We start from the raw sequence: 72,089 nt of genomic DNA, 5'->3' as shown, positions 1-72,089 counted from the left end.
TCCTACCATTTTTTCAAAACCATGAAAAAATTAGATAAATTCACCTGGACAGAAGAATGCGAAAAAGCATTTGCAGAATTCAAACAAATCCTAGGATCACCACCTATACTCAAGAGGCCAGAACAAGGTAAACCACTATTTTTATTTCTTTCAATTTCTACTAATACTGTTAGTTCTATTCTTGTAACAGAAGTAGGGAAAGAGCAACATCCAGTGCATTTAGTAAGCAAAGCCTTACAGGATGCTGAGCTGAGGTACCCAATAATAGAAAAGCTGGCATTCGGCTTAGTAATCACTGCTTGGCGCCTGAGGTATTATTTTCAGACACATCCAATCATAGTTTGGACAGGTTATCCCCTGCGAGAAATATTATCAAAACCAGACTTAAAAGGGCGAATGACAAAATGGGCAATCAAGCTCTCTGAGTTTGACATATCGTATCAGTCACGAGGATCACCCAAAGCTCAGGCATTTGCCAACTTCATAATAGAATTCACAGACAAAGAAGAACATCTCAAAACATGGGAATTATATGTCGACGGAGCATCAAATGAAAATGGGTGCAGGACAGGAATCCTCCTAAAGGACAACGAAGGAGTCCAAGCCGAACAGTCAATCAAATTCCTGTTTCAAGCAACAAACAACCAGTCCAAATACGAGGCCTTACTAGCAAGCTTGAGATTGGCCAAGGAAGTAGGGATCTCCAGCCTAACGGTACACTGCGACTCACTACTCATAATACAACAGGTAAACGGCCAATTTCAGGTACGAGATACACTTTTAGAAAAATATTTAAACTCGGTCAAATCCCTAATGAAATCTTTTTAAAATTTTGAAATACTACATATACCAAGAGATCAAAACTATAGAGCTGACATTTTATCAAAATTAGCCACACATAGGATAACTGATCAAACAGATAATCTCCACCTTGTTACACTAACAGAACCAAGTTTAGATACAAAATCTGTTTTTAGCATCTCACAGGAAGAGGAAGATTGGCGAAAAACATTCATTACCTACTTGAAAAGCGGAGAGATACCAGAAGACGAAAACCCAAGGATGTTCAGGTACAAGGCAATCCAATACACTTTATTGGGAGCCGACCTATGCAAACGAGGTATCTCCCGACCTCTTCTGAAATGTCTTGGACTAGCAGAAGCAGAAACCACCATGAACGTGCTACATGATGGAATCTGCAAAAATCACACTGGAAGTAGGAGCCTAGCTACAAGAATACTCCGAGCAGGCTACTTTTAGCCTACACTGAGAAAAGATTGCAGAAACACGGTACAACGTTGCGACGTGTGTCACAGATGTGCACCGCTTATCCACAACCCGGCCGAACTCTTACATACATCAAACGTCAGCTGGCCATTTCACAAATGGGGGATGGATATACTTGGACCATTCCAATTTCAACAGGACAGGTAAAATTCCTATTAGTAACTATTGATTATTTCACAAAATGGGTAGAAGCGCAGCCTCTCGCAAAAATCACAGCCGAAAAGATACAAAATTTCATTTGGAAGTCAATCATATGCAGATTTGGTTTACCTAGAGAAATTTTATCTGATAATGGTAGACAATTTGTAACACCCTACCATACAGAGTCTTATGCTTAAGTCATAATTCAGAGATGGCAAGGTATTACGACCTCTAAAATAAAAATTTAGTACGTATAGTAGTATGAATGATTGATTATAACTAGGAGCCTTTGTAGAAAAAGGGGTAAACAAAAAAATCGCAACTCAAAAGCGCAACACTCCGATCGATAACGTAACGAACAAGGATAACCAACGCGAGATTATATATATACAAAGGAGTGTCAAAAACAGGAATATCAAGACTCAAAATCCGGCTGCGAAGATAACCGGTCCGAGCATAGTAATATATACATATGATAAAAATAAGGAAAACCCCAAAGGAAACCCAAAGGGACACCAATACATAAAACCTATTCTCCAAAATCTCCCATAAGAGGAGTCATCACAGTTTGTATTATTTAATGGAGATAAAAGTATCTAAGCAAAACATATAAACCAAAACATAGTCCCGAGAACAAAGGATCTTCGCAAAACTAGAAGTCTCCAACATGCCTCAGCGGGAAACCTCACGTCCTGCATTTGAAAACCACAAAATCTGCATGGGTGAGTGGTGGACGAAATTATGATCCATGTTCTTTTGTACTTATATGAAATCATTATTATGGCATCGGTTGTTTTCACAACTCCGTTCAACTAACCAGCAAGTGTACTGGGTCGTCCAAGTAATAAACCTTACGTGAGTAAGGGTCGATCCCACAGAGATTGTTGGTATGAAGCAAGCTATGGTCACCTTGTAAATCTCAGTTAGGCTGATTAAAATTGTTTATGGTTTCGAAAATTAATAATAAAATAGAAATAATAAAAGGGATAGAATACTTATGCAGATTCATTGGTGGGAATTTCAGATAAGCGAATGGAGAGACTGTATGGCTCAAGGACGCCTACTTTCCTACAGCTTCAACTCAATCCTTCTTACTCCTTTCCATGGCAAGCTGTGTATAGGGGTTCACCGTTCGACGATGGCTACTTTCAATCCTCTCGGGAAAATGGTCCTCTGTGGCTGTCACTCGCATGGCTAATCGTCTGGAGGCATCACCTGGCCGAAGGCTACATCCCATCCTCGCAGTGAAAACTACGCTCACGCGCTCTGTCACAACACGGCTAATCACTGGTTGGTTCCCGCGCCTACTGGAATAGAATCCCTTGATTCTTTTGCGTCTGTCACTAACGCCCAGCACTTGCGAGTCTGAAGCACGTCACAGTCATTCATTACCGGAATCCTACTCGGAATACCACAGACAAGGTTAGACTTTCTGGATTCCCAGGATCCTACTCGGAATACCACAGACAAGGTGAGACTTTCCGGATCCTCATAAATGCCGCCATCTATCTAGCTTATACCACGAAGATTCTGTTGGGGAATCTAAGAGATACACATTCAAGCTCTGTTGCATGTAGAACGGAAGTGGTTGTCAATCACGTGCGTTCATAGGTGAGAATGATGATGAGCGTCACATAATCATCACATTCATCATGTTCTTGGGTACGAATGAATATCTTGGAATAAGAATAAGATAGAATTGAATGGAATAAAATAGAATTGCATTAATACTTGAGGTACAGCAGAGCTCCACACCCTTAATCTATGGTGTGCAGAAACTCCACCGTTGAAAATACATAAGTAAAAGGTTCAGGCATGGCCGAATGGCCAGCCCCCATGATCTGAGAACTAATCGTCCCAAGATGCTCTTTAGATCTAAAGTGATCAAAAGATGTCTAACACAATAGTTAAATGTTCTATTTATAATAAACTAGCTCCTAGGGTTTACATGAGTAAGTAATTGATGCATAAATCCACTTCCTGGGCCCACTTGGTGTATGCTTGGGCTGAGCTTGATCAATCCACGAGCTGAGGCTTCTCTTGGAGTTGAACTCCGAGTTATGACGTGTTTTGGGCGTTCAACTCCGGATCATGACGTTTTTCTGGCGTTTAACTCCAGACAGCAGCATGTACTTGGCGTTCAACACCAAGTTACGTCGTCAATTTCCGAATAAAGTGTGGACTATTATATATTGCTGGAAAGACCTGGATGTCTACTTTCCAACTCCGTTAAGAGCGCGCCAATTGAAGTTCTGTAGCTCCAGAAAATCCATTTTGAGTGCAGGGAGGTCAGATTCCAACAGCATCAGCAGTCCTTTTGTCAGCCTCTTTCAGAGTTTTGCTCAAATCCCTCAATTTCAGCCAGAAATTACCTGAAATCACAGAAAAATACACAAACTCATAGTAAAGTCTAGAAATGTGAATTTAACATAAAAACTAATGAAAACATCCCTAAAAGTAGCTTGAACTTACTAAAAACTACCTAAAAACAATGCCAAAAAGCGTATAAATTATCCGCTCATCAGTGAGAACCAGAGGTCCCCATCATGGTAACAGCTTCCACATATATAATACATAATAATAGAGGAAAGTATCTTCTAAGGAAGTGTTGAGTTGCTCCCAATAGTTGTTGGGAGGAAAGTGCATCCCTTGAGGCATCTCAGGGATTTCTTGATGATGAGCTTCCTCATGCATCTCTTGAGAACCGTGATGGGCTTCTCTTGCTTGCTCCAGCCTCTTCTTGGTGATGGGCTTATCCTCTTCAATGAGGATGTCTCCTTCTATGATGACTCCAGCTGAGTAACATAGATGGCAAATAAGGTGAGGAAAAGCTAGCCGTGCCATAGGTGAGGGCTTGTCGGCTATTTTGTAGATTTCATTGGAGATGACCTCATGAACTTCTACTTCCTCTCCAATCATGATGCCATGAATCATGATGGCCCGATCCACAGTAACTTCAGATCGGTTGCTAGTAGGAATGATGGAGCGTTGAATGAACTCCAACCATCCTCTAGCTATAGGCTTGAGGTCCAGTCTTCTTAGTTGGACTGGCTTGCCTTTGGAGTCTCTCTTCCATTGAGCTCCTTCCACACAAATGTCCATAAGGACTTGGTCCAACCTTTTATCAAAGTTGACCCTTCTAGTGTAGGGGCGTTCATCTCCTTGCATCATGGGCAAGTGAAACGCCAACCTCACATTTTCCGGACTAAAATCCAAGTATTTCCCCCGAACCATTGTGAGATAGTTCTTTGGACTCGGGTTCATACCTTGATCATGGTTTCTAGTGATCCATGCATTGGCATAGAACTCTTGAACCATTAAGATTCTGACTTGTTGCATGGGGTTGGTTAGGACTTCCCAACCTCTTCTTCGGACTTCATGTCGGATCTCCGGATACTCATTTTTCTTGAGCTTGAAAGGGACCTCAGGGATCACTTTCTTCTTTGCCACAACATCATAGAAGTGGTCTTGATGGCTCTTGGAGATGAATCTTTCCATCTCCCATGACTAGGAGGTGGAAGCTTTTGTCTTCCCTTTTCCTTTTCTAGAGGATACTCCGGTCTTAGGTGCCATTGATGGTAATGGAAAAACAAAAAGCTTGTGCTTTTACCACACCTAACTTAAAATATTGCTCGCCCTCGAGCAAGAGAAGAAAGAAGAGAAGAAGAAGAAGAAGAAAATATGGTAGAGGGAGAGAGGTATGTTCGGCTTAGGTGAAGAAGGAGGGGTTGTGTTGTGTGAAAATGAAGTAGAATGGAAGGGTATTTATAGGGAAAGGGGGGAGGTATGTTCGGCCATTTGGGTGGGAATGGGAGGGAAATTGGTTTGAATTTTTGAAGGTAGGTGGGGTTAATGGGGAAGAGTGTATGGATGTGAGTGGTGAATGGGGTAATTGGGAAGGTGGGAATATGTTAGGTGGGAATCCTGTGGGGTCCACAGATCCTAAGGTGTCAAGGAATTCCATCCCTGCACCAAATAGGCATGTAAAATGCCTTCGTGCATCATTCTGGCGTTTAAACGCCCATTGGTGCACATTCTGGGCGTTCAACGCCCATGTAAAGCATGTTTCTGGCGTTGAACGCCAGTTTCATGCTTGTTACTGGCGTTCAGCGCCAGTTTTTCCTCTCTGGGCACATTCCTGGCGTTCAGCGCCAGAATGTTGCTTGTTTCTGGCGTTCAGCGCCAGAATGGTGCTCTGTTCTGGCGTTGAACGCCAGCCAGATGCATCTTACTGGCGTTGAACGCCAGCTTGTGCGTCCTCCAGGGTGAAATTTTTTTCTTCTGCTGTTTTTTATTCTGTTTTTAATTTTTATGATTTTTTCGTGACTCCTCATGATCATGTACCTAATAAAACACAAAATAACAATAAAATAGAATAACATAAAATTAGATAAATAAAATTGGGTTGCCTCCCAATAAGCGCTTCTTTAATGTCAATAGCTTGACAGTGGCTCTCATGGAGCCACAAGGTGATCAGGTCAATGTTGTATAGTTGTCCACACCAAACTTAGAGTTTGGATATGGGATCTTAACACCAAACTTAGAGTTTGGTTGTGGCCTCACAACACCAAACTTAGAGTTTGACTGTGGGGGCTCTTCTTGACTCTAAACTGAGAGAAGCTCTTCATGCTTACTCTCTTCTGTCACAGAGGAATGGCCATGTGCCTTAAACACAAGGTAGTCCCCATTCAATTGAAGGACTAACTCACCTCTGTTGACATCTATCACAGCTCCTGCTGTGGCTAGGAAAGGTCTTCCAAGGATGATGCAATCATCCTCTTCCTTCCTAGTGTCTAAGATTATGAAATCAGCAGGGATGTAAAGGCCTTCAACCTTTACTAGCACGTCCTCTACTATTCCATAGGCTTGTCTCAATGACTTGTCTGCCAGTTGTAATGAGAACAAGGCAGGTTGTACCTCAATGATCCCCAGCTTTTCCATTACAGAGAGTGGCATTAGATTTATCCCTGACCCCAGATCACACAGAGCTTTTTCAAAGATCATGGTGCCTATGGTACAAGGTATTAAGAATTTGCCAGGATCTTGTTTCTTTTGAGGTAGAATTTTCTGAATCCAAGTATCCAGTTCATTAATGAGCAAGGGAGGTTCACTTTCCCAGGTCTCATTACCAAATAACTTGGCATTCAGCTTCATGATAGCTCCTAAATATTGAGCAACTTGCTCTCCAGTTACATCTTCATCCTCTTCAGAGGAAGAATAGTCTTCAGAGCTCATGAATGGCAGAAGGAGATTTAATAAAATCTCTATGGTCTCTATATGAGCCTCAGATTCCTTTGGATCCTTAATAGGAAACTCCTTCTTGCTTGAGGGGCGTCCCAGGAGGTCTTCCTCACTAGGATTTTCGTCCTCCTCCTCCCTTGTGCATTCGGTCACTTTGACTATGTCAATGGCTTTGCACTCTCCTTTTGGATTCTCTTCTGTATTGCTTGGGAGAGTACTGAGAGGAGTTTCAATGACTTTCTTACTCAGCTGGCCCACTTGTGCCTCCAGATTTCTAATGGAGGATCTTGTTTCACTCATGAAACTGAAGGTGGCCTTTGACAGATCAGAGACTACATTTGCTAAATTAGAAGTGTTTTGTTCAGAATTCTCTGTCTGTTGCTGAGAAGATGATGGATATGGCTTGTTATTGCTCAGCCTATTGCGTCCACCATTGTTAAAACCTTGTTGAGGTTTTTGTTGATCCTTCCATGAGAAATTTGGATGATTTCTCCATGATGAGTTATAGGTGTTTCCATAAGGTTCACCCATGTAATTAACCTCTGCCATGGCAGGGTTCTCAGGATCATAAGCTTCTTCAGAAGCTGCCTCTCTAGTACTGTTGGATGCATGTTGCCATCCATTCAGATTTTGAGAGATCATGTTGTCCTGTTGAGTCAACACTTTGTTCTGAGCCAATATGGCATTCAGAGTATCAATTTCAAGAACTCCTTTCTTCTGAGGTATCCCATTGTTCACGGAATTCCTCTCAGAAGTGTACATGAACTGGTTATTTGCAACCATGTCAATGAGTTCTTGAGCCTCTTCAGGCGTTTTCTTCAGGTGAATAGATCCACCTGCAGAATGGTCTAATGACATTTTCGAAAATTCAGAGAGACCATAATAGAATATATCTAAAATGGTCCATTCTGAAAACATGTCAGATGGACATCTTTTGGTCAGCTGCTTGTATCTTTCCCAAGCTTCATAGAGGGATTCACCATCTTTTTGTTTGAAGGTTTGAACATCCACTCTCAGCTTGCTCAGCTTTTGAGGAGGAAAGAATTTATCCAAGAAGGCAGTGACCAGCTTATCCCATGAGTCCAGGCTATCCTTAGGTTGTGAATCCAACCATACTCTAGCTCTGTCTCTTACAGCAAAAGGGAAAAGCATGAGTCTGTAGACTTCAGGATCAACCCCATTCGTCTTTACAGTCTCACAGATCTGCAAGAACTCAGTTAAAAACTGATAAGGATCTTCAGATGGAAGTCCATAAAACTTGTAGTTTTATTGCATTAAAGCAACTAGCTGAGGTTTCAGCTCAAAGTTGTTGGCTCCAATGGCAGGAATGGAGATGCTTCTTCCATCAAACTTGGACGTTGGCTTTGTGAAGTCACCAAGCATTCTCCTTGCATTGTTATTATTTTCGGCTGCCATCTCCTTCTCTTGTTCGAAAATTTCTGAAAGGTTGTTTCTGGATTGTTGTAATTTAGCTTCTCTTAATTTTCTCTTCAGAGTCCTTTCAGGTTCTGGATCAATTTCAACAAGAGTGCCTTTATCCTTGTTCCTGCTCATATGAAAGAGAAGAAAACAAGAAAAGAAGGAGGAATCCTCTATGTCACAGTATAGAGATTCCTTTATGTTAGTAGAAGAAGAAAGGGGTAGAAGAATGAAGAAGGAGATTCGGATAAATAGATGGAGAGAGGTGAAGAGAAGTGTTAGTAATTAAATAATTAAATAGAAGAAGAAAAGAGAGAGAGAAAATTCGAAAATAATTTTGAAAAAGAGGTTAGTAATTTTCGAAAATTAGAAATAAAATGTAATTGAAATTAAAACATGAAACAATTAGTTAATTAAAAAGAATTTTTGAAAAAGGGATGAGATATTTTCGAAAATTAGAGAGGGAAAAGTAGTTAGGTGGTTTTGAAAAAGATAAGAAACAAACAAAAAGTTAGTTAGTTGATTGAAAAAGATTTGAAATCAAATTTTAAAAAGAAAAGAAGATAAGAAGTTAGATAAGATATTTTGAAATCAAATTTTGAAAAAGATAAAATTTTTGAAAAAGATCAAGTAAAAGATAAAAAGATTTAATTCAAAAATTTTGAAACTATTTACTTCACTAACAAGAAACTACAAGATAAGATTCTAGAACTTAAAGATTAAACCTTTCTTAACAAGAAAGTAACAAACTTCAAATTTTTGAACCAATCACATTAATTGCTAGCTAATTTTCGAAAATTTTATATAAAGATAAGAAAAAGATTTTGAAAATAATTTGAAAAATATTTTTTGAAATTTTCGAAAATAATAAAAAAATTGAAAAAGATATGATTTTGAAAAAGATTTTGAAAAGATAAGATTTTTAAAATTGAAATTTTGACTTGACTTGTAAGAAACAACTAATTTGAAATTTTTTGACCAAGTCAACCCAAAATTTCGAAAATTTGGAGGGAAATAAGGAAAGGATATTTTTTTTATTTTTGAATTTTTAATTATGAGAGAGAAAAACAACAAAAATACTCAATGCATGAAATTTTTAGATCAAAACAATGAATGCATGCAAGAATGCTATGAATGTCAAGATGAACACCAAGAACACTTTGAAGATCATGATGAACATCAAGAACATAATTTTGAAAAATTTTTGATGCAAAGAAAACATGCAAGACACCAAACTTAGAAATCTTTAATGCATGGACTCTAACAAACGAAAAATGCATATGAAAAACAACCAACAACACAAAACAAGAAAACATCAAGATCAAACAAGAGGACTTATCAAGAACAACTTGAAGATCATGAAGAACACTATGAATGCATGGATTTTTCGAAAAATACAAAAAAAAAATTTTAAAGCATGCAATTGACACCAAACTTAAAAATTGACTCAAGACTCAAACAAGAAACACAAAATACTTTTGATTTTTATGATTTTCTAATTTTTTTTTTTTGTATTTTTATTATTTTTTCGAAAAAAATTATTAGAAAAACGAAAAATAAAAAGAAAAATTTTGAAAAAGATTTTTGAAAAGAAAATTACCTAATCTGAGCAATAAGATGAACCGTCAGTTGTCCATACTCGAACAATCCCCGGCAACGGCGCCAAAAACTTGGTGGACGAAATTGTGATCCATGTTCTTTTGTACTTGTATGAAATCATTATTATGGCATCGGTTGTTTTCACAACTCCGTTCAACTAACCAGCAAGTGTACTGGGTCGTCCAAGTAATAAACCTTACGTGAGTAAGGGTCGATCCCACAGAGATTGTTGGTATGAAGCAAGCTATGGTCACCTTGTAAATCTCAGTTAGGCTGATTAAAATTGTTTATGGTTTCAAAAATTAATAATAAAATAGAAATAATAAAAGGGATAGAATACTTATGCAGATTCATTGGTGGGAATTTCAGATAAGCGAATGGAGAGACTGTATGGCTCAAGGACGCCTACTTTCCTACTGCTTCAACTCAATCCTTCTTACTCTTTTCCATGGCAAGCTGTGTATAGGGGTTCACCGTTCGACGATGGCTACTTTCAATCCTCTCGGGAAAATGGTCCTCTGCGGCTGTCACTCGCATGGCTAATCGTCTGGAGGCATCACCTGGCCGAAGGCTACATCCCATCCTCGCAGTGAAAACTACGCTCACGCGCTCTGTCACAACACGGCTAATCACTGGTTGGTTCCCGTGCCTACTGGAATAGAATCCCTTGATTCTTTTGCGTCTGTCACTAACGCCCAGCACTTGCGAGTCTGAAGCACGTCACAGTCATTCATTACCGGAATCCTACTCGGAATACCACAGACAAGGTTAGACTTTCCGGATTCCCAGGATCCTACTCGGAATACCACAGACAAGGTGAGACTTTCCGGATCCTCATAAATGCCGCCATCTATCTAGCTTATACCACGAAGATTCTGTTGGGGAATCTAAGAGATACACATTCAAGCTCTGTTGCATGTAGAACGGAAGTGGTTGTCAATCACGTGCGTTCATAGGTGAGAATGATGATGAGCGTCACATAATCATCACATTCATCATGTTCTTGGGTACGAATGAATATCTTGGAATAAGAATAAGATAGAATTGAATGGAATAAAATAGAATTGCATTAATACTTGAGGTACAGCAGAGCTCCACACCCTTAATCTATGGTGTGCAGAAACTCCACCGTTGAAAATACATAAGTAAAAGGTTCAGGCATGGCCGAATGGCCAGCCCCCATGATCTGAGAACTAATCGTCCCAAGATGCTCTTTAGATCTAAAGTGATCAAAAGATGTCTAACACAATAGTTAAATGTTCTATTTATAATAAACTAGCTCCTAGGGTTTACATGAGTAAGTAATTGATGCATAAATCCACTTCCTGGGCCCACTTGGTGTATGCTTGGGCTGAGCTTGATCAATCCACGAGCTGAGGCTTCTCTTGGAGTTGAACTCCGAGTTATGACGTATTTTGGGCGTTCAACTCCGGATCATGACGTTTTTCTGGCGTTTAACTCCAGACAGCAGCATGTACTTGGCGTTCAACGCCAAGTTACGTCATCAATTTCCGAATAAGGTGTGGACTATTATATATTGATGGAAAGCCCTGGATGTCTACTTTCCAACGCCGTTGAGAGCGCGCCAATTGGAGTTCTGTAGCTCCAGAAAATCCATTTTGAGTGCAGGGAGGTCAGATTCCAACAGCATCAGCAGTCCTTTTGTCAGCCTCTTTCAGAGTTTTGCTCAAATCCCTCAATTTCAGCCAGAAATTACCTGAAATCACAGAAAAACACACAAACTCATAGTAAAGTCTAGAAATGTGAATTTAACATAAAAACTAATGAAAACATCCCTAAAAGTAGCTTGAACTTACTAAAAACTACCTAAAAACAATGCCAAAAAGCGTATAAATTATCCGCTCATCAGTGAGAACCAGAGGTCCCCATCATGGTAACAGCTTCCACATATATAATACATAATAATAGAGAAAAGCCAAAGGCAATCATAGTACTTCCTTCAGATAATATCAAAGCTTATAAACAAGCTAAACCATATAAGGACATCTGACTAAAGATTCTTCAGTCTAACTAATACTTCCCTTTCCAATTCCTTCAAACCTCCCAACCACCAGCAGGATATAATGTAGCAAACACAGTTATATCAAACAAGAAATATACAAATAGGAACAATTAAGGCAGTTAGACAATTAGCAAATAGTATGCAGTCAAGTAGGCAATCTCAAACAATTCACATAGTATGCATATGATGAATGCCTGTCCCTAGTGGCTGATGATATCATCTTGTCGGTTATAGAGCCAACCCGACAAGTCCTGGTCGCTAACCATTGGACTGTCCCTCTGTCACGCATCCCCAACTCGAGTTATACTCGTTATAAACTTGATCATAATCATGATCTATATCCATCACCCTCACTGGTGAATATTTACGGGGGCGAGCTCATCCGGGTCTTTCACAGTGCCCGGCCACACTTACGACATAGGGTCAATAGAGTATCAAGTCTCAACCTGGAGCACGTGGTGGCTAGCCACTGCTACTACCCAGGGAAACTCGTATCTCAGATAGTGGAAGTGCAAATCACAATTATCAATAATTCAGCATAAACATGCATGAATTCTCACCCATGGATCAACATCCATATCAGCCATCCGGCTCACGGTTCAGTCCAGAACCAGCCAATATTCATATCATACACAGCCATTCCGGCTCACGGTTAAATTCATAACCAGCCACCCGGCTCACGGTTAAATCCATAACCAGCCGCTTCATTAACAATTACAGCCTTTCGGCCCATGGCATAACAAGCACTTCCACCACCATCCTCCACATCTCACATAATCATCTTTGATCCTCATTGATCATTCATATTTCCCTTGCCTCACTCGCAAGTTACCTCATTCACTAGCCCTTTTTTAATAGCTAGGCATGTCATAATGATTTAAGACATAAATGGTGAGATCGGAGGCTTAGAAGTATGAGATTTGGCTTTTAAAACTCAAAAATCAACTTTGGGATGAATATAGGGCCACGCGTACGCGCACTCCACGCGCACGCGTGGATGGCCTCAAAAACTCATCGACGCGTAAGCGTCATGCACGCTAACGCGTGGATTGAAAACTAGCAAATCGACGCGCACGCGTCAACCACGCGTACACGTGGGTGCCCTCGTGCCCTAGGCACAACACTGGCACAGTTCTGGCATAACTCTCTGGAAAATGGCTGGGCATTGGGTGCAGCACGATCGGCGCGCCCGCGCACATCACGCGCACGCGTGGATGGCACTTTCTGGAAGATCGGCGCGTACGCGCCAGGTGCGCCCACGCGCAAGGGGTCATTCTGCTAAAAATTTTTCAAAGTTAAAAGCCGCAGAATTCACAGATTCAACCCCCAATCTTCCGACGGACATAACTTCCTCATTTTAAATCGTTTTTCACCCATTCTTCGAACGGCATGGACATCCCGGATCCAATTTCATTTCTAAACAGATTTGGCACAAAACAGAGATCCGTAGTCCAAGTTATGTCCCGTCAAAGTATGCCCAAAAACCATATTTTTTTTATACAAAACCACAAAGTGCAATTTTCAAAACAAGCAATTTCCAACTCTTTTCAAAATCTATCAAAACATGCCAATTTCATCCCTTTTCTTTGAAATCAATCAAAATATATCAAATTCAACATCAAGCCTCCTCAACTCACACATTGACACTTTACCACAATTTACAAAATCACTATCTCATCATTTTAACCCACTTCACCCAAGTGGCTCAAACTCAAACATATTGACATATCATATACTATTCCTCATGCCAATTCTCAACAACACCAATTCCAATAAATCATTATTGTACTCAATCAACATCATACTCACCATCAACATGGTTCAACCCACAATTCAACCATAACCATTCATCAAGCATATATCACAACATGCATATTTCTCATACATCACACCACCAAGGCATCAATAATCATCATCACATATATGACCACATCATATATCTCAATCATTCAACAACATCAACAATTTAATGCATATCTTAGGGCCTCTAGCCTAAGTATTTCCTACCACATTACATATTAGATACGGGAAACCGAAACCATACCTTAGCCGACTTCCCAAGCTCAACCGGAGCACTTCCAAACCACTTATCCACAAGCTCTAAAGGCCTCAAAACCTCCAAGAACAGATTTTTCACCACCAAACCCTTTTCAAGCTTTTCAAAGTCACCAATCAAGCTCCAATATTCACATATACACAACCTAAGCCACAATCATCACACCCATACATAATATCTCAAAACCCAAACATCATAAAACCACAATTTACACTAGGGTTGAGAATCTTACCACACCCAAGGTCCAAGGAGACAAGATTAACCTTCTCCTTCAAGAGAGTTGGGTCCTATAACATCAAAGAGTCCAAAATCTCAACATTTTTGCTCATAAAACTCGAAAACAAGGCTGGAATTTCGAAGAGCAAAACGTGACTTACCTCAAGATTAATTGTATGGGTTTTGTAGAGCTCTCCGCGGTGAACGCGTGGCCGCAAACGGAGCGGCAATCGGAGCTCTAGATCAAAAGTTATGGTGGTTTGAAGATCAACCAAGGGAGAGAACTTGAGAGAGTGTTCTTCCCTCCATGGCCTCTCTTTTTCAGCGTGAATTGAGTGTTGTGAGAAGAGAGAATGCTGAAAACTAGGGTTTTGGGTTAGTTATGTTGGGCCAAGGGCCCACTTTGGGTCCGGTTGGCTCGGTTTGGCCCGTTCGGTCCAATCTTGGTCCGAATTCCATAAAATTGGTACCGAAATTCTCGTCTCAATCTCCTCTATCACATTTAGCCATAAAAATCACATTTTAGGCTTTCTAGAATAAATTCTCATTTATGGGTTAATTAGCCGTTAATTAACCGGGTTTTACACAATTCACAAATAAAAAATTGCATTATATCTCACAGACCTACATATTAAACACCTTTTTTCCTCTGTCGAACACCCACAAACCAATGGGCTCGCAGAGGTAGCTAACAATGTCATCTTGCAGGCATTGAAAAAGAAGTTAACAGATGCTAAAAGACAATGGGCCGAGCTCATACCAGAGGTATTGTGGAGCTATAATACAACACCTCACACAACAACAAATGAAAGCCCATTCCGACTGGTATATGGTGCAGACTGCATGATACCAATCGAAATTAGCCAAGGATCGAGTCGAACCGAGTACTTCAATGAACAAGACAACTCAGACAATAGATCGACCGAGCTCAACCTAATACATGAGGAACGAAGCCTGGCCGAACTAAGACAGCAAGCAACGCAAGCAACAATAAGGAGACAGTATAATAAACGAGTAAGACCGAGAACACTCCGAGAAGGAGACTTGGTCCTGCGACAAATAGAGAAAGTTCAAAAACCACCAGGACATGGGAAGCTGGCCGCCAATTGGAAAAGCCCTTTCCGAATCTCTAAAGTCATCGGAAAAGGAGCATACTGCCTAGAGACATTAGAAGGAACGCCCATCCCCAACACTTGGAACATTTCATCCCTAAAAAATTACTATAGTTGATTTTTCGATGTAAGTATGAGCTGGCCAGGTACTCTTTTTCCTGATCACGAGGTTTTTTCCTAAGGAGGGTTTTACTCGGACAGTTTTTAACGAGGCTGACCACCTCATATGTCAAGAAGTTCAAAATTGCATCAATCAATATCGCTTTCATCCTAGCTATACATATTTCTAAACAACGTTGAAAGCATATTAGTTAAACCAGCTAATCGGAATTGCAAATTAAAACTAACATAACAAACCGACCCCACAAGGTCGGAAACGTCAATTAAACTAGCACGCAAAGGCTATAACTAATATCTACAAACAAAAGTCAAACACCGACACCAACAACGTCGGAAACAGAATTCAAAATACTTCGATTAAATCGGAAATTTACAAAACAACATAAATATTTTTTTCAATGAGGAGGAACACTCTTAGCTTGATCTTCGACACCTTCATCGTCAGCAAGCTGGCCGTTAACAAACAATCTTCGCCATATTGAGCTTCCCAATGTCAAAATTTGGGGAAAACAATGAAACTTGGCTGACAGCACGGTCAAACCCAGCTACAAACATATCCACCTTTTCCTCCACAAGCTCAGTTAGACGAGCAGTCATTTCACCTTTAGTCTTGTCATTTTCCTTAGATTCAACTTGTAGCAGTCTAATATGCTCCTGAAGACGCCCCACTTTGTCTTCTTTTTCTTTCCTCAGCAGCCTAACATGTTCCTGTAGTTCCTCCAACTCACCTTCTTACTCTTTCATCTTAGCAGTAACGTCAACAACGACCCCTTCCTTTTCTTTCAGTAAACGCTCAAGAGATGCAGCCTTCTCAATCACCACCTGCTGCTCCGAACTTAACAACTCGGTAGTACGCCCAACACATAATAACCGAGAAGCGACAACCTACAAAGATGACAAACTTACCAATAGAAACAAACTAGAAAATATGAAAGAAAACACAAGTAAATCGGCAAAAATCTACTTGAATAAACTTGCCCATTCCTTCAAGCCCTGTACGACGAGTAAGAGCCATATCCGCATGATACTGAGAAACATGATCTGCAAGCTCGGCAAACGGAAACTGATCGCTCCATAATGAATGCGAGTTGGCACCAGGTAGAAAACCATGCAAGCGACACTGCCGTTCAAAAACAGACCTCACAGTAGCACTCTGATCACCCTCAAAAATCACTTCTAAAGACTTTTTTGACTCAGTCCTAGTCCTTTTTGGAGAAGGAGGAACCTGAGCAGCAGAAAAGGCAGCATCCCCATCCGTATCTTTCACAGCACCAGAAACACTGACACCTTTCTCACCCTTCTTCTTCTAATACGCTTGGAACTTGGCGGCATTCAGATTCGGCAACCTCCTACCTACAATATCAAAAAAAAAATAAACAATACAAGGTCAACAACCACGAAGCTAAAGAAAATAAAAGCACAAAAAAATAGAGTTACCTATGTACAATTCCAGCCCTTTAACGTCATTTTCGGCTTCAAATTTCAATAAATTGGGAATACACAAGCATTCCCCGCAGCAAAATTTTCGATAAGAAACTCTAACAAACAGTCATCTTCCTCACTTCTCTCATTTTCTTCAAGAATTTGTAAAGGTTCTGAGCACCAGATCAAAGGAAATTTTTCTATCATCTCGCCATCTAAATAAAAAGGATATACAGACTCCAAAGACCAAACCTTGACGAACATTGACTTGAAATTCTTAAAAGAGGATTTATATAACAAGAAGAGGGAACAACCAGGAAAATTACTTAAACAAACTCATAACCCCTTACGAACCCCTTTAGACTGAAACAAAGTAAAGAAAACATTCAGTGAAAGGAAAAAATCCAGAAAACCCATCAAGACCTCGAAAGCGCGCAGAAAAGCCCATGAATTCGGATGTAACTGTGATGGGGCACAGTTCAACTGAGTTAAAACCCTACACTCAAAATCTGAAAATGGAAACCTCACATGCAGCTCAGTCAAACAGGGGATATACCATATAGAAGTAACTCTAGTCCCCCCGCCTCTCACAAACCATCTCCTCGCTAGAACAAGGGATCAGCTCAAAACAGATATTAGACCCACTCCTAACAAACCTTGGAACATTTAAAAAACGAAGCGACTCCGGATCACAAAACGACAAAGCACGAGTCTTCACGTCATCGTGAACCCAATGATAAGGATTTTTCTTTTTTACTTCAACAGCCTTCACATTTTCATTCTCCTTCTCTTTGACCATTCTTTCGGAGATTAACAAGAAGGAAGAAATAAAACAAAGCAGGAGAGACCAAAAGACAGAAAATTAACCTCCGTAGGACATGTCTCTTGAGAACTTATCGAAACCTTTTTGCAAACTGAAGTTTGTGTTCCGAAAACGACGCAGGTTTAATTGCAACCCACTATTTTAGTGGGAAGTTGAAACAGCAACAATTATGCACCCAAATTCAAAACGGTCTGGTTCCATTATAGCTAAGCGTGTAAATTTATTGCAGCCCAGTTTACAAGGCAAAAACCTTTTTAAATTTAAATCTACTTTTATTTTTCTTAAACCCATTTCTTTTACAGCCCAAAACACACGTTGAGCTTGGGGGCTCCAGTATCTCACCTTAAAATGCCGAGGTATAAATCCAACAAAAAGTTTAACTTGCTGCAACCACACCAAGTCAAGCTTGGGGCTGTGTACCGTACTTCCATAATCTCGGACGAAACCGAGCAATACCTCGGCATAACGATTCTATTCCAACACATCACTCTCCGTAGATCTCAGACTCAGAACGTCCCACTCAATCTCGGACTCAAATCACCACGATCTCGGACCTTATCAACCAAAAATCTCAGAAGTTAACCAACCACAAAGCAAACAGACTAGGTTATAAAGCCAGGCCTAGGATTTAAATGAAAAACACACAACATACTTCGAACTACACCTACTATCACTTATATCCTTTATTTAGTTTATTCTTCCACTGACTTGGGCGTTGGAGTCCTTTTTGCAGGTATTACGCTCGGGTCCGAGTTCACGAGAATACAACCTACCCAACCAAGATCACCGAACTCACCTCGATCAACAAGGAACCGACATATAGCTCGGCAATAATATCCTTGCAAGAACAGTCTTTAAATTTAATAATTTTATTATATTATTTTTTAATTTTTTTAATTATATTTCTTAAATTTTAACAATTATTAATATTTTTATTTAATTTAAATTTAAAAAATACAAATATTTAACATCGGTAAGTAACTATTTTTTATATTTTACATTTTTTAGAAAATTAGTCATTCAAGTTGCTCTATTCACGTTATTTTACTTTTATGTGTAACTACTAATATTCGTTATTGTATTTTAGTGCTCTTTATTATTATGTGGTTTATAATTGCGATTCTTTATTCTTTTGACAAAGTAAATAATCATTCATTTATAGTTTTAGTTTTTTATTTAAGTTTTTTAGTTTTACTTTTTACTATTTACAAAAATTTAAGATTTTTTTTTCACAAAATCTGCACCTTCAATTATTTTATTCGTTAGTTTCACAAAGAACATGTACTATCATAGGCATTAATAAAAATTGATATTTAACATTATATTAACATTTCAAATCATTAATGGTATTTCTCGTATGATTAATTTGTTTGTATTTTTTATTATTATTATTATTTTTATTTTTATTATATATATATATATATATATATATATATATATATATATATATATAATTAGGGGTGGCAAATAGGGCAAAATTTATCGGACTGGCCTGCGTAACTCACTGGACCGGTTCGCTTAACTTGTCAAAAAAGGTAGGTTGGATTGAAAATTTGAGACAACTAAACTTAAAAAGCCCGTCTAATCCGTATTGCCTAATCCATGGGCTTTGGCGGGTTTCGACAGGACGGAGTGGGCGTTCCCTCCGGGTTAGGCGTTTTTTATTTTTGCCAGGATCTTTTTTTTATAAATTTTTATGATGTTATTAATCTACAAGAGGATAAAAATGATAATTGAAGATGTTCTAAGTTATATTTTGAATTATGCTTTATGTTTGATTGATTATAAACTTGAAGATGTTTAATTATATATTTTGGACAATATTTATTTTGCTTTGGACAATATTGATTTTATTATTTTGTTTCAAACAATTTGGTTTATAATTATGTTTATTACATATTTATGATTATAAAGACTTTAATGTTTGTGAATTTAAAAATTATAATTTTTTTATCTCTTTAGAAATTATAAATTTATTGAAATGGTTGTGAAATTATATATATTGTTTAATATTTAATGGTTGATAAAAAAAAATTTGACGGACTTAGCCCGCCAGTTCGCCGCTAGACGAGGCAGAAAAGGAATTCAGGACCGCCTCACTAAGCGAGACAGAACGGAATAGGTCAGATTTCTCCATTTACCACCCCTATTCATAACACATATAAAATAATAAGACATATAAAACACAAAATACTTTTGGTACACATCTAAAATTCATTCAAATTTGTGTTTATATCTTTTTTACATAAATAATTTTTTAAGATATCCAAAATATTAAGATAACTTATAAAATACTTTTAGTACACATCTAAAATTCATCAAATTTGTGCTTATATTTTTTTAACATAAATATTTTTTTAACACAAATAATAAGAAAAAATTTATTTTCTTTTTTGTTGTATTGGTTTGGGAACAGCTCAATATAATATATAGCATTTCTTCTACAGTAAAGTCCAGAAACAAGGTTGTTAAACAAATTTTTTGAACTACACATACAAAACAAATAAAATAAAAGAACAATGCTAGGAAACTAAAATAGTATTAGCAAAAAATCAGCCAAATATCTTTGGGTGAATCCGAAATCTCTACGAGTTAATATATATGGATGTTTCTTCTGCTAAATATCAGAATGTTTCTTTTTCATACTAAATGGACTTTTTTATATATTTTTCGAATTTTTTTATATTCCAAATGTGAATGTCTCTATTTCTTTAAGAATTTCATATTTTTTTTTTAAATTTTATAGATATTTAATTATTTTTGCTAAAATATAACTGGATATTTCTTTTGTTAAGTATTAGGATGTTTTTTTTCATACTAAATGAATGTTTTTTTTATATTTCTATAATTGTGTAATTTGCGGTCTCTTTAATCATCAAAACGACACCTAATATCTCAAAACACAGAGAGCAACATCGTGATGATGATGTGGCTAATCTTCTGTTCCTCCTTCAATGCCTTCTTAAGAATCTTCAGCTGTTTCTTGCTCGAGAAGCTTCCCAAATCCGAAAGCAACTCATCATCCTTGTCCCAACCAAGAACACTCCAATCAACCTCCTTGCTCTTCTTCTTCGAATCCTTCTTCGGAGAGCACCAGAAACACCCCGCTCTTCGAGGTGGCGAAGGAGAAGGTGAAGACGCCGAACCAGAATTCTTCACTTTCACTTTGTTCTTGTTATTATTATTGTTACCCTTTTTCGCTGGTTTGAACATTGAAGACAATGAACTCTCTTCAGACCCATTGGAAGAACCAGAACTAGATGAAACAGAGTCAAATTTAGATTTTGACTTTAACCCATTTCTCCTATACGAAGAATCGGAAGGTGAAGAGACACACCCCTGTTGATTTTCTGACAGCAGCGCGGTGGGTGGTGGCCGGAAAAGACTTGAGCTTGCGGAAGCGAAATTCGAGGTGGGAGGGGAGAATGGAAGAAGTCTGTATGTGTGATTGTTAGAGGTGGGTAGGTTAATGTGAGAGAAAAGATGAAGATTTTTATAGGTTTCAATTAGGTTTACTTAATCAATTTTAAATTTTTTAAATTTTAAATTTAAAAAATTTAAAATTAATTATTAATATAAATTAATGTGGTTTTGTTTAATTTTTTGCTAGTAACCTTTTGTTCCATATACTTTTCCAAAATAAAAATCTCCTTATACTCAAAGAAAAAGAAAACATTGTTTGTCATAAAGCAAACGTGACTGTTAGGCTAATGTTCAACAGTGTTATTGTATACATTAATTAACATATCTAAAATTATAAAATTGTATATTAAATAATTTTTTAACACATTCTAAACTCAACCAAAAATAATTATGTTTATTATTATAAAAAAATCATATATATCCGTCTTAAAATCGAAAAAATTAATTTTAATAGTATTATTTTAATTTTAATTTAGTTAGAGTTTAATTTTAGTTTGTTATTTTTATTTTGTTTGGTTTAAATTTAAATTTAAATATTCTAATTTTAAGGAGACAAAATTTAAAATTTTAAATATATAAGAAAAAATTTGAGACATAATATTTAAAAATAATTATTATAATAAATAATTACAGATTAAATGATGAATTATGATGGATACTACTTACACCAAAAAGTTATTTACTATGGACAAAGTATAGGAATGTTGTTAGTGCCATGTGAGATCGACAACAAATCTAACCGCACAAGTTCTTCAGTTACTACTTACTCAGATCCAAAACTTCAGTTTAAAGTCAAGTCCAAAATAAATAAAAATAGACTTCAGAGTAAAGTTCAACTTGCACCGGATGATTAGCATGTAAGTACTTGTTTGGTTTAAATTTTCATTATGTATTTTTCAATTATTTTCAGAAATTTTTTAAAAAATTGTGAAAATAATAAAATTTTATTTTTCATTTTTATATTTTATTTTTAGAATTAAGATAAATAAATAAGAAACAGAAACGCAAACATTGTCCTTAATGTTTTCCGAAAACTATGTAGCTTTGTAAACTTTGTTATGCAACAAGGGTCTTGTTTTTTGGTTGGAATAGGAACTTGTTTAAGCATCAGCATGCCTAGGTCGCATTAATTGTTGTTAAATTCTGGTGCTGTGAATATATGGAAATTGATGCTTCAACAATGGATGACATCACATAGAGAAGTTAAGTCCAAAGAAAGAGCATGGCAGCTGCATGAAGAAGTAGATGGGATATAAAGTAGAAATAAAGGATGTAAAAAGAAAGCAGAATCTTTTCCTGCTTTCAATTGATAAGGAAAATGAGCCAATCCAAAACTGAAGTGAATAATTCCTACATTATGCTACTCTGTATATTTCGATAATATTTTGATTTACTGTAGGTTTGAATAATAACTATTTCGATTGTGAATTATATTCTATCAGCCTTTATATTTTGGGAGATGGAAGAAAAGATAGATGAAAACAAACAACTCATCTAGTCATCTCTAAAATTATTAGGACAAATTGCAAGCCCTTATTCCTTCACCATCACCACCATTGTTCATCTCCCATTGCCACTTGGCGTCTTCAACACAAACAAATTAAAAATTCGTAGCTTTGATCTCATTGCAGTGAGTTTGCAAGCATTTTTGTATAGAAAAATATGGACTTGCAGCAGTTGGAACAGTATCATTCTTAACCTCATGAGAGTATTGAGTAATGAGTATTCAGACATTATTAAAAGTTACTTTTTACATACAAACATACAGGATTTCCTCATGTAAAATTTGAGTTATCTCAGCTTTGTTACAACAGCAAATCAAATGAATTCAATTTCGGATGCTCCCCAGTTAAACTTGTCACTGGGAGTGGGGACTGACAAATAATTCAGTATAAAGAGAAAGGAACGTTAAAGCGTTGTTCCTTTCAGTTGGAATCTGGCAAAGACACCACATCATCCTCAAAGAGCTTGACCTCGCACAATCTTCCACCTGCTTCATCGGCAAATGCTATCTTTTTCCTTTCTTTTCGCACTACCTCTTGGGCCGCTGGAGGACCACCTTCACTTAATTTCTGCATTTAATCAAGGATCCAATAATGAATCAAACATGAAAAAGGAAATAGAAAACCATATAAACTTGTTTTAAAATCAGGAGCTTCAAGTCTATTAATACTATGACCGAGGAAGAAGAACATACCATTATCTTACAGAAACGGTTGCAATCCCTTGCCATGAAAGACAAGCTTCGTTTTGCAGCTTCTTCAGCTCTTGTGGCATTTTTAACAGCCATTCTTGCCTGAAAAATCAATTATCGATAATTAACAACAAATATCAAAATACATCAATTGACAAGTATGGCTCCAGCCCTAAATAGCAAGAGCAAAAGCTGAAGTCACTATAATCTGCTCAGTACTAATCATAGAAGGAGTGTGTCATGAGCCACAGAACATGAAGGGAAGATATTACAATTACAATAACAATTACTGTAATGAAGACAGAGCTTTACGAAAGGAGCCTAAATAATCATTTAGAACAGAAAATCCTCTGGTAAGATCATGTGTGATGTGTGTTACACTATAGAGAGGCCAAAGATGAAAGATCCAACAAATATCACAAACTTGCTTGTCAAAATCTATCATTAGAATTGCAGCATAGATAGCACATTGCCATAAAGATTTGGTTTCCTCCCTCTTTCCAGATTGCAGAACAAGCAAGATCTACAAGAACTAATCTAGTGTTGCAAAGCACACACAAGAGACACCATATATACTATACAAAGTATTCTCATGGAACAACTACTCGAATTAAAGCTTCTAAAATTTTTCAACGAGGGTATAAACCTATTCCAAAAATGTCAAATGTATACTTCCAAGCGAAACTTTGATTAGTTGGCCTTTTATTTGTTTATAAAAAATACTATTTTTATTTGAGATGTTTATTTGTAATGTACTATGCAAGCTCTAACTTCACGATTTGATCCTTTAGAGGATAAAGCTTGTGTTCCTTTCAGGAATTTCAGCCTTCGACCTCATGCTTCACCAAAAAAGAAAATAACTCTTAAATGTAACCAAGACAAGAATTGTTCATAGTTTTACCAATTATACAAGCATAGAGATTAATTCTACCATATTTAGCCATCATAGCATTTTCTTCTTTTTTTCATTTTTCTATCATCAGAGCACTGATATAAGCTTCATGCGAGCTACAAGGATATAACAAGGCTTCAATTCAAATTTCCAATATTTAAGCAAAAGCCTTTAAGATAATAGGTTTCGGATTATCATACCTCATTTACTTTATATCTCAGTGATGTATTTAGACAGAACTCAGATCGTAACATGTCATCCACAATTTCCTTCATTGACTTCAATTCCTTTGTGAGTTTCATTGTCAAACATTCTACATCGTGCATCTGCTGCTGTGAAAATGCTATGGCACTCTTAGAGCAACTCTGAACAGAGTTAAACCCTATGCGGTTGGCCGGGCAAGGAGGACTCTTGAAAATCCCTTTAGGCTGGGAACCTCTTTTAGAGGTCTTAGGAGTAATAATAATTTTGTCGGGGCTATCAGTGAATCCTGATCTCATATTACCATTAAGCCCTTCATCAGCATCACTCTTATTAGTCTGCTCACCATATTGTAGTTTACCCTTGCAACTTGAATGCACTGTATCCCAATATAAGGATCAGGATGTAATAGAAAGAAATAGCATATATAGAAAGAACAAAAAGTCTAATTATATTTATGATAAAACAATAACCCATCAAACACACAATACGCAAAAAGGAGAATTATTGAATGAACATCTATGTTGTATTTTATTCAATAGAAAAAGCCAAAGCCACTAACTAGAAAACCATATATTTGACAGAGAAATGAACTCACAACACACAAGATTTCTGGAAAAAGCATTTTACTTTCAAGCCTTGTATGCCTTCTTCACCATCACCATCATGGATTAAATTTTCAGTTATTAGGATTACTTCTCATGTAGTGAGTAGCTAGCTATACAACAGATTTCTACTCTTTCAACAGTCATGATTTTCTAAGAAGTTATTTCCTTTTTCATGGTAGTTCACTTTGTATTTCAATTGGCATTTATGATCTAGATCACTACATAAAATGTTAAAACTAAATTCTTAGGCACTTACTCAAATTGTTTTTCTGAATTAGATGTACGGACTCCATGGCTTTATATATGAGTTGCAAGCACTGCGCTGCTGGCGTATTTATAGACTAAAATTGTGTATATATATTATGCTAACAAGAATTCAAGGAGTGGAGTTATTATTTGATAAAAGTGGGTATAAATTTAGAGTACTCACTGAGTACATTTTAACTACTTTGATTGTTAGAATATAATTAGGATCAATTAGTATATCTGAATATTTATTATTATAAAATATTTTCGATTCAACGTGTCAAATTTAAATATAAAACTGTGCATCGCACCATTTAACACTAGTAAAACAACAAATTGCACATCATGAGATGATGTGTTGTATTGTATCACATCATACTATGTTTTCTCCCTAAACATCCAATGTTGTTTAGAGGCAAAAGCCAATATCCAGCAACTAACAAAATATCGAAATCTATAACCTATAGAAAGTTTAAGACTGCTGAGAAATGGCACTAGTAGCAACCGAAGACACAGAAATTCTGCTTACAGGACGAGAGGACTTCTTCACATAAGAGGAATTCCACTCCCCACCATCTTGAGAATAATAGTCCATTGGATATTCACCACCAAAATCGCTCTTTCCATTTCCATTTTCATCTTCTCCCCAGCTACACTCACAAGAAGAATCACCACTCTTCTGGCAACTTACACCACCATCTTCACAACCTTCCTGCACCTTTGCCACCAACACATTTTTCTTCTTCTCCCACCAGCCAGGTATCACCCCCAACGCGATCTCTGCCTCGAAGGGATTGAGCACTGGTTTCCCAAAAGCATCACCCCAATCAATCGATAACCGAGGACAAGCAATCTGAATCCAAGCATCCACGGAGTCCTCAAACAATGCAATCCTTGCAGGGCTAATCTCAGACATCAAGAAAACAGTATAAAAGAACCCTTTTTCCTTCATATTCTTTTCCAATCTCTCCAGAATCTTAGGATTCCCTTGCCTACCCAAAGTCCCCAAAACAACACCCCAATTCCGAGCTTCCTCCCTCGCTCTCAAAATCGCACCTTTCCTAGATTCCTTCATTCCCACGTGATCATACTCTTCCAGAAACAACTTTCCAATGTAAGGGTCATACCTAAAAGCCTTAATCCCAGGATTAGCTATCATGATCGCCTCAAGATGAAACCTTCCATCAGCTACAAATACCAAAACGCTATTCTCAGGATTCTCACTAAACGAATCCATTAATGAAACCTTGGGAGCAGTGCAGCCAAGAACCTCACCGGCCGAAAGAGGCTTGGACTGTGGTACCAAAACACTAAACCCTGATTTCTCCAATTCCGGCTTCGCAGCCCTAATTGCAGATGCAAACTGAATAGTACCAGCTAATACAAGGTTCTGGGCGCGAGATTCGAGGTTCAATTTAAAGGTATCAACCAAATGGGAAACGTCGATTTTGATGTCGACGAAGACGTAGAGACAGGGGATGGTGGTGGAATCGATGGGGACAAGGCAGCTGTGGCCGTAGTGGATGAGGAGGTCGGCGGAGAGCGCAGCGGCGGAGAAGTCGTCGACACAACAAGCGCCGTAGGTGACGTCACCGAGAACGTAGCAGCGGTCGACGGCGGCGAAGGCAGTGAGGATGTCGGAGAGAGGGAGGGAGTACATGAGGAGGCCCTCGGGGAACTGAAGGGCAACGCGCTTGGCGCCGGTGGAAAGAACACGCCAAACGCATTTGTGGACCTCGAAGTTGTAGTTGTGAGGGAGAACGGAGATGGCGGCGTTGAGGGCTGCGTCGTTGAGGATGGAATCGGGGATTTGGTTCTTCACAAACCGCTTCGGCGTTGGCTTTGGCTTAGGTTGCTCCACCTCCATCGACCAATCAACCTTCTTCTCTCTCTAATCAACAACCAAGAGAGATCAAAATCAAACAGAAATCAAACATAAATCAACAACCAAGAGAGATCAAAATCAAACAGAATAATCAACAATCTGAATTCTAACCTAAATAAAACATACAAACCACGTGAATATTTCATAAGTTATTATGAGTCCGTTTAGGAAGTAGCAGAAGCTACTTTTTTTGACTTTTGGATTATGAAAAGTCACCGCGTGTTTGGCACAATTTTAGGAAAAGCTTTTAACTTTTTAAAAAGTTAATTTGCAGCTTTTTGAAGAAGTAGAAATATATGCAAGGTTCTGAAAACCGAACCGGTCATTGAACTGTTCTAGTGATTGGTTCACTGGTTTATTGGTCCAACCAGTTCAACCGTGGTTCAACCGAAATAACCGTTTTATAATAAAATAATAAATAAAATATAAATAAACACACCAAGATTAACAAAAATCAACTATATTTAACTAAGATTAACAAAATTTTCAAACATAATTTTAACAAGATAAATTAACAGAGTTTTCAAACCAATTTTAACAAGTTCAGCACAATGATTAATAGCAAAAAAAAAGGCTAGCACTGTCAACTCTCCAATTGCTCAATAACCTCCTTTCCTTCCCAACACCTTCAGAGTAATCTCTAGCTCATCCCACACTAAGTTATATCAATTAGAAATTATCAAACCACATTCATTTTGTATGCCAAAAAGTTTTAACATGGAAAGCTTTATTGCAAGAATGCAAGTCGGTGTGCAGGTCCTCAGACAGCTAATCAATACAAACATTCAAGTAAAAAGAAAGACAACACAGCAACAACACAACAAAGAATCAAAGGAACATTTAAAACACAGCAACAACACAACACCTATAGGAATATTTAAAACAAAGCAACAAAGAAAGAAATATCTAAGAATCAGCATTGTTGAGAACAATAACTTGAACGTGTATGCTTAAAGAATCAAAGGCTAAGTTTCACTGGGAACTGAAGAACACCCAAACGAAGGAAACTTCAATAACAGCTTAAACCAAAATTCACAATCCCTTTAAATTGAAGCAGCAAGCAACTTGAGAACTAAAGCAAGGTTAACAAGGTTAAGCAATGAACTAAATCAGCGTAATTTTAACAAAGATTAACTGAAATAAATCAACTAATTATTCAATGATTCAATCCAAAATAAGAAAACAGTATAATACACCACAGGAGCAGAGCTAATTAATGATTTAAATTTCAATCTGAGTAGCACTAACAGAATCCAAAAAAAAAATAAAAATTCTAGCAGAATCTCAAAAAAATCATTTAATAATGCTTCAAATGGGTGTTGACCCGTATACGAATAGTGTTGCTGAATGAAATGATGTAGAACCAACAATTAATCATACTTCAAGTAATAACAGCAAGGTTTAGAAGTTAGAACCAACAATTAATCATACTTCAACAATTATTATTACAACAAATTAGGTTTATACCTAGGGTTAGTGGAAGACAGAGAAGAATGCAGAGCTGGCGGCGACAGGAACAGTGACTGGGGTAGAAGGGTCGAACAGAGCTGGCGCCGGCAGGAAGACACTCGCGACGGCAACTGGCGCTGGCGGTGGCTGCGATTTTGACGGCTGAAAGGAAAGCTTGTTGTGCGAACAGAAAGCTAGCACCACGGGTCTGTGCAGGTGAGTGACTTCCACGGACCTTGTGACAGCGACGGTGGCTAGACGGAGGTTGCGCCGGAAGCTCGTGGGGGATACTGAACGTGGTGAGACCGTGAGAGCGAGAGGTGAGAATGGAGGGAGGGGAGGCTCGAGAATGGGTGTGTGTGCAGTGCAAGGTTCTGAAAACCGGACCGGTCATCAAACCGTTCTAATCACTAGTTCACTGGTTTACTGGTCTAACCGGTCCAACCAGTGGTTCAACCGGAAAAATCGTTTTAGAATAAAATAATAAATAAATTATAAATAAACATCCTAAAATATCTTCTAAATTTAAAACACTACACAAAAAACATCAACCAAATTTATATGATATTATCAAAATACAAACTCAAAAGTTAAATAGTAAAAAAAAATATCTAAATATTAAATTTTGACTTTGAGGGTTAACAGGAGACAAAGGATTATCAATTTCAAAAGAATGTTGAGCTAATTCAATTAGAAAATGTTGATCATTCTGTGGTATTATGCTAACTGAACATGAACTTGAACCTTGCAAGATGACCTTTTCGGTTTAATCTTAGACAGCGTTGCGTTCATCTGTTGTAAGAGAGCTCTCTTAGCAAGAGATTCTTCTTGCTGAGCAAACCATAAACGGGATCTAGTGTTGTTTCCAAGTTGAGGTATCAACAAAACAAGTAATCATTGAATAAGAAAGCATAACATATCACCAACTACCTATACGCTAAACTTGTACTCTACTCATTCAGCAACAATCAGCATTTGATTTGATTTCCATTTTTAGCATTCAGCAACAACCATTACAAAAGAGCAGCATAACAACAACAGGCAGCACAACAAAGGAAAAAAAAACAATGAAAGTCACAAAAGAAATTAGCAATCCTAATCCTGTTTCGTACATTTAATTACTCATAAACAAAACTCAACTCTACCTAAATTGTTAATTTAACCTTGGTCTTATGGAATCATAAATAGGAATACATTACATTGCTCTTTCTTCTAAAATTCAAGCAAAAACAAAAACTAATGGTTTTAGTAGTTTAGTACTTGTTTCAGCATTCGAACAGTGTAAATTGATCCAAAAACTCATGTTATTCTGTTGCTTTGTTCTCTAAGGAATCCAGTGAACCTTAGGCTCCCAACCCCACAACCTTCACAACCACTTGTCGCATCACTTTGCCATTTAAAACCGTAAAACAAACATTTCTGATTGATACAAATGATCATATAACAGAGTAAGTTTATTTTAATATACATGATTTAAGTATTTAACACAGTAAGTGAGTCACAGAGCAATCAGAAGTCAGAACCATACATACAAATACAAGACAGAGTAAGTGAGTAACAGAGCAACCAGCAAATACAAGACAGTATCAAACTTCAAAGTTCAAACCAAGACTGAAGACCGAAGAAGAAGAATTGAAGAACCAAACTTCAGAACCAAGACCGAAGAAGAATTGAAGAAAAATGGAACAAAAATTGAAGAACAAGACCGAAGACGAGAAGCCACTAACCTGGGTTCCGTGTCGAGAAGCCAGCTAAGATGAAGAGGACCTGCCGAGTTACTGGGTTCCGGACACGGGGAAGAGGAAGAAGCGGCGGTGCTGAGGAGCTGGGGACGGCGGCGGCGCTTAGGAGCTGCGAACGGCGGCGACGATAGACTGATGGAAGGCTAGGGTTCCTTTGGTTCAGAGTTCTCCAGTGACAAATGAAGTGAATGAACGATTGGGGGAAGAGGGGGGTTGGTCACGAGGGGAGTGGATCTGTTTTTTTTATCCGAACCGCATGGTTACCGGTCCGGCCCAACCGGCCGGTTTTTGGCCGGTTTGGTGGTTTTTCAGCATTTTTTCTTTGGACGGTTATAGGCGAAGGACCGGACTGTTTGCATCGCCGGTTTCCAGTTGAACCGGCCGGTCCAGTCCAATTTTCAGAACCATGAGTGCAATGTGGGTGTCTGGGTGAAAGAGTTTTAGGGTTCCATTTGGGGGCCAAGCAAAACGCATTTTTCACTCTTTTGGCAAAATTAAAAAACCGACCGGATCACGATTGGGTTCGACCGATCGATTTCCGGCCGGTTTAAAGATTTAACTTCGATTTTTGAATTGGACGGTTTTGTTTATTGTCCAAACTGTGTTTACTAACGATTCTCGGTTCAACCGGCCAGTTCAAACCGATTTTAAGAACATTGAGGAAAATAAATAGATAAAGCAGTACATATACATGTTTTCTTTGGTATTTGTGACATACATTTTATGTTTATGAAATGATTGTTTTGGGAATCATATCATGTATCTAATATGAAAAAATCACACCATCTAAAAAATTAATGAAAAAATTGATTTTCATATAATATCGCATTGTTAAGTTCCAAAGAAATAGCATTGTTAAGTTCCAAAGAAATAGCGTTTAAGAATTTTATATAATTACTTTATTTTTTAATTTATTTCAGAGCACATCATATTTGTATAAAAATATGCCTCATTTTCTCACTAGGTTGTTTGAATTACTCTAATCAAATTTTCTCTACAATAAAAAAAAGTCTAAAATAAAATTTACATGAAAAAGTATAGGTAACCAACATTTTTAAACAATGTGAATTAATAAAGTTAAAAGAATAAATTAATCTTAAATTTAATTAGTAACATTAAATTAGAATGTAATACAAGGGTGTTCGCGGTACGGTTTGGTTCGATTTTTGAGAGAAAAGTCATCCGATCCGATCGTCCAATTAAACTACGACTCGGTTTGGTTCAATTTTTTTATTGAAGCCATCCGAACCAAACCAAACTAATTAAAATCGGTTTGATTTGGTTCGATTTGTTCAGTTTTTTGAATCAATTAAAAAAAAATACTAACATACTATTTCACAAAGTCATAACATTGAAATCGACAAGCACAAATACACAATCGTTAACAACGTATTGGTCTAATGAAATTTAAGGACAAAAGGAATTTAAATACGACAATTAAAGAAGTTTAAAAGTTCAATAGTCAACACAACTAAAAATAAAAATAAATTTCCATTAAAAGATAGCCAAATTATAGTGTCTCCTCTCCAGATTGATCGAGTCCTTGAATTTCCCATACAAAATCTTCTTCAGTTCAGCCATCTGAGCAACTTGCTTATACATACATACCCTTTCAGATGAAATGAACAAAAGCACGGTTATTAAAATGTTGATAAAAATTAGTTAACAAAGGAGTTGAATCATGTAAAATTTTTTTATTCACTAGAAAGAAAAATGAGAGGACATGACAACAAAATAATTTATGAAGTTTTGATGTGTACTCTGATATTTATTAAGTTTTGATGTGTGTACTTTTATCTCTTCCAAATTCTTTCATTTGTACTTTTGTCTATTTATTGAAACTCTGATACTTTGTAAAAGTGTAAATCTTTATTATTCCCTCTCCTTCTATGCAATAATGCCCTCTTTTTTACCTACTCTGCATACATAAATTCACAGGCAGTGTTGAAGAAACAAATAAATTATCTATATAGACAAGGAATGCAACAATAAGGGTCCTCCTCCCCCATCAATTTGTTACCATTAACAAAGTTCTGATTTTAGAATAGTAAATTTGCAATTGGTGTAACTAAATACTAAATGGAGAAGGTCATGCATCAACTTTGGTCCCTGTTGTGTGAATGCTAACTAGGCTAGATGTTCTTCATGAATTCCATGGATTTCATTAGCACATTATGAGGGAACATAGATCGCATTTAACAGCGAGCTGTGGGTGCGGCCATAGAATAAGTATATAAACTGATTTAAAGTTCTCTGATTTAGAGTTAAGCACTTACATATTTGTCAAAGCTGTCATATTGGCAACAAAAGGAGACAAAGATCTTGAAAGCTCCATACTTGTCAAATTTATGAAAACAACAGGAAATCATAAGTAATATCGCATTTACGGAGTACAGTAACATTGGAACTGGAAGGACAAAGTATTGTGCCAAATTAAAAACCAGCAAAAACACAACAACAAATAAAAATCAGCAAAAACACAACAACAAATAAATTAAAAACCAGCAACAATCAGCAACAATACCAACAATGAAGTAATTCAACAAAAGCAATTCAACCAGCAATCAGCAACAATACACTAATTTCAAATCTACTCCAAATTTAATTCTTCAAATCTGATTTCAATATCTTCCTATCAAGATCCAAAACCAGTTTATCTGATTTCAAATCTGATTTCATACTAAATCACTTCAAAAGTTTCTTATATTATTCTTCCAAAAAAAACTAATAATAACCAGAAGCAGTTTATATTATTTTTCCAACAATACCAAGCTACCAACAGTACAAACAGAAGCACTTTCAGTAATTCAAAACAGAAATTAGTTAAATTACATACCTGGCTCGGTGGCTACCGCTCCATATATGACTTGAATCGGTGGCTGGGTGGGAGGTGCTACGTTGTGGGTGGCTAGAAACACTGCTGGGTGAGTGGGTGGTGCTGTGCTACTGCTGGGTGCGAAGGTGGTGCTCTGTTCACGAGGAGGTCCTGGGAGCGAAGGTTCGGAGGCGCTAGGGGGGAGAGTTCGGCGGCGCTGCAAGGTGGTGGGAGGAACGGTCTCGCCGGCGCTAGGTGGGTTCGCCGCAGGCCTCGAGAGTGCAGAAAGCGAGAGTGTGGGAAGAGAGTGACTACTGGCTGCAGGCCTCGAGAGTGCAGAAAGCGAGAGTGTGGGAAGAGAGTGACTACTGGCTAGGTTTCATTTGGGGGGGGGGGGGGGGGGGGGGGGGGCAAGGGGGTTAAGTTAGGCACGTTCGTTTGGGCCTTTGTGGAGGGAGGGGGTGTTGGTTTTTTAGGGTTTTCCCTGACCGGTTCGGTTTGGTTGGGATTTTCATTATCAAAACCGAAAACCGAACCGTAATAAAAACAGCAAAACATGTTTTTTTCGATTTTCAATTTTTTCGGTTCGATTGGTCGATTTAGATCGGTCCGGATTGATTTTGAAACACCCCTAGGGTATACTTTTATTTGATTGGTAATTATTCATGTTTTCAAGATGGTCATTATTTACCTAGCACTCTCCAATTTATATTTATCCGGGACTTGGACAAAGGAATTAAGTAAGAAATTGAATTGTTTATAGCGTGAAATATCCAAAATTACAAAAACTGAGATGGATGTTCCAAAGATGACTAAACATTTCTCTGTACAGCGTGAATGCGTGATCTTCGGTAACTATAAAATCCCCATCCCTCCGAAAATGTTCCAAATCTGGATGAACATTATTACCTTGCCTCGGTGGCCTCCTGAAAAAGAATAAGAGAAATAAGAAAATTTTAATTCAGTCTGTGTGTTTCACACACACACATGATATATTGATTTTGTAGTTGATGTCATATTTAACTATCCCTAACAGCTGCTTTGTTAAAGCCTTAAAAGGCATAACTTTTAGCCTTGCGAGGAACATGATCTTAGGTAACTTTTCATCGATAAAAATATGAAAAGTAATAATACAACTGAAGTTTTCAACATTCCACGTAATAACAATAATCCTTTTTCACCAAATATGTTCAGTTCTTCATCAAAAGCAAACAAGACATGATAGGGAAACACATCTTAACTTTTAATCTAGTTTACATAGTGGTGCAATCACATCCGTTCTTTTAGATGACTATTCACGCGGCCAATATAAAAAGTAGTTATTTTTGCTATAGCTTTATATAATTAGATGCACATGTAAAATTATTTTACGCTGACAATGCATCGAAATTAAATTCTAATAAATAAATAGCTGCAAAATGACGTATAATAAATAACAAACCATACCTCTGAAACCTGTTGGGTTCAAAGCCAGGAACATCAGGTGGGCCAAAGGGATCAAACCGTGCACCCGGCGGAACACCAGGAGGGACTCCCCTATTTTGATTTAAATGAAACCACAGATGTGAGCCTCAAAAATGAGAAATCATAGTAGGAGAGCAATGCAGGAAGAATGAGATACAGATAGCTTACGGTTGTCCTCCGGGGAAAGGGGATTCTCCACCAAACCAACGGGGATCATTAGGTCCTGTTTCCAAGTTGAGAACTCAGCATTGCAAATATTGAGGGGAAACCATGTTTGTTATAATTGTATTTAAATCGGAAATTTTTCCTGATACATACCTACAAGCATACTGCCACCAGTGCCCGGATCACCCCTGAAATCAACAAGAGTTTCAACTTAATGAAACACTAAAGAACACTTTAACATGGAGCTAACAACTTTGAAAGAAAAACCAAAAAGTATATTGGAGAAGACATACCATGTAGGGTACACTCCAGCAGGAGGCCCAGGAAAGAGATCACTATCACCAACTGGATTAACGGGAGGATATATAACTCTAAAGAAAACATGAAAAATATTGATCGATGCAAGGTTCAACAATATTATATGAAGAGAAGATAGTGAAGACGGTAAATAACAACGGCATAGCTTGGAAGCAACTAAGTGAACCAATTGCTCCATCAAATATACTAAGTGCATATAAACTGATCTTGACAAACACTAGACACACAAATTAAACAAATGGCAGTTGCCTAGGAATCTGGTTTGCATCAGTTGGGAAAATAAATGGACAAGGCTTACTAAAATTATTAAGTCATAAGAGAGTTCAAAGATGAATATGATATCATGGTTAATGTGATTTAAAAATCCTTGACTTGGTAGGAACGGTAATTATATGTAAAACAAATTTGGATCAACTAAAATGAATATTCTTGTAAAAAATAAGAACTCCCTTTAGATAATTTCATGGGATCCATGCCCAACGGGAGTTACTAATCCAAGTGTGAACTCACTTTTTCACTTCACAAGGATACTTATTTTAAAGGATCACAATTGGTGTAGAACATAATCATGCTACATCATTAACACTGCCTACTCACATTACAAACATGGACAATTAACTAAACAACAAAAAATATTTAAATTACTTAGACCCTTAAAAAAATCTCCTATTGAGGGAATTCAATCATTCAAGGCTGATAACAGCAGTTTGACAAACTAAATTGAAATCATAATATCAATAGGCAAATCCTTACCCAGAGGGATGAATTGGAGCACCACCATGTCCACCAAATCCAACAGGAGGCTCGTGTATCTCTTGCCTTGCTTCTCTTGATCCAGATCTGTAAAGTACAATGATAAAATTTAGTGAAGAGGATATCTGATGAAACAAATCATACATTCAAAATCATCATATGCAAACAATCGTTTAATACAAAGTATGAAAGTACAACCAAAAGCTTGTTTTCAATGTGAGTAGAGACTTTGATTTATACAAGTTTCATATCCTGGCTCGAAATTGTGCGTGTAGGTGCTCAGTACAACATTTTGCACCTGCGCTTGATTGCAGAACAAGGAAAATGAAGTTCAATTCATTTGGTTATCCTACATGGTTTATTTTGTGCACACAAAAGGACAAGGACAGCTGAGTTGACATGTTCACAACCTTGAGTAAAAAGTGAAATATGATTACTCAGCCACAAAATGGGCATCAAACAAAATTTCATTTCCTAGAATTGGATCATGTTTGTTGACTAGGAATCAATCAAGAAATCTGATATATACATAAAACATATAGGCAGGGTAATCAAATATCTTGAATTTCAAAGTGGAAAAAAATCATGCAATTTTCAGTACTACACAACTTAGCACAATGCACACAAAAAAGTCAAAAGAAAAAGGCTTATTAAATAAAACATAACAGAAACTTTCAGAAGAATAAAATATTTCATTGAAAACTGTCTGCAAATCTGGAAGCGGTGTAAATAGCTAAAAATGTTGAGAATAGTAACAGAATGCCACAATTACCCATAATCAGTATATTATAACTATACAATGAAATGCATATTTGATGGCATATACATGAAACTCAGGAACTACATAAAAGAACAGAAATAGGAAAATCCTAATACTTCTACAAATATATTACAGCATCATTCTAAAGTTGAAAACGAAGAAGGAAGATTTTACAAAAGGAAAAGAAAAAAAGAGGTGATTGAGACATGAAACCATATGTACCGTGGAGGATTACTTGCTGAACTGGAAGTGGAGGAGCTATCTAATTTGGCTAAGATATCCTAATTTAGTCTTCTCACCAGCTGCTCCAAATTCTTGAACTGCTCAGAATAATTGCTGCTTTCATTTGCTATAGTATAATCCCTAACACTGTATGTAGAAAAATCAAAGCACCAAATCATGACATAACCGTAAATTCACAAGAAGTACAATTAACCATAGAAAATTTTAATTTTCACAACATATCCGACACAGGAAAATCTTCACCCAGAAAGAAAAGCAGATAACCTTTGAGCAACAAAACTCAATACACACTTGCTTGAAATTTTCAGCATAGAATGAATATACAAAATATTTCTGGTGGCTTTTTTATTCCCTTAACTATTCTATCTTAATATTTGATGTGACAAAGAAAGGAATGGGGAAAAGGGTAAAAGTTGACAATACAGAGTACAAACTCTGATTTCAAATGGTTATCAAATCACAATTCAGTACTTCAGTTTTCATTAAAAATCATGAATGGAAATTCTATTTAATTAAAAATCACAATTCAGTACTTCAGTTGCCCCCACCATAGCCATTATATTTTAGTTTCTGGTCTTCCTCTATCAAGAATGGAAAATTCTATTTAATTAAAAAGAGTAATAAAATAATTCATCAACTAATAGAAGCTCCAAACTCCAACGCAGCCCAATTCAACGCAAACAAAGAAAACCAGGTTGGTCAGTTACAAAAATTTTAGTTTTGCAATGTAGCAAATGAAAGCAAAATCTTGAAGAACTTATAGCTTGAAGGGGGAAAAAAGTGGCTTACCAAATCTCAAGGTGTGCAGGGTCAGAAGTCCCTTCCTTCAAGGCATCAATGAGTAACTTCTCATTCATAACGAGGCACTTTACCAGCACTTTATTTGAAACCTTTTCTGGATTGACATAAACAAAAGCATATTCTTGGTCTAGTTGGTTCCAGTTCTCTACAGACACCTCCTCTACACACAATCATGAACCACATATTAAAAATGATCAGTAAATACTAATTATAAGATACAGGCTGCATATATCAATTTGCTACATCTTCTCTTGACACCACAAGGTTATCTTCTAACTTCAGCTTAATTGACTTGATCCTCAGATTAGATTGCATAGCCTAATCCTTTGTCTAGTATGGAAGCCTAATCCTTTGTCTAGATTGCAAGCTCAAATTTACTTTATAATCTAAATAACGAACCTCTGTAATTCACTCAATCAATCACATATCAGTATTTGATGGTTTTCAATAAATCATCAACTCGAGAACAAATAATCTTTTAAAGTACATGTTGAACGGCTAAATACACATATTCAATCTTGATGGATAAAATGTTCCTAAAATATATGAAGATTTGAATTGTATGCACCGCCAGCATAAACGAATCTTAAGTATACATCTAATTATATATTTTCACATTATCAACAATACATGACTCACCTCGTCGCTATTTTTAAAGTCATAAACAGAAACTTCCGATTAGATAATCCGATAAAACTCTCTTACACTGATTAGATGAAAATTGTTCTACATAGCTAGTGCTGCAAACTTAGGGCACGTTTGGTTTGCCTTTTTTACTTTCTCTGTTTTCTGTTTCTTGCAAAGAAAACAGTGAAAACAGAAAACAGAATTGTCAATTGTTTTCGCTAAAGAAGAGTGATAATTAATGATATTTGGATATTTCACACAAAATATATCGAAATTAAATGATTTCGTTAAAGAAAAAAGAGAGAACAAAACGGGAATTAGTGAAAGTGTTACCGGTGGAGGGATGCGAGAGGGCGTCGTCGGAGAGGGCTTGGGGGCCGGTGGCGGTGAGGAGGTAGCCGGAAGAGAGGAAGGTGGCGTGAACGACAAACGCTGCTTTGTCGTGGTCGTTTCGAAAGGAAGGCCTCGCAGCCCTTATGACCGCCATCACCGACTTATCCGTAGCCATTGTCGGTTTATGATTCTAACGTTTGGGACACTACGTTTCAGCTTGCAGCTTCCGGAGTGAAGAGGAGTGTTGTGGTTCTTTTCTTTCTTTCCTTTGAATTTTGACACTGAAGGTGTTTGTTTCTTCGGAGAGAAGTTGAGCACAAAAGCGAAGCGGTTCGGGGCTAGAGTCTTTAACTCTTTATCCGTCGGTATTGGATATGAACGCTACAAACTTAAACTTAGGACTGTATTTATTTAGAGTTTTTTAATTTTGATATGGAAGAGCTTACGGTGTATAACAAGGTTATGGGGGCTTAGGTGTATCATCGACCTGTGATGGCTGCTGAACTAAAATTGGAGGTTCGATTTGAAAAATTGAAATCAGACGATACGCTAATCGGCGGGTTTGATTTGTGTCCTGCTGCCACGTGGCGAACATGCACATGCTTTTCTTGTTGGCTCCTTTTCAATGTAACTCCATTGTGAGTGTCTCCCCCTCCCAGCAACCATTACTTTCACTTTCATATCTTTTTATTTGCTCTTAAACCCCATTACTTTCACTTTCATATCTTTTTATTTGCTCTTAAACCCCACAAGCAGCATTCAATTTTCACTATTATTGGACCACCAAAAACTTAAAAAAAAATTAAAAAAATAAATTAACCAAAATTTTATATTGTTAATTATCTTTGACATTTTAATTATGTAAGTTTTTATTTTTTAATATTTTGATTTAGTAAAAATAATAGTTGTGATAAAATTAAAATTTTTAATAATAATATATATTATAATAACACTAAATAAAAATTAATCATATATATATATATATGATATAATTACTGTTAGGTGTTAAAAAAGTAGTTAATTAGAGTTTACCCTTTATAAAATCTCTGTACCATTAATTAGTTAATAATATGCATGTAATGTTATGTTTTTTATTTGATTTGGGCTTAGATTTATGATTATTGATTGATATGTTGTAAATAAAATGAATGATGAATGAGATCTCTAAATAAATTTTATTATTATTATTATTATTATTATTATTATTGTTATTATTATTATTATTATTATCATCGATAGAGAATCGTAATGAATTATTTTTATTATTATTATTATCGGTAGAGTAGGGAGTAGAGAATCGTAATTAATTATTATTATTATTATTATTATTATTATTATTATTATTATTTAACATAATTTAGTATAATTTAGACAATAAATTAGGCAAATTTACTATGTATGTTTACAATGTATGTTTGATAGGCAATTATGCAGGTAGTAAGTTATAACGGACATGTAAGGAAAATTATATTATTGTTAATTTAGTTATATTATACTGGTACTTATAAAGGAAATGTGATCTTGTAAGATTTACGGATGTTGATATATGATCACTTAAAGTCACCCGATCTGTACAACTAAATTGTTGAGGGTCACTTACAGGAGACAGGTTTTATTATGTTTTCCAAATTGGGGTAATCCAATGTCAGTAAGCAATGATTAATGCTCTGATTGAGAGATAGCGGCCTGAGACTCACACATTTCATTTTCCGGTTGGTGAGTGTGCGGTGACGTTGGAGGATGTTGCGATGATTATTGATCTGCCGACAAATGGTCTCCGGTTACAGGACCGACCATGAGTAGTTTTGAGGCGTTGGAGGCCGAGTGCTTGCACCAGTTTGGGGTTGCACCGAAGAAGACGGACTGTAGAGAAAATGTAACAATTGTAACTTCTACTCTCCAGGTGCCCCCGCACTTGGACTACCACGTTGACGACATCTATTACGGTTGTGACCCTCGACACCGCATTGCTTGCATCTCCTAGGACCACGCAACATGCGAGTGTCCATCTCATTCAAGAAGCGGGTCATCTTAGGCCGACCTTTGGCTACCCGTCTGAGGAACGGATTGCCAACGAATCAAGGTCCATGATATGCAGACCACGTTGTAGGATTTCTCTGTGGTCTAAATCTAGCCCTGTATACTTTTCAAACTTGGTCCATCTTGTATACGTCATGAATGTACACTTGCCAATCCAATCATTGATTTGCACAGTAGGCTAGAACATGTCGACGCGGAATTCGGTCAACTTAGAATTCACCACAGTCGCACTGTTGTTGGCGTAGGTCAACTGCATACTCAACCCCCACTAGGCATCTCACGTACTTCAAAGACTTCATGTTCTTTATCAAAACAGCTCACTTGTATATTTTTTGATGCTCGCTGATTTGCATGCATCTTGGAGGTCACCATCTCAGAGAACACATGTCCAGCATTAATTCGAGCCTCAGCCTCGGCTCTTTTCCTAGTGAACAACTCATTCAGACTGTAAAATGTAGCCTTAACAAGCGCAGTGACCGGGAGATTGCGTGCACCCTTCAAGACGAAGTTGATGCACTCCACAAGATTGGTGGTCATATGACCCCATCTGTATCCACCATCAAATGCCAAAGCATACTGCTCACGTGGGATACGGTCAAGCCAGTTGGTGTAGGCCATACCCCATTCTTTTAATCGTTTATAGCGCATCTGGTACTCCCAAATCGTCCTCAAATATCCTACGATAAAAAACAATCACCAATGAACAATAATCTATCGAGTCGTATTTACAATAACAACGGAGTAAACCTTGTATTTAAACTTACCGATATTGACGATAAGTTTTTGCAAGTAAGGTGCCTTGAACTTCCTCAGGAAGTTCGACTCAATATGCCGGATACAAAACATATGGAAAGCTATAAGAGGAGACCAAGCTCCATTACTTTGAGCAATAGCTGACCTAATAGAATCGTGTCGATCAGAGATAAGTCCGACACCATCACGTGTCACCACATGTTGAGGCAGGTTACTTAGAAAAAAGTATCATGCATCAGAAATCTCTCCCTTCACTATGGCAAACGCAATAGGCACGATGTTGTTACTACCATCTTATGAGACTGCAACCAACAAACGACCCTTGTATTTTTCATATAAATGAGTCTCGTCCACCTGCACTATTGGCTTGCAATGTCTGAAGGCCCTAATACAAGGGTAATAACTCCAAAAGACTCTATGTAGTACACGGATATCATGAACTAAATCATCCCCCTGGTACGCAGGCATTGTTTCAAAGTGAACCACTGCTAACGGCTCCTTGTGACACATGGCCTCAAACCATATGGGCAAAGCTTCATACAATTCATAACCTCCGAAAATGGACTCAATCGCCTTCTGCTTTGCTAACCAAGCTTTCCGATAGCTGATGGTGTAGTTAAACTTTGACTGGACTTCCGCAATGACTGATTTCACCTTTAAAGATGGGTCAACCTCTACCAACGGCTTAATTGCTTCTGCAACTGTCTTGGAATCCAGTTTCGAATGGTCTTGAGAAATTGTCGACCTGGTACAAGTGTGACTACCATTGTACCTCCTTATCTCCCAATAGTACTTCTTCTGCATTTTCGTAATCCTGATAAGCCAATCACAACCTTTACCATAGTGTGTACATTTAGCATAGAATGTCGTCGGTTCCGACTCATAAATCTGATAGTCTACACCTCTACGGATGGTATAATCTTTCATTACCTTGATTACTTCCTCTCTTGAATTGAATTCCATCCCCACCGTAAATTCACCATCGGCCACAACAGGAAGCTCTTCCACAATCACACCACAAGATATATATTTTTATAAATAATCATATATATATATATATATATATATATATATATATATATATATATTAACAATTAAAATTTCTCTATACGTTATACGTAATAAATCAATTTTTATGTATATAGTAATAAATCATTTATCATATAAACAATTGATAAATACACTTTACCATCTATGATTATAACAGTCTATACATTCGCTATTCTATCTACATAAAGAACTAGTAAATATAATTCTTATTAAAAAACTATTAATTAATAAAGTAATCAAATGGTATAGTCTCAAATGACATAACTGCATTCATATATTGAGGAAACTTCGGTGCATTCATGGCTTCCAAGTCCAACGACTGCATGAAAGAAGGCTCCTGAAACGGAAGCGAGTTTGCTAGTGCATTAGCAACTTCCGCCACATCCGCGTTCATGGTGCCGTCAGATCCATCTTCGTCTTCACCTGGACCAACGATCTCATAGTTACTTTCAAAATCCTCCTTGCTATCACTATTATAATCTTCCAATTCAATATTTTGGTCCGCTTCAGATTGCTCGAACTTAATATACAACTCGATGCACGACATTCGGTGGTGATTCTCAATATACATTGAAAACATTTCCTGCGTACTTGCTTCATCTGTCACGTATTTGGTCTGAAATTGAACGAACCTACCAAACACAGGTAAAGGATGCCTGTACAAAATACACGATATTTTTCTAGATCTTTGAGAATCTATCTTCTCACAACTCACACCTTTTAATTCATCAAATGACAATGTGAATGGAATAATAACATCTAACAGATTTTCACATACAAATTAAACTCCCTCATATGTTAGTAATAAAATCTGTACATAACAATACATTTTTAATACAACTCTATCATCCATAATACTATACGTGTTTAAATACTCTCATTCTCAGTATAATCTATTCTACAGAAACAAAGAAGGATGGGAGAAGAGGAAGAACATCACCTAAATGCAAAAACTCACGCTGAAGAAGAAGAAGAAGAAGTGGGGGTTCTGTGATTTCTTTGGTTTATGTATGCATGAGTAACTAAATCGGACGGTCCAACCGCGTGCTCCCAATTCAAAATTTTTCACGCAACATAAATCGCTGGGTCCGATTAGTGTTGCATCTGATTTAGCCAGCAACAAATCGCTGGATCCGATTAACATACCATTTGATTAAAAAAATTTTGCCAGCCACAAAATTCTGGGTCCGATTGGTGTTCCATCGGAGTCAAAAAAAATTTAGTCAGCAAGAAATCGGTCCATCTGATTACATGCAACGCACACTCCCCCTCACACAAATCGGACCGTCTGATTTGTGTTCTTTTCTCCCAACAAGAAGTCGGACAGTCCGATTTCACCCCTCTCCCTCCCAAATTCCAATGTTACACCATCACAACAGTGTAAATCACCCACAATCTCCATAAATTAGTGTAACTCACAATTGGAAATCATATAAAAAAAATTAGCCTATTTATTTATTAAGATATAAATATTAATTATTAAACTGGTAGTTTATGTTTATAGTTTATTTATTAAGACATAAATACAGTGGTATATAAATATATATAAAATATATATTTAGTCTCTTTTATTAAAGTTAAGATAAAAAATATAATATATAAAACATAAAATTTGATTTTTTATTTTTAATTATTTTTTAAATTACCAATTTTTATTTTTGATGTTGTAGTGATGAAATATATTAACGAAAGTAAAATTAACATTTGGCTTATATATATATTGTACATTATTACTTAACACATTATAAAATTTGTGTGTTTTATGTCAATATACTTTTGTGTATTTGTTTATGTGTCTATTTATTTTAAAGATACTAACCAATGCAACAGCGTATCAGCACTTAAATTTACTTAAACTCTTAATTAACACCAAGCCACCATAATACTCATATTTGGGAAAAATAATATTTTATTATTTAAGAGTTTGATACAAATAACTCATATATTTAAACTCAAAATCTCACTTCTATTTATAACCATTTATCTCTTTAATAAAGATCATAATTAAATCTAATCAGTAGTCCAGATTAAATATCTAAAATTTTTATTATAAATATCTAATTTATCACATTTATCTAAATACTTTTAGATTCTTCTATACTTCTTTTCATACATATATATATATATATATATATATATATATATATATATATATATATATATATATATATATATATATGGGTTAACCACCAAAAACGCCCTCGAATTATTCAAACGCTGACAAAAATACACTCAGATTTTACTATCGACAAAAATACCTTTAAATAATTTAAAAACACAACAAAAATACCCAACAGTAAATATATTTCAAAAAATGCCTTAGAGATTGAATTTTGATGCAATTTTTTGCAAGAATAATTATAAAATTGAGATATTATTATTCTTAAAATTTGGTGATTTTCATTAAGTATATTATTTTTTTATAATTTTTTTGTTAACAACTAATAATACTTTTAAAAAATCACAAAAAAATATATACTTAACAAAAAATCACCAAATTTTAAGAATAATAATATCTCATTTTTCTAATCATGCTTGCAAAAAATAGCATCAAAATTCAATTTCTAATGTATTTTTTGAGAAATACATATTTGATGTTAGTTTTTTTGCAAAATTATCTAACATTAAATATGTATTTCTCAAAAAATACATTAGAGATTGAATTTTGATGCGATTTTTTGGAAGCATGATTAGAAAAATAAGATATTATTATCTTTAAAATTTGGTGATTTTTTGTTAAGTATATAATTTTTTTGTAATTTTTTTGTTAATAACCAATAATACTTTTAAAAACTCACAAAAAAATATATATTCAGCAAAAAATTACCAAATTTTAAGAATAATAATATCTCATTTTTCTAATCATGCTTGCAAAAAATTGAGTCAAAATTCAATCTCTAAGGTATTTTTTAAAAATATATATTTACTGTTGGGTATTTTTGTTGTATTTTTAAATTATTTAAAGGTATTTTTGTCAATAGTAAAATTTGGGTGCATTTTTGTCAGCGTTTGAATAATTCGGAGACGTTTTTGGTAGTTAACCCTATATATATATATATATATATATATATATATATATATATATATATATATATATATATATATATATATATATATACTCTTTTAGAATATTCTATCACCTTTTAGAGTCTTTTAAAATCTTCTAGAGTCTTCTGGAATTTTTCGAGACATTCTGAGACATTTTAGAACTATCCAGAGCATTTTCAAATATTTTAAAAAACTATACAAATACTATTAAATCTAATATTTTAAAATTTATCGTGACATTTTGCTCACTTTTCTTCCAAAAATGTACAATCTCATATCTAATCATTTTTTCTTATTAAGGATTAAAAGATTTTTAAGTTTTAAAAATAATTCATCGGCTCTTTATCTGATAATATCTGTGGTATGTTTAAAAATTTACTTATTATTAGAAATAATGAATACTGTTGAGTTAAGAAAATTACTAATTTAAATGATGATGACAAATATTGATTTATTGGGTTAAACACTCAATTAGTTTTGATTACTTTTGTTAGTGTTGCAGGCCAAAATTAAAGAAGCAGCAGCCCAAACCAATGAAACCGAGAAACAAAGGTTGTTGGTGAGTTCTTTTATCCACAAACAAAGCCCAAAGAAATGAAGCAAAGAAATCATTTGGGCTGACTGGAAAATCAAGCCAATCCAAGTCCAAGTTGACTCATCCAAGTTGAAGCCAACCAAAGCCAACGTTCACAAAGCTTCATCTGTCAGATTTATGAAGAAAGAGAGAAAAAGCTTCTTCCTGGTTCATTCATCAGAGAAGAAAGAGAAAAAAAAAGGTAAATCACAAAAGCAAATGTCTAATCGCCCTAATCAAAGCAAGCTAAGCTAAGTCAGAGGATAAAGGTGATTTATTTCCATTTACATGCAAGTTAATTTCTTCACTTCTTCTTCACATCTCTGCAACGTCAATTTGGGATAAATAGAGAAAGTGGTTTTTGATTTCCACTATTGTGAATCAATGACTTAAAAAGTTACTTGGAACCAAGGAACATTTTCAATAGTTTGGATTTGGATTATCACTAAGTAAGCTTACTTTTGATGTCATGTTATCTTCGGTCAATTGATAAATTCCGATTTCGTGGTTTATTTTGTGCTTAATTTGGGGGATTTTATCACATTTTTTCACATTTATTCAATAAAATAGTATGGTTTTGTAATTCTCCCTTGATTTGTGCTTAAATGTGAAAACATGCTTTTTAGGCCTTAAAATAGCTAATTTTAACTCACTTTAATTCCATTCAATGCCTTGATATGTTTGTTAAGTGGTTTTAGGTTTAGAAGACAAAAATTGGATTGAAGGAATGAAGAAAAAGCATGCAAAATGGGAGAACTCATGAAGAAATGAAGGAACTGTAAAGCTGTCAAGCCTGACCTCTTCACACTCAATTGACCATAACTTGAGCTATAGAGGTCCAAATGAGGCGGTTTAAGTTGTTATTGGAAAGCTAACATCCGGGGCTTCAAAATCATATAAAATTTGCCATAGTTGCCTAATGTCTAGGGATGCGCGTGCGCATTGTACACGTGCGCAATGATTGGTGCACGTGATTTACTAAAAGCAACTCGTGGCCAGCAATTTCTAGAGCATTTTGGGCCCAATCCAACTCATTTCTAATGCTATTTCATGCAGAATTCAAGCTTGGGCAAAAGGGGGAGCAATTGTTAGTAGTTTTGGCATCATGTAGGTTAGTTTCTAGAGAGAGAAGCTCCCTCTTCTCTCTAGAATTAGGTTAGGTTTAGGACATTTCTATCTTAGATCTAGGTTCAATTTCATGTTTCCATCTCATTTCCTTTATGATTTCTTGCTTCTACTATTTCATTCTCATGGTTTGTAGTGTTAATTTTCCTCTTTACTCTCTTTTGTAATCATGCACTCATGATGAATGCATGGTGGCCAAAACATGCAATTCAAAAGAGTTAAGAAGCTTAAAGACAATGTAACATTCACTTGGTGTTCACAAATGTTAAACATGAAAACTCAAAACCAAGTGACAAAATATAACCTCAACAAAGAAATCCAACAATGCAAATTAAAAACAATGATGTTAAAATAACATTTCATCAATGATCAGCAGCAAGAAACAGTAAACAAGGTTAATAATCCAACACTTATAAAGAAAAATAGAAAACAAAATGAAAATGTACTAATTAAACAATTAACCAACTAACTAAAAGAAGTGGTTATGGATGGTGTTTGGTAGTGTTGGATGATGATTGAAGGGTGGAAAGAGAAGATAAGAAGGAAAGAAATGGAAGGAGGAGAAGAAAAGAAGGTGGGTGAAACAGAGCAATCCACACGTATGCGTCATGTACGCGTAAGCGTGGATTGATGAAATGGTAGCAACGCATACGCGTAAAGCATGCGTACGCATGATGAGTTATTTGGAACAGCGACGCGTACGCGTGAGGTACGCATGCGCGTGCCTTGGGGCACAAAGTTGGCACACTTCAGGCACAACTCTCGGGTGAATGTATGGGAAGTGGAAATATTCAATCCACGCGTACGCGTGCATGACGCGTGTGCGTGGATGATTGAAATTACTTGGGTCACGTGTATGAGTGGAGTGCGCGTGCGCGTGGATGGTGCTCTGTTTTTCAAAATTTTACTATGTTTTTGGACCAAACCAAGCATTCCAAACCTTCAAACAACTACCAAAACATCATAAAACCTTATTTAACATACTAAACTCCCAAATAAACATATCTAACTAAACAAAACATAAAATTAAACTAATTATTAGCAATATTTACAAAAAGAAAAAAAGGAAAGATGTTACCATGGTGGGGTGTCTCTGATAAACCCCTATTTCATGGTTTATCTTGTGCTCAATTGAGTGGTTTTTATCAAGTCCTTGCCCACTTATTCATATGATTTGCATGGTTTTACATTCCCCTTCCTGATTTTGTGCTATGATTGAAAATATGCTTCTTTGGCTTTTATTTTCTTTTATTTAAATCCTCTCTTATTATCATTCGATGCCTTGATATGTGTGTTAAGTAATTTCAGAGATTATAGGGCAGGAATGGCTTAGAGGATGGAAAGGAAGCATGCAAAAGTGGAAGGAATATAAGAAGTTGAAGGAATTGCAAAGCTGTCAGCCTGACCCTCTCGCACTAAAATGACCATAACTTGAGCTACATAGGTTCAAATGATACGGTTCCAGTTGCGTTGGAAAGCTAACGACCAGGGCTTAAATTTGATATATAATTTGCCATAGTGGCCATACAGATAGGCGATGCAAACGCGTGCTCCACGCGGACATGTCGCAGTGACAAAAATCAGCGTGGCAGATTTCGCAACCAGCGAATCGTGGGATATTTCCGGCCCAGTTTCAAGCCCAGAAAACACAGATTAAAGGCTGCAAAGTGGAGGAATGAAGGGAGATGACTCATAATTCACTTTTCATAATTTAGATGTAGTTTTTAGAGAGAGAGGTTCTCTCTTCTCTCTTAGGATTAGGATTAGGATTCCTCTTAAAGGATTTAGGATTTCTTATTATTTCAACTTACAATTTCTTCTAAGTTTCAGGTTTAATATTCCTTTTATTTATTTTCTCAATTTGGTTTATGAACTCTTTATGTTTAGATTAATCTTCTATTTAATACAATTTGAGGTATTTCAGACTTATGATTGCTTTCTTTTATTTATTATATAAATAATTTGGATTTTTTCTTTTTGGTTTTGGTTGAGTAATTGGTAACTCTTGAGTTATCAAACTCAGTAGTTGATTAATATTTGAAGTTTGCTGGTTGATTTGGATCCCTCTAAAGCTAGTCTTTCCTTAGGAGTTGACTAGGACTTGAGGAATCAAATTAATTGGTCCACTTGACTTTCCTTTATTTAGTAAGGGTTAACTAAGTGGAAGCAACGGACAATACTCATCACACCTGATAAGGATAACTAGGATGGGGTTTCCAATTCTCATACCTTGCCAAGAGTTTTCTAGTTATTAATTTATTAATTCCTGTAATTTATTTCTCTTGTTCAAACCTTTTCAAAAACCCAAAAATACTGTTTTCCATAACCAATAATAAATCATACTTCCCTGCAATTCCTTGAGAAGACGACCCGAGGTTTGAATACTTCGGTTTATAAATTTTATTGGGTTTGTTACTTGTGACAAGCAAACGTTTGTACGAAAGAATTTTCTATTGGTTTAGAAGCTATACATACAACGCGATCATATTTTTATATTTCTTTACCGATAGAAAGTCCGAACGTCAAAATGGCGCCGTTGCCGGAGAATTGAAAATGTGTGCCTTATTATTGGTTATTGTAAATATTTTTGTTTTACTTGTTTATTTGTTTTTGTTTTCCCTTCTTATTTCTATTAGCTACTATGAGTTCTCACCCCTCTCGCTTTGAGTTTGGTTCTAATTTTGTTGAAAGGAATGGAAGCTATAACAGGAATATGCATCAAGGTCTAATCAATCAAAGATGGATGGATCCAAGAGGATCTGATCAACCCTTTAGGCAACAACACCTTCCAAGATATCATGGACAAGGACCATTCTACAATGCATACCAAGCTGATAGATATGGTGGACCCCCTTGTAGTTACCAATAAGCCCCACCCTGTGCTCAGAGACCATCCTCTCAACATAACTTTGAACCAACACACTCACAAGCTCCTTTTCACCATTCACCACCATATGATCCTTATCTGCCCCAATTCCAATCCAATTACTCCCAAGAACCACCACTTCCCTATGTACCATGTCTGTACCCATCACCTCAAGAATCACAGGCTCGCTTCGAAGAATCAGTAGATCAATTTCATGCAACCCTTCATCAACTGGAGCAAGCAATAAATCAATTATCTTCCAGACGTTCGGACACTCAAGGAATCCCCATGGCTTCATGTGGAGAATCTAATGAAGAACGTAGCATAAAGGAGATACTAGAAACTCCAGTAGACAGTACAGAGCATGACTTCATGCTGGAACAAGTAGAGGAAGCTGTCATTATAGAAGAAGAAGAGTTGATTGAGGATTTAGGAGATGCTGAACCTCCATGGGAACCCAGAGTTGCGGAGAATTTCGTCAAGGACGTTACAATTGATGCTAAGGAGGATAGTGCACAACCCCCGAAGCAGGTATCATATGAAGAACTGGACGGAACAACCTAAGAAACAAGTCTCCTTGAGAATGATAATCACAAGACAAGTTCTCTTAATAATGAACTTGCATCCGCAAGTGAATTCCTTGAGATAGAAGAATCTTCCCCAAGTGAATACGAACATGATGCAGAGGTAGACTTTTCTCAACCTCCCTATTATGACTCAAGTGATGAGGAAGATATCGAAGACTTTGATCAAGACATGGTTGAAATTAAAGAAGTTTGCAAAGAAGTGGAGGAATTCACAGAAGAACATAAGGGCGTAGAGCTTGCAGAACCACTGGAAACACTTATCCCAAGGCCACTACCACCCAACTCCAACTTCAAGTGGGTAAAATCCTTAACTTTTATCTTTACTTTTCCACTTGAATATGGTTTACTTGAAATAGATGGCCAGCTTAGAGCTCTTTGCGGCTTTAAGAGTAAAAGGGAAATGACTCGCACTCAGAGCTGGTATGCGAAATTCAATGAGGTTCCACACTTCAATTTGAGGTGCGGGGATTGGTGTCAAGCTCAATTGAAAGGATCTCGAAAGCTGTTTGGTCACTGCAGTGAGAATTCAGATTACTTACCACCCAGCTGGAAAAATGTAGATCAAGATGAGAACGGGTGTAAAAGCAAAGTTTGGGATCTTGGAGTCTGTTCTGACATTTAGCACACTGGAAGCCTGAGAACCTGTTTAATACTACTCAAGGGCTTTACATGCCTTGTTTGGGACCCCGGAGGCTGTTGGCATTCCAAACATTGGTGGAGATTTCTGGATGAATTCAAGCACAAGCCACTATAACAGGAAAGCTCATCAAATGTCCAACTTAAGGACTTTAACTAAAAGTGCTAGGTGGGAGACAACCCACCATGGTATGATCGCTTCTTTTTCAGTTTTAATTTTAGTCTATTTTTGAGTTTTGATTGAACCTGGAATTATGCATAGCATTCATATTAAGCACTGCATTATGCATATTGCATTATAAAAAAAAAATCACGCACGCGATGCGACGTCGCTGACGCATCCGCGTCATATGTGCATTGGGAAGAAAACTAAATTGAACAGAGAGTCACGCGAAAGGCACAAATTGATCCACGTGACCGCGTCGCTGACGTGTTTGCGTCATTTACAAAAAATGCCTCCCATGCGTCCGTGTCAACCATGCGAACGCGTGACCTGAAAATCGGCGTAAAAAAGGGTGTATGGCAGCAAGTTGTGATGGAGTGGGGCTGGAACCATGCTAGATGCACAAGCCCTACCACGCGAATGCGTGCCCCACGCGTCTGCGTCGTTTTTCAAAGTATGGCCATTCACGCGATCGCGTCAACCATGCTACTGCGTCACCCAGATTTTTGGCAAAATGCATTTAAAACAGAGAGTTGCACGACCGCGAGGCTGCCTTCGCGCTAATGGCACAAATCACTCCACGCGAACGCGTGACTCACGCGTCCGCGTCACTTCGTAAATCGCGCCAACCGCACGAACGTGTGCTCCACGCGTCCACGTCACATGCGACGCACAGCTTATCCAAATCACCGCCAACTATCTTATCTTTTCTTCCCCAAATCTAAATCTTTTCTTTCCCTTCTTTTTTTTCTTTCTTTTTTCTTTTAATTGGTGTTAGAAATTTATTTGGGTCATTATTTTGCTTTTGGATTATTAAGGAAGTGTTTGACAATTATATATTACTTTTTATAGGGTTGCTTGCATGTTCAATTTAATACTTTCAATAACTTATTACCATGCATGCTAAGTGTTTGTGAAAAAGCCCGTATGGCATCATGCACTACTTTTATGTTATCCTACTACTTTAATGCTTGTTTTTCCAAAACCCTTTTATATTTTATCAATTATTTATAATTGTTTATACAAACATATTGTTAGTTTGAAAGACTTGATAATCTAACTTGGGCATTTAATGCTTGATCTATGCTACTCATACCTTTGCCAGCATGCCAATAAATATCTTACATTTAATATCCATCACATGCACTTGCCATATTTCCAATTGATGAACTTTTCACATGTAGTCATGACCATGTGTTAACAACATCCTTCTTTACCATGCATTGATTATCACTTGTACCATCCTCTTTCTTGCTCTAATCCTTAGCTTTAAAAGTTACTTTCTTTTTCCTTTTTTAGGATGGCCACCAAAAAGGGTAAAGAGAAAGCTACTCCCAAACCACCAGTAAGGAAAAGAACAAAAAGAGCACCAGCTGAGGAACCACAACCCCCATCCACTTGCACATCTTAGCATGCACCGAGGACGGTGCAATCTTTAAGTGTGGGGAGGTCGATACCGACTTCCAGGGGTTAGTTACCTTCTTTTCAAAACCAATACTCTATTTTTTTTGTTTGTTCATTGTTGCATTTGCATATTTGATTGCATGTTTGTTTGATTTTATGCATATTCTACTTGGTTGGAAAATAATAAGTTTCTTCTAAAGACCCTATTTTTAAAAATTTTCACTAATTTAAAATCAAAATTTTTTGTGTTAAATTTGTTTGAAGTTGTATTTGGAACATGATTTTTGAGCCAAAGAACACACAACCTGTGAGATTTTGAGCTTATTTATATGGTCACATTATTTAACCATAAATTTTTATTCTTGTGTGTTTTCTTCTCTATAATTGCAATCTTTGCTTTGTTCCATTCTATATGTCCATTATTTAGTATATTTACATGCTTGCATATGATTGAGGCTATTACTTATTTTTACTCACTTATCCCAAATAGCCTACCCTTTCAATCACCTTTGTTAGGCCCCTTGAGCCTTTTTGACCCCCTCTTCTGTTTTATAACCACATTACTAGCCTTAAGCAGAAAAACAAATTAAAAATCCCAAGTTGAATCCTTGGTTAGCTTAAGATAGATATTGTGTATAATTTAAGTATGAAAAATTTTATGGGAACATGGGATGATAGGAAAAAAGGGAATTAAATTGAATAAGTTATTTCAAAATTTGGGAAGCATGCTCATGTGAAATCAAAATAATTAAATTACCATGTGCATTGAAAAAAAAAAAATTTATTAAGTAACTAAATAAGGGGATACAAAAAAAGTAAAAAAAAAAAATGTTACCCCAAATGCAAAATAAAAAGAATCAATGCACATGTGACAAAATTCAAAAATAAGTTTGATACATGAGCATGTAATACAAAAGTGGAAAAATTTGGGTAGCTAGGTAAAGCATTTTAAATTATATAAAGTATGTATATGTTAGGTGAGATCTTAGACTAATCAAGGATTCATTTTGTTAGCTCACTTAGCCTTATATATATATATATTCTTACCTTTACCTTAGCCCCTTTACAACCTTGAAAAGACCTCATGATGTTTGCATTGGTATACTAAATATTTGTTGATTGGTTGGATGAAGAACAAAGTTTAGAAAGCATGATTAGAGAAGAGTAGAGTGATTGACCCTAGACACTTGAGAGTTAGAGTGATATACATGACCAGTAAGGGTTCAATACTTGATTCTATGTTCCCTGCTTTCATGAGCTATCTTCTTACAATTTACTTGTTTTCACTGTATGATTTGAATTAGTGGAATCTGATTCATATTTGTCTTGTAGAGTTTATTTACTTTTAACCAAGTAGGTAGAAATATTTTGCATGTAGTTGCATTCACATAGATAGGTTGCATTTCATACTCTCTATCATTCCTCTTCACTCCTTTATAGCTTCTCTTGAGCTTAGCATGAGGACATGCTAATGTTTAAGTGTGGGGAGGTTGATAAACCCCTATTTCATGATTTATCTTGTGCTCAATTGAGTGATTTTTATCAAGTCCTTGCCCACTTATTCATATGATTTGCATGATTTTACATTCTCCTTCCTGATTTTGTGCTATGATTGAAAACATGCTTCTTTGGCTTTTATTTTCTTTTATTTAAATCCTCTCTTATTATCATTCGATGCCTTGATATGTGTGTTAAGTGATTTCAGAGATTACAGGGCAGGAATGACTTAGAGGATGGAAAGGAAGCATGCAAAAGTGGAAGGAATACAAGAAGTTGAAGGAAATGCAAAGCTGTCAGCCTGACCCTCTCGCACTAAAACAATCATAACTTGAGCTACCAAAGTCTAAATGACGCGGTTCTAGTTGCGTTGGAAAGCTAACGTCTGGGACTTCGATTTGATATATAATTTGTTATAGTGGCCATACAAATAGGCGACGCAAACGCGTGCTCCACACGGACGCATTGCAGTGACGAAAATCAGCGTGGCAGATTTCGCAACTAGCGAATCCTGGGCTATTTCCGGCCCAGTTTCAAGCCCAGAAAATACAGATTAAAGGCTGCAAAGTGGAGGAATAAAGGGAGATGACTCATAATTTATTTTTCATAATTTAGATATAGTTTTTAGAGAGAGAGGTTCTCTCTTCTCTCTTAGGATTAGGATTAGGATTCCTCTTAAAAGGATTTAGGATTTCTTATTATTTCAACTTACAATTTCTTCTAAGTTCCAAGTTTAATATTCCTTTTATTTATTTTCTCAATTTGGTTTATGAACTCTTTATGTTTAGATTAATCTTCTATTTAATACAATTTGAGGTATTTCAAACTTATGATTGCTTTCTTTTATTTATTATATAAATAATTTGGATTTTTCCCTTTTGGCTTTGGTTGAGTAATTGGTAACTCTTGAGTTATCAAACTCAGCAGTTGATTAATATTTGAAGTTTACTGGTTGATTTGGATCCCTCTAAAGCTAGTCTTTCCTTAGGAGTTGACTAGGACTTGAGGAATCAAATTAATTGGTCCACTTGACTTTCCTTTATTTAGTAAGGGTTAACTAAGTGGGAGCAACGGACAATACTCATCACACCTGATAAGGATAACTAGGATAGGATTTCCAATTCTCATACCTTGCCAAGAGTTTTCTAGTTATTAATTTATTAATTCCTGCAATTTATTTCTCTTGTTCAAACCTTTTCAAAAAACCAAAATACTGTTTTCCATAACCAATAATAAATCATACTTCCCTGCAATTCCTTGAGAAGACGACCCGAGGTTTGAATACTTCGGTTTATAAATTTTATTGGGTTTGTTACTTGTGACAACCAAACATTTGTACAAAAGGATTTTCTGTTGGTTTAGAAGCTATACTTACAACGCAATCATATTTTTATATTTCTTTACCGATAGAAAGTCTGAACGTCAGTCTCCCACCTAGCATTTTTGTTTATTGTCCTTAAGTTGGACTTATGGGGAGCTATCCATCAAGGTGGCTTGTGCTTGAATCCCTCATTGAACATCCACTAATGCTTGGACTTCCATTCTGGTTCCTCATTCAAAGTTAATAACTTCAAGCTTTGATGGAGTTCTTCACAAATCATGGGCTCCCAAAGTTGATCTTCCTTGTACGATCCGGGATCCCACACTTTGTTTTCACACCCATCCTTGAGTTGATCATGGTGATTTCCTCCGAGTGGCAAGAGGGATGAATTCTCATGGAAGCACCAAATTAACCTTCTAGACCCATCAAATTGAGCACTAGTCCAACCCTTGCTCCTTGAAGCTTCAACCATAATGAGCCTAGACTTACAACACCAACCACTAAATATCCTCCTCTTATGCTTAATTCCGCAAATCACCCTAAGTTGGCCATCTGTCTCAAGCAAACCAAATTCAAGTGGGATAATAGAGCTAAGAGTTAGAAGTTTTACCCACTCAAATGAAGGATCGGATGACAACCTAGGAGGAGGAGTTCCCAATGATCTTGACAAGGCGCGCTCTACTCCCATCCATCCTCTTCTAGAGGCTTCCACCACTTGGCAAGATTCTTCAAGCTTTACCTCTTGCCAAACTTCCTCAAGTTCCCATTCTTCTTTACCAATGCCTTCAATCTCTTCCCCATTACTCAAATCATAGATAGGAGGTTTAGTAAAATCTACCTCATCATTAATTCCAAGTATAGTGGGGAAGGACTCTTCAAACTCAAAAGGATCATATGTTGATGCGGAATCATCATAAATAAGAGGACCTATTTCTTGGGTCACTTCTTCCAATTCTTTAATCACATTGTGCCTTGGAGGTTGTGCACTCTCCTCCTCAACATCAACTTCAAATCCCATGAAAGAAGGCTCTTCAACTTGTGATTCCTCTATGTACTCAACATATCCTAAGGTGCCAACCACTACTTCCTTTGGTTCAATAACCTCTACCTCCTCCTCTTGTTGCATTTCTTGCTTTAACTCCTCTTCTTCACCTTGGAGCTTCAAGTCCATTCCCTCACTAAACTCCTTGGGTGCTTCTCTACATTCAACAATGGGAGTGCCTTGATCGCATAGGCTTAGGTGGAATGAGACTATGTTACCAATGGCTTCTACTATGATAGCCATTTTGCTCTTAACTCTGCAAACTTCTTTTCATCCTTCTCTTATCACCTTAAGAGATGAGATTCAAGATCTCTCAATTCTAGCATGGGGGCTTCATCGGGAGGTGATGGTGGAAGAGATGGTTCATTGTTTGAGGGAAGGTTGTTGTAATTGGAAGGTGGTTCATATTGGTAAAATTCTTGAGGTAGTGTGTATGGACTTTGTGGTTCATGGGAGTATGGGTGTTGGAATTGTGGTGGCTCTAGATATGGTTCATATGGTGGTTAGTATGGTGGATATGAGTTAGGATCATATGGAGGTGGTTGGTGGTATAAGGCTTGTGAGTGTGGTTGAGGGTTATGTTGAGGATGGGGTTCATATGCATATGATGATTGTGGTTGACAACACAATGAGGGTCATCACATACATTAGATTGGTATGCATCAAGATTTGAATTGTACCCATAAGAAGCCGGAGGAGGTTGTTGCCAAAAAGGTTATCCATAAGCTTGGGACTCCTCCCACCTTTGATCTCCAAATCTTTGATGCATGTCCTCATTGTAATTTCCATCTCCTACAACATAGTTTGAACCAAACTCATAGCCAAAGTGATGAGAACTCATAGTGAAAGAGAAAATAAAAACAAAAGCTAACAAGAAACAAAGAGAACAAAAATCCTACAACTAGCAAAAACTAACAAACAAACCAAAAATCAAGATATTCACAATATATACAATAGCCAATAACATTGCACCATTGCAATCCCCGGCAACGGCGCCATTTTGATGAACGAATTCTTGACAGTTTAGAATTTATCAAATGGAGTCTCGTTGTAAAGTATAGTTTCCAAACCAATCAATAATCATTTCATACAAAAATATTGGTTGTCACAGTTAACAATCCCTAATAAAATTAACTGAAGTATTTAGACTCCGGGTCGTCTCACAAGGAATTGCAATGAAGTGCTCAATTATTAACTACGGGGATCAAGGGGTTTTGTTTATAAAATGGCAAGAAGAGTAAATCAAACAAGCAATTAAAGAAAGCAAGCAATAAAGAGAGACATTCATGACAAGGTTTGAGATCATAGGCTTTCTATCATAGTCATACAATGATTAATTCATCTTATCTAGTCAACTCCAACAAATAGGAAGAAAGTCAAACAAGACTAATCAATCATATCACAATAATAAACAAGAATTTATCTCATTTCGTCATCCCCAACATTGGAAGAAGGTATAAGTTATCTTCCATGAGAGAAAGTCAAACAAGACTAGTTAACCTCAATCCAAATGTACTAATCAACTTACTAATAGAATTAGCAAAAGATTAGAGTTAATGGAAATCATATTAACTAATAACTCTAGATCACCAACATTAGTTGGGTATTCATGACTCAAGATCACCTAATTACTCTTTCCAAGCCAAGAATGCTCAAAATCTACTCTAAAGCCCAACCAAGCATTTTGTCAAACACTTGGTGGGTACAAATGGAAAGCATGGTAAATGTGCAAGAATAGTAAAATCTACCAACTACAAATTGTAAGGAGGCAAGATCAACAACTCAAATTAACAATTAAAAGAACATCAAACATAAATTTCATAAAAGAGATCCAAATCCATCAAGAGTTCAACATCACAAAAGAGAACAAAAAGGGAAATTAACAAAAAAACAAAGAGAGTCAAGTAGTAGGAACAAGAAATTATGAAGGAACCAAGATGAAAACATGAAAATTGACCTAATCTAAGATGGAGATTAACCTAACCTAATTCTAGAGAGAAGAGGGAGCTTCTCTCTCTAGAAACTAACCTACATGATGCTACACTACCAAACAATTGCTCTCCCTTGCCCAAGCTTGAATTCTGCATGAAATGGCATCAGAAATGGGTTGGATTGGGCCCAAAATGAGCTACAAAATCGCTGGCCACAATTTCACTTTAGTGAACCACGTGCTCCATCGGCGTGCACACGTATAGTCCGTGTGCGCGTCCCTAGACGTCAGACAAATTTCATATTATTTTGAAGCCCCGGATGTTAGCTTTCCAACACAACTGGAACCGCCTCATTTGGGCCTCTATAGCTCAAGTTATGGTCGATTGAGTGGCAGGAGGTCAGGCTTGACAACTTTACGGTTCCTTCATTTCTTCATGAGTTCTCCCACTTACATGCTTTTCTCCTCACTTCTTCCATCCAATACTTGCCTTATGAACCTGAAATCACTTAACAAACATATCAAGGCATCGAATGGAATTAAAGTGAATTAAAATCACCAATTTTAGGGCCTAAAAAACATGTTTTCACATTTAAGCACAAATCAAGGGAGAATTGCAAAACCATGCTATTTCATTGAATAAATGTGAGAAAAGGTGATAAAATCCCCCAAATTAAGCCCAAGATAAACCACAAATCGGAGTTTATCAAATGTCCAATTATTAAAAATAATTAAATTTTAATTCAATCTCTTAAAAAATTATTTAAATGTTTAAATTTATTAAAAAACTATAGTATTAAAATTAAATTTATATACTTAAATAAGACAATAATTTTATGTCGTAAAACATAAACGAATACACCAACATATTTGTTAATTACTCAATACATTATATATGAGTTGCAAGCACTGCGCTGCTGGCGTATTTATAGAATGAGTGTAATATATATATATATATATATATATATATATATATATATATATATATATATATTATGCTAACAAGAATTTAAGGAGTGGAGTTATTATTTGATAAAAGTGGGTATAAATTTAGAGTACTCACTGAGTACATTTTAACTACTTTGATTGTTAGAATATAATTAGGATCAATTAGTATATCTGAATATTTATTATTATAAAATATTATTTTCGATTCAACGTGTCAAATTTAAATATAAAACTGTGCATCGCACCGTTTAACACTAGTAAAACAACAAATCGCACATCATGAGATAATGTATTGTATTGTATCACATCATACTTTATTTTCTCCCTAAACATCTAATGTTGTTTAGAGGCAAAAGCCAATATCTAGTAACTAACAAAATATCGAAATCTATAACCTATAGAAAGTTTAAGACTGCTGATAAATAGCACTAGTAGCAACCAAAGATACAGAAATTCTCCTTACAGGACGAGAGGACTTCTTCACATAAGAGGAATTCCACTCCCCACCATCTTGAGAATAATAGTCTATTGGATATTCACCACCAAAATCGCTCTTTCCATTTCCATTATCATCTTCTCCACAGCTACACTCACAGGAAGAATCACCACTCTTCTGACAACTTACACCACCATCTTCACAACCTTCCTGCACCTTTGCCACCAACACATTTTTCTTCTTCTCCCACCAGCCAAGTATCACCCCAAATGCGATCTCTGCCTCGAAGGGATTGAGCACTGGTTTCCCAAAAGTATCACCCCAATCAATCGATAACCGAGGATGAACAATCTGAATCCAAGCATCCACGGAGTCCTCAAACAATGTAATCCTTGCAGGGCTGATCTCAGACATCAAGAAAACAGTGTAAAGGAACCCTTTTTCCTTCATATTCTTTTCCAATCTCTCTAGAATCTTAGGGTTCCCTTGCCTACCCAAAGTCCCCAAAATAACACCCCAATTCCGAGCTTCCTCCCTCGCTTTCAAAATTGCACCTTCCTAGATTCCTTCATTCCCAAGTGATCATACTCTTCCAGAAACAACTTTCCAATGTAAGGGTCATACCTAAAAGCCTTAATCTCAGGATTAGCTATCATGATCGCCTCAAGATGAAACCTTCCATCACCTACAAATACTAAAATGCTATTCTCAGGATTCTCACTAAACGAATCCATTAATGAAACCTTGGGAGTAGTGCAGCAAAGAACCTCACCTGCCGAAAGAGGCTTGGACTGTGGTACCAAAACCCTAAACACTGTTTTCTCCAATTCCGACTTCACAGCCCTAATTGCAGATGCAAACTAAATAATACCACCTAATACGAGGTTCTGGGCACGAGATTCAAGGTTTAATTTAACAGTATCAACCAAATGGGAAACGTCGATTTTGATGACGACGAAGTCGTAGAGACAGGGGATGGTGGTGGAATCGATGGGGACAAGGCAGTTGTGGCCGTAGTGGATGAGGAGGTCGGCGGAGAGCGCAGCGGCGGAGAAGTTGTCGACACAACAAGTGCCGTAGGTGACATCACCGGCTGTCTTTCCCTTCCACCTCCCTCCGCTTCTCCCCAACCCACACCGAATCCGTTTTCAAGCCCACTTTCGGTGCTGGTTGGTGGACGAAATTGTGATCACAACAATAATGGCTCTTTGGCATGTGCCTAAAAACTAACTCAGCACTTTCTTTCCACAACTCCGTTCAACTTAACCAGCAAGTGTACTGGGTCATTCAAGTAATACCTTACGTGAGTAAGGGTCGATCCCACAGAGATTGTTGGTATGAAGCAAGCTATGGTCACCTTGTAAATCTCAGTTAGGAAGATTAAATTGGTTTATGGGTTTTCGAATAATTAATAATAAATAGAAAATAAAAAGGGATAGAAATACTTATGTAAATCAATAGTGGGAATTTCAGATAGGCGTGTGGAGATGCTAGAATCCTTTCGAATCTCTACTTTCTTATTGCTTTCATCCAATCCTTCTTACTCCTTTCCATGGCAAGCTGTATGTAGGGCATCACCATCATCAATGGCTACTTTTAATCCTCTCGGGAAAATGGTCCTATGCGCTGTCACTGCACGGCTAATCGTCTGGAGGCATCACCCTTGTTAATAGCTACATCCCATCCTCTCAGTGAAAATGGTCCAAATGCTCTGTCACAGCACGGCTAATCATCTGTCGGTTCTCAATCAGGTTGGAGTAGAATCCATTGATTCTTTTGCGTTTGTCACTAACGCCCAGCCTTCAGGAGTTTGAAGCTCGTCACAGTCATTCAATCCCGGGATCCTACTCGGAATACCACAGACAAGGTTAGAGTTTCCAGATCCCCATGAATGCCGCCATCTATCTAACTTATACCACGAAGATTCTGTTGGGGAATCTAAGAGATATGCGCCCGGCCTAAGGTAGAACGGAAGTGGTTGTCAGTCACGCGCGTTCATAGGTGAGAATGATGATGAGTGTCACGGATCATCACATTCATCAAGTTGAAGTGCAACGTATATCTTGGAATAAGAATAAAAGAGAATTGAATAGAAAGTAATAGTAATTGTATTGAAACTTGAGGTACAGCAGAGCTCCACACCCTTAATCTATGGTGTGCAGAAACTCCACCGTTGAAAATACATAAGTGAAAGGTTCAGGCATGGCCGAATGGCCAGCCCCCCAAAACGTGCTCAATGGCCTCCTAAGATGAAGAATAAAACAAAACTGAGACCAAAGATGAAACGTGGTCAAAAGACGTCTAATACACTAGTAAAAAGTCTTATTTATACTAAACTAGCTACTAGGGTTTACATGAGTAAGTAATTGATGCATAAATCCACTTCCGGGGCCCACTTGGTGTATGTTTGGGCTGAGCTTGATCTATCCACGAGCTGAGGCGTTTATTGGAGTTGAACGCCGAGTTATAGCGTGTTTCTGGCGTTCAACTCCGGGTTATGACGTGTTTCTGGCGTTTAACTCCAGACAGCAGCATGTACTTGGCGTTGAGTGCCACTTTACGTCATCAATTCCCAAATAAAGTATGGACTATTATATATTGCTGGAAAGCTCTAGATGTCTGCTTTCCAACGCCATTGAGAGCGCGCCATTTGGAGTTCTGTATCTCCAGAAAATTTATTTCGAGTGCAGGGAGGTCAGATTCCAACAGCATCAGCAGTCCTTTGTCAGCCTCCTATCAGAGTTTTGCTCAAGTCCCTCAATTTCAGCCAGAAATTACCTGAAATCACAAAAAAATACACAAACTCATAGTAAAGTCCAGAAATGTGAATTTAACATAAAAACTAATGAAAACATCCCTAAAAGTAGCTTGAACTTACTAAAAACTACCTAAAAACAATGCCAAAAAGCGTATAAATTATCCGCTCATCACAACACCAAACTTAAATTGTTGCTTGTCCCCAAGCAACTGAAAATCAAATAGGATAAAAAGAAGAGAATATACTATAAATTCCAAAATATCAATGAATAATAATTCTAATTAGATGAGCGGGACTTGTAGCTTTTTGCTTTTGAACAGTTTTGGCATCTCACTTTTTCCTTTGAAGTTTAGAATGATTGGCTTCTCTAGGAACTTAGAATTTTGGATAGTGTTATTGACTTTCCTAGTTAAGCATGTTGATTCTTAAACACAGCTACTTATGAGTCTTGGCTGTGGCCCTAAGCACTTTGTTTTCCAGTATTACCACCAGATACATAAATGCCACAGACACATAACTGGGTGAACCTTTTTAGATTGTGACTCAGCTTTGCTAGAGTCCCCAGTTAGTGGTGTCCAGAGCTCTTAAGCACACTCTTTTGCTTTGGATCACGACTTTAACCACTCAGTCTCAAGCTTTTCACTTGGACCTGCATGACACAAGCACATGGTTAGGGACAACTTGATTTAGCCGCTTAGGCCTGGATTTTATTTCCTTGGGCCCTCCTATCCATTGATGCTCAAAGCCTTGGACCCTTTTTATCCTTGCTTTTTGGTTTTAAGGGCTATTGGCTTTTTCTGCTTGCTTTTTCTTTTTCTTTCTATTTTTTTTGCCATATATATATATGTATATATATATATATATATATATATATATATATATATATATATATATATATATATATATATATATATATTCGCAAGCTTTCTTTTTCACTGATTTTTCTTGCTTCAAGAATCAATTTCATGATTTTTCAGATCATCAATAACATTTCTCTTTGTTCATCATTCTTTCAAGAGCCAACAGTTTTTAACATTCATAAACAACAAGATCAAAATTATGCACTGTTCAAGCATTCATTCAGAAAACAAAAAGTATTGTCACCACATCAATATAATTAAATTAAATTCAAGGATAAATTCGAAATTCATGTACTTATTGTTCTTTTGAATTAAAACATTTTTCATTTAAGAGAGGTGAAGGATTAATGGATTTTATTTATAGCTTTAAGACATAGTTACTACATACTAATGATCATGAAGTAGAGACACAAAACATAGATAAACTCAACATAAAAACCGAAAAATAGAAAGAAATAAGAACAAGAAATGAATCCACCTTAGTGGCGTCTTCTTCTTGAAGGACCAACAATGTCCTTAAGCTCTTCTATGTCCCTTCCTTGCCTTTGTTGCTCCTCCCTCATTGCTCTTTGATCTTCTCTTATTTCATGGAGAATGATGGAGTGCTCATGATGTTCCACCCTTAATTATTCAACATTGTGGCTCAAATCTTCTAAGGAAGTGTTGAGTTGTTCCCAATAGTTGTTGGGAGGAAAGTGCATCCCTTGAGGCATCTCAGGGATTTCTTAATGATGAGCTTCCTCATGCATCTCTTGAGAACCGTGAAGGGTCTCTCTTGCTTGCTCCATCCTCTTCTTGGTGATGGGCTTATCCTCTTCAATGAGGATGTCTCCTTCTATGATAACTCCAGCTGAGTAACATAGATGTCAAATAAGGTGAGGAAAAGCTAGCCTTGCCATGGTGGAGGGCTTGTCGGCTATTTTGTAGATTTCATTGGAGATAACCTCATGAACTTCTACTTCCTCTCCAATCATGATGCTATGAATCATGATGGCCCAATCCACAGTAACTTCAGATCGGTTGCTAGTGTGAATGATGGAGCGTTGAATGAACTCCAACCATCCTCTAGCTACAGGCTTGAGGTCCGGTCTTCTTAGTTGGACTGGCTTGCCTTTGGAGTCTCTCTTCCATTGAGCTCTTTCCACACATATGTCCATAAGGACTTGGTCCAACCTTTGATTAAAGTTGACCCTTCTAGTGTAGGGGCATTCATCTCCTTGCATCATGGGCAAGTGGAATGCCAATCTCACATTCTCCGGACTAAAATCTAAGTATTTCCCCCGAACCATTGTGAGATAGTTCTTTGGACTCGAGTTCATACTTTGATCATGGTTCCTAGTGATCCATGCATTGGCATAGAACTCTTGAACCATTAAGATTCCGACTTGTTGCATGGGGTTGGTTAGGACTTCCCAACCTCTTCTTCGGATTTCATGTCGGATCTCCGGGTACTCATTTTTCTTGAGCTTGAAAAGGACCTCAGGGATCACCTTCTTCTTTGCCACAACATCATAGAAGTGGTCTTGATGGCTCTTGGAGATGAATCTTTCCATCTTCCATGACTCGGAGGTGGAAGCTTTTGTCTTCCCTTTTCCTTTTCTAGAGGATTCTCCGGCCTTAGGTGCCATTGATGGTAATGGAAAAACAAAAAAGCTTATGCTTTTACCACACCAAACTTAAAATATTGCTCGCCCTCGAGCAAGAGAAGAAAGAAGAGAAGAAGAAGAAGAAGAAAATAGAGGAGAGTGAGGGGAGATGGATTCGGCCAAGGTAAAGGAGAGGGGGTAGTGTTGTGTGAAAATGAAGTAGAATGGAAGGGTAGATATAGGGAGAGGGGAGAGGGTAGGTTCGGCCATTTAGGGTGGGATTGGGTGGGAAAATATTTTTGAATTTTGAAGGTAGGTGGGGTTTATGGGGAAGAATGAATGGATGTGAGTGGTGAATAGGTGATTGAGAAGAGAGCTTGAGGTGATTGGTGAAGGGTTTTTGGGAAGTGTGACATGGGGAAGAGTAAAATAGGATTAGGAGGTAAGGTGGGAATATAGTAGGTGGGGATCCTGTGGGGTCCACAGATCCTGAGGTGATCCTGTGGGGTCCACAGATCCTGAGGTGTCAAGGAATTCCATCCCTGCACCTAATAGGCATGTAAAATGCCTTTGCATACCATTCTAGCGTTTAAACACCGAGTGGTGCACGTTCTGGGCGTTCAACGCCCACATGTAACATGTTTCTGGCGTTGAACGCCAGTTTCATGCTTGTTACTGGCGTTCAGCGCCAGCTTTTCTTCTAGGCACATTCCTGGCGTTCAGCGCTAGAATGTTGCTTGTTTCTGGCGTTCAGCGCCAATTTCATGCTCTGTTCTGGCATTGAACGCCAGACAGATGCTCCTTACTGGCGTTGAACGCCAGCCTGTGCTTCCTCCAGGGTGTGATTTTTCTTCTGCTGTTTTTGATTCTGTTTTTAATTTTTATATTTTTTTCGTGACTCCACATGATCATGTACCTAATAAAACACAAAATAACAATAAAATAAAATAAAAATTAGATAAATAAAATTGGGTTGCCTCCCAACAAGCGCTTCTTTAATGTCAATAGCTTGACAGTGGCTCTCATGGAGCCACAAGGTGATCAGGTCAATGTTGTATAGTCCCAACACCAAACTTAGAGTTTGGATATGGGGTCTTAACACCAAATCTAGAGTTTGGTTGTGGCCTCCCAACACCAAACTTAGAGTTTGACTGTGGGGGCTCTTTGGTGCACGAAATTGCAATCACACTTTTGCAACCCCGCACAACTAACCAGCAAGTGCACTGGGTCGTCCAAGTAATACCTTACGTGAGTAAGGGTCGATCCCACGGAGATTGTCGGCTTGAAGCAAGCTATAGTTATCTTGTAAATCTTAGTCAGGATATCAGAAATTATCAAGGTTGATTGTAAAAAGCAAAAGAACATGAAATAAGTACTTGTTATGCAGTAATGGAGAATAGGTTGAGGTTTTGGAGATGCTCCATCTTTTGAATCTCTGCTTTCCTACTGTCTTCTTCATCAAACACGCAAAGCTCCTTCCATGGCAAGCTGTATGTAGGGTTTCACCGTTGTCAATGGCTACCTCCCATCCTCTCAGTGGAAATGTTCAACGCACCCTGTCACGGCACGGCTATCCATCTGTCGGTTCTCGATCAGGCCGGAATAGAATCCATTGATTCTTTTGCGTCTGTCACTAACGCCCCGCCCTCAGGAGTTTGAAGTTCGTCACAGTCATTCAATCATTGAATCCTACTCAGAATACCACAGACAAGGTTTAGACCTTCCGGATTCTCTTGAATGCCGCCATCAGTTCTAGCTTATACCACGAAGATTCTGATTAAGGAATCCAAGAGATATCTACTCAATCTAAGGTAGAACGGAGGTGGTTGTCAGGCACACGTTCATAGTTGAGAATATGATGAGTGTCACGGATCATCACATTCATCCGGGTTAAGGACAAGTGATATCTTAGAATGGAAGCAAGCATGATTGAATAAGAAACAGTAGTAATTGCATTAATCCATCAAGACACAGCAGAGCTCCTCACCCCCAACCATGGGGTTTAGAGACTCATACCGTGGAAGGTACACAAAGAAACGTGTAAAGTGTCATGAGGTCCAGATACAATGTCAAAAGATCCTATTAATAGTGAACTAGTATCCTAAGGTTTACAGAAATGAGTAAATGACAGAAAAATCCACTTCCGGGCCCACTTGGTGTGTGCTTGGGCTGAGCATTGAAGCTTTCATATGTAGAGACTTTTTCTGGAGTTAAACGCCAGCTTTCATGCCAGTTTGGGCGTTTAACTCCAAGTTTTATGCCAGTTCCAGCGTTAAACGCTGGAAATTCTGAGGCTGATTTGCCACGCCGGTTTGGGCCATCAAATCTCGGGCAAAGTATGGACTATTATACATTGCTGGAAAGCCCAGGATGTCTACTTTCCAATGCCGTTGAGAGCGCGCTAATTGGGCTTCTGTAGCGCCAGAAAATCCACTTCGAGTGCAGGGAGGTCAGAATCCAACAGCATCTGCAGTCCGTTTCAGTCTTTGAATCAGATTTTTGCTCAAGACCCTCAATTTCAGCCAGAAAATACCTGAAATCACAGAAAAACACACAAACTCATAGTAAAGTCCAGAAAAGTGAATTTTAACTAAAAACTAATAAAAATATACTAAAAACTAACTAGATCATACTAAAAACATACTAAAAACAATGCCAAAAAGCGTATAAATTATCCGCTCATCACAACACCAAACTTAAATTGTTGCTTGTCCCCAAACAACTAAAAATTAAATAGGATAAAAAGAAGAGAATATACTATAAACTTCAAGCTATCAATGAAACTTAGCTCCAATTAGATGAGCGGGACTAGTAGCTTTTTGCTCCCGAACAGTTTTGGCATCTCACTCTATCCTTTGAAGTTCAGAATGATTGGCATCTATAAGAACTCAGAACTCAGATAGTGTTATTGATTCTCCCAGTTAAGTATAATGATTCTTGAGCAGCTATGTCATGAGTCTTGGCTATGGCCCAAAGCACTTTGTCTTCCAGTATTACCACCGGATACATACATGCCACAGACACATAATTGGGTGAACCTTTCCAGATTGTGACTCAGCTTTGCTAGAGTCCCCAATTGGAGGTGTCCAGGGTTCTTAAGCACACTCTTTTTGCCTTGGTTCACAACTTTATTTCTTTCTTTTTCTTTCTTTTTTTTTCAAAATTTTTTTTTGGCTTTCTCTGCTTTTTCTTGCTTCAAGAATCAAATTGATAATTTTTCAGATCCTCAATAACAGTTCTCTTTTTCCCTCATTCTTTCAAGAGCCAATAATTTTAACATTCTTAAAACAACAAATTCAAAAGACATATGCACTGTTCAAGCATTCATTCGGAAAACAAAAATTATTGTCACCACATCAAACTAATTCAACTAGTTTCAAGGATAAATCTCGAAATCCTGTACTTCTTGTTCTTTTGTGATTAAAGCATTTTTCATTTAAGAGAGGTGATGGATTCATAGGACATTCATAGCTTTAAGGCATAAAATTTCAATTTTATTAATTATGAATTAAGAACAAGACTCAAAGATAGATATAAGATGAGACTAAAAAAAGATAAAAATAGAAAACAAAAAAAAAACGCAAAAAATAGGCTCCTAATGATAGAGGTTTTCACAGAGTTAGGACTCAACAACCTTGATTTTGAGAAGTGGATGCTCCCTCAACTTGAGAAGAGAGCTTTTGGCGTTTCATCTCTTAGAGTTCACGCCCCTGCTTCTCTTGTTCCTTCAGCAATTTGCAGAGCATGCAGTTCTGATTCTGCTGTTCTTCCTTAAGTTGCTCCATAGTCTCTTGCAACTTGGTGATGGATGCTTCTAGGCTGGCCCAGTAGCCAATTTCAGGAAATTCAGGGAGGAACTCCTGCGCCCTCCTTTTGATAGAGTTGTCTTGCATTTGTCCTTCCATTGACTTCTTGGTGATTGGATGTTCAATGGGTATGAATTCATCTACTCCCATCTTCACCCCAGCCTCTTTACAAAGCAAGGAGATCAAGCTTGGGTAAGCTAGTTTGGCTTCAGTGGAATTCTTATTTGCAATTGTGTAGATCTCACAAGCAATCACATGATGAACCTCCACTTCTTTTCCAAGCATAATGCAATGAATCATCACTGCTCTCTTGATAGTGACCTCAGAACGGTTGCTAGTGGGTAGTATGGAACGCCCAATAAAGTCTAGCCAACCTCTTGCAATTGGTTTGAGGTCTCCCCTCTCGAGTTGGTTTGGGACACCCTTAGAATTGGTTATCCACTTAGTTCCAGGGAGACATATGTCCTCTAGAACTTGATCCAACCCTTTATCTGCTCTCACCATCCTCCTATTAAAGGATTCAGGATCATCTTGCAGTTGAGGCAGTTTGAAGATTTCTCTTATTTTGTCCAGATGGAAGTACATAACTTTCCCTCTGACCATGGTTCTGTAGGTATGGTAAGCAGTTTCAGTCATTCTCTGCTTATCTGTTAACCACAGATTTGAGTAGAATTCCTGAACCATGTTCCTTCCCACCTTTATCTCGGGATTGGTTAGAACTTCCCATCCTCTGTTTCGAATTTGCTCTTGGATCCCCGGATATTCATCTTCTTTCAGATCAAATTTAACTTCCGGGATCACTGACCTCAGACCCATTATCTTGTGATAATGGTCTTCATGTTCTTTGGTTAAGAACTTCTCTTGATTCCAAAGATTCTTTGGATTATTTTCTTTCTTTCCTCTTAAATTGGTTTGTTTTCCCTTAGGAGCCATGATCTTGATGAATCTAGGCTTAGTGATCACGGAAAAGCACACCAAACTTAGAGGTTTGCTTGTCCTCAAGCAAAAGAAAGGAAGGAAGAGAGAGAGAGGAGAAGCAAATTCGAATGGTGTGGGCAATTAGGGGTCCAAACGTGTATTTATAAGGTGGGGGGGAAGAGATTTCGAAAAAAAAAAAAGTTTGAAAGAAGATTTGAGAAGATATGGAAAGAATTTGAGAGAAGGGTGAGTTTTTGAACAAGATTTGGGATTGATTTTGAAGAATGATTTTAGATTTTTGAAAATTTGAAAGTGAATGATGAATGGTTGAGATATGATTTTGTAGAAAAGTATGGGTAAGAAAAGGAAAGTTTGAAAAAATTTGGTTTGAAAACAAAATTGTGGTCCCCCCACCTTTCTGGCGTTAAACGCCCAGAATGGCACCCATTCTGGCGTTTAACGCCCATTTGTTGCCCCTTTTGGGCATTTAACGCCCAGCCAGGTGCCCTGGCTGGCGTTAAACGCCAGAATTCCTTTATCACTGGGCATTTTTCTAAACGCCCAGGATGCTGCACACCTGGCGTTAAACGCCCAGAATGGTGCCCATTCTGGCGTTTAACGCCCAAAATGGCACCTTTACTGGCGTTAAACGCCCAGAATGGTGCCCATTCTGGCGTTTAACGCCCAAAATGCCCCTTACTGGCGTTTTTTCGCCAGTAAGCTCTTTTTCTCTGCTTTTTGAGCTGAATCCTTCTGTAACCCTGTGAATTCCTTCATTTTTGATACTTGCCTCTGTAAAAACAAATCATATAACCTCCTAATGACTGGGTTGCCTCCCAGCAAGCGCTTCTTTACTGTCTTTAGCTGGACCTTTACTGAGAATCACTCAAGTCTCAGTTTTGAGCATTCCTGCTCAAAATTGTTTTCAAGATAATGCTTGACTCTCTGTCCATTAACAATGAACTTTTTGTCAGAATCAATATCCTGAAGTTCAACATATCCATATGGTGACACTCCTGTAATCACATACGGACCCCTCCACCGGGATTTAAGTTTTCCTGGAAACAATTTGAGCCTAGAGTTGAAGAGCAGAACTTTTTGTCCTGGCTCAAAGACTCTGGTTGACAACTTCTTGTCATGCCACTTCTTTGCCTTTTCCTTATAAATTTTTGCATTTTCAAAGGCATTGAGTTTGAACTCCTCTAGCTCATTTAACTGGAGCAATCTTTTTTCACCAGCTAACTGAGCATCCATGTTTAGGAATCTGGTTGCCCAGTAGGCTTTATGTTCCAGTTCCACGGGCAGATGACAGGCCTTCCCATACACCAGTTGGTATGGAGAGGTTCCTATAGGAGTCTTGAATGCTGTTCTGTATGCCCACAGAGCATCATCCAAGCTCTTTGCCCAATCCTTTCTTCGGGCTATCACAGTCCGTTCTAGGATTCTTTTTAGCTCTCTGTTAGAGACTTCAGCTTGCCCATTTGTCTGTGGATGATACGGAGTTGCCACTTTGTGGCTAATTCCATATCTAACCATAGCAGAGTATAGCTGTCTATTGCAGAAATGAGTGCCCCCGTCACTGATTAGTACTCTGGGAACACCAAACCTGCTGAAGATGTGTTTCTGGAGGAATTTCAGCACGGTCTTGGTATCATTAGTGGGTGTAGCAATTGCTTCTACCCACTTAGATACATAGTCCACTGCCACCAGAATGTAAGTGTTTGAGTATGATGGTGGGAATGGACCCATGAAGTCAATTCCCCATACATCAAACAATTCTATCTCTAATATCCCTTGTTGAGGCATGGCATATCCGTGAGGCAAGTTACCAGCTCTTTGGCAGCTGTCACAGTTACGCACAAACTCTCGGGAATCTTTATAGAGAGTAGGCCAGTAGAAGCCACATTGGAGGACTTTAGTGGCTGTTCGCTCACTTCCAAAATGTCCTCCATACTGTGATCCATGGCAATGCCATAGGATCCTTTGTGCTTCTTCTCTGGGTACACATCTGCGGATCATTCCGTCTGCACATCTCTTAAAGAGATATGGCTCATCCCATAGGTAGTACTTGGCATCTGAAATTAATTTCTTTCTTTGCACTCTGCTGTACTCCTGGGGTATGAACCTCACAGCTTTGTAGTTTACAATATCTGCAAACCATGGAGCTTCCTGAATGGAAAAGAGTTGCTCATCTGGAAAAGTCTCAGAAATCTCAGTAGAAGGGAGGGACGTCCCAGCTACTGGTTCTATTCGGGACAGATGATCAGCTACTTGGTTCTCTGTCCCTTTTCTGTCTCTTATTTCTATATCAAACTCTTGCAGAAGCAACACCCATCTTATAAGCCTGGGTTTTGAATCCTGCT

The 72,089-nt window shown here is 37.3% G+C and overlaps 3 protein-coding genes, 1 long non-coding RNA gene and 2 pseudogenes across 5 annotated transcripts; all 6 read right to left on the bottom strand.

The window, feature by feature from the left end:
* Positions 1-20,354: 20,354 nt before the first annotated feature.
* On the bottom strand, positions 20,355-22,616 carry LOC130963207 (uncharacterized). Its single transcript, XM_057889343.1, has 2 exons — positions 22,582-22,616; positions 20,355-20,895 (listed from the first exon to the last, which is right to left on the bottom strand). The coding sequence occupies exons 1-2, from the start codon at positions 22,614-22,616 to the stop codon at positions 20,355-20,357; spliced, it is 576 nt and encodes a 191-aa protein (XP_057745326.1).
* Positions 22,617-24,246: 1,630 nt separating this feature from the next.
* LOC130961233 (uncharacterized) lies at positions 24,247-30,296 on the bottom strand. Of its 2 annotated transcripts, none has more exons than XM_057886990.1 (3): positions 30,085-30,296; positions 25,553-26,914; positions 24,247-24,548 (listed from the first exon to the last, which is right to left on the bottom strand). In XM_057886990.1, exons 2-3 carry the CDS (start codon positions 26,888-26,890, stop codon positions 24,465-24,467), a joined length of 1,422 nt encoding a protein of 473 aa, XP_057742973.1. In that variant the 5' UTR covers positions 26,891-26,914; positions 30,085-30,296; the 3' UTR covers positions 24,247-24,464. The 2 variants fall into 2 exon arrangements, with proteins under 2 accessions (XP_057742973.1, XP_057742974.1); XM_057886991.1 differs by lacking the exon at positions 30,085-30,296 and adding an exon at positions 28,376-28,613.
* Positions 30,297-31,438: 1,142 nt separating this feature from the next.
* On the bottom strand, positions 31,439-33,292 carry LOC130961923 (uncharacterized). The gene is made up of 3 exons (XR_009079663.1): positions 32,936-33,292; positions 32,376-32,435; positions 31,439-31,708 (listed from the first exon to the last, which is right to left on the bottom strand). It is a non-coding gene; the product is annotated as an uncharacterized LOC130961923 (long non-coding RNA).
* Positions 33,293-33,647: 355 nt separating this feature from the next.
* Positions 33,648-38,744, bottom strand: LOC130961623 (probable proteasome inhibitor; annotated as a pseudogene).
* Positions 38,745-40,270: 1,526 nt separating this feature from the next.
* LOC130963206 (uncharacterized) lies at positions 40,271-42,098 on the bottom strand. Its single transcript, XM_057889342.1, has 5 exons — positions 41,485-42,098; positions 41,183-41,316; positions 40,788-41,095; positions 40,604-40,668; positions 40,271-40,433 (listed from the first exon to the last, which is right to left on the bottom strand). Exons 1-5 carry the CDS (start codon positions 42,096-42,098, stop codon positions 40,271-40,273), a joined length of 1,284 nt encoding a protein of 427 aa, XP_057745325.1.
* Positions 42,099-59,768: 17,670 nt separating this feature from the next.
* LOC130963205 (uncharacterized) lies at positions 59,769-69,535 on the bottom strand (annotated as a pseudogene).
* Positions 69,536-72,089: the final 2,554 nt, after the last annotated feature.

The sequence above is a fragment of the Arachis stenosperma genome, chromosome 2 (assembly GCF_014773155.1).
Source record: "Arachis stenosperma cultivar V10309 chromosome 2, arast.V10309.gnm1.PFL2, whole genome shotgun sequence".
In the NCBI taxonomy this organism is placed as follows: Eukaryota; Viridiplantae; Streptophyta; class Magnoliopsida; order Fabales; family Fabaceae; genus Arachis; species Arachis stenosperma.
This window is presented reverse-complemented; position numbering and strand designations above follow the sequence as displayed.

Bases quoted from the DNA above. Each gene is read 5' to 3' on its own strand.
- LOC130963206 (XM_057889342.1), bottom strand. From the start codon at position 42,098: ATGAAAGATTATACCATCCGTAGAGGTGTAGACTATCAGATTTATGAG. The intron at 41,317-41,484 runs GTTGGTTGCAGT...CGATTCTATTAG, and splicing joins GAAAAATACAAGGGTCGTTT to GTCAGCTATTGCTCAAAGTA. The intron at 40,669-40,787 runs GTGACCTCCAAG...TTGAGTATGCAG, and splicing joins GACATGTGTTCTCTGAGATG to TTGACCTACGCCAACAACAG.
- LOC130961233 (XM_057886990.1), bottom strand. From the start codon at position 26,890: ATGGAGGTGGAGCAACCTAAGCCAAAGCCAACGCCGAAGCGGTTTGTG. The intron at 24,549-25,552 runs GTAAGCAGAATT...ATTGGGATACAG, and splicing joins TGAAGAAGTCCTCTCGTCCT to TGCATTCAAGTTGCAAGGGT.
- LOC130963207 (XM_057889343.1), bottom strand. From the start codon at position 22,616: ATGTCTGAATACTCATTACTCAATACTCTCATGAG. The intron at 20,896-22,581 runs GTTAAGAATGAT...TCACACATACAG, and splicing joins TTACTCAATACTCTCATGAG to ACTTCTTCCATTCTCCCCTC.